Source organism: Hirundo rustica, chromosome 9 (assembly GCF_015227805.2).
Source record: "Hirundo rustica isolate bHirRus1 chromosome 9, bHirRus1.pri.v3, whole genome shotgun sequence".
NCBI classification, from domain to species: domain Eukaryota; kingdom Metazoa; phylum Chordata; class Aves; order Passeriformes; family Hirundinidae; genus Hirundo; species Hirundo rustica.
In genome coordinates, this window is record NC_053458.1 from 1,571,194 (window position 1) to 1,641,089 (window position 69,896).

General features: G+C 50.0%; 2 protein-coding genes across 6 annotated transcripts; both read right to left on the reverse strand.

Annotated features, from left to right (window-relative positions):
* Window positions 1–15,155: 15,155 nt before the first annotated feature.
* Window positions 15,156–20,335, reverse strand: LEPROT (leptin receptor overlapping transcript). Of its 5 annotated transcripts, XM_058421816.1 has the most exons (5): window positions 20,140–20,219; window positions 19,985–20,060; window positions 19,039–19,225; window positions 17,717–17,851; window positions 15,446–15,584 (listed from the first exon to the last, which is right to left on the reverse strand). In XM_058421816.1, exons 1-4 carry the CDS (start codon window positions 20,195–20,197, stop codon window positions 17,735–17,737), a joined length of 438 nt encoding a protein of 145 aa, XP_058277799.1. In that variant the 5' UTR covers window positions 20,198–20,219; the 3' UTR covers window positions 15,446–15,584; window positions 17,717–17,734. The 5 variants fall into 5 exon arrangements, with proteins under 5 accessions (XP_039929319.1, XP_039929320.1, XP_058277797.1 ...); XM_040073385.2 differs by lacking the exons at window positions 17,717–17,851; window positions 20,140–20,219 and adding an exon at window positions 20,277–20,335 and having other exon boundaries at window positions 15,156–15,584; XM_040073386.2 differs by lacking the exon at window positions 20,140–20,219 and adding an exon at window positions 20,277–20,335 and having other exon boundaries at window positions 15,156–17,851.
* A 1,115-nt stretch (window positions 20,336–21,450) lies between these two features.
* Window positions 21,451–60,689, reverse strand: DNAJC6 (DnaJ heat shock protein family (Hsp40) member C6). The gene is made up of 19 exons (XM_040072934.1): window positions 60,455–60,689; window positions 46,582–46,732; window positions 45,797–45,846; window positions 45,202–45,350; window positions 40,302–40,424; window positions 37,879–38,012; window positions 36,536–36,730; window positions 35,043–35,160; window positions 34,425–34,504; window positions 34,073–34,266; window positions 33,904–33,984; window positions 32,836–33,273; window positions 30,627–30,779; window positions 29,783–29,851; window positions 28,568–28,702; window positions 26,784–27,041; window positions 26,146–26,291; window positions 24,595–24,771; window positions 21,451–23,718 (listed from the first exon to the last, which is right to left on the reverse strand). Exons 1-19 carry the CDS (start codon window positions 60,672–60,674, stop codon window positions 23,617–23,619), a joined length of 2,973 nt encoding a protein of 990 aa, XP_039928868.1. The 5' UTR covers window positions 60,675–60,689; the 3' UTR covers window positions 21,451–23,616.
* Between the last annotated feature and the right edge of the window lie 9,207 nt (window positions 60,690–69,896).

The following is a 69,896-nucleotide window of genomic DNA, read 5'->3' on the forward strand; positions in this document are numbered from 1 at the left end:
TTGTCTCCCTGCCTGCTCTCCCACAAGCTCAGCTGGAGCTGGATTTCTGCAGCACTGCGCCCTGCGGGATCAGGCAATCCCATCCACTTCTCTCCCCATCCACCGGCTGCTTTTTTAGCTCCATTTTCTGCGATTAAAGAGGGAATCTCGGATTTTCCCAGCCCGTTTCAGGGGACAATTTGGCTCTCAGCACAGCTGGAAGGTGGCCCACCTTACCTGTTCCTTTTCCATTAGGTTATTCCTATTAGAAGGGCAGAGAAATTACAGAGATCATTTCACAAAGATACAGGCAGGAATTATTTCCAAATAATTGAAATCAGTTAGATTTTCCCTAACTTCAGTACCTTTTAGAAGAGTTTATTTGATGAAAATGTACATTATTCACACTATTAAATGGTTTAATGGGAAACAGCTCACGTTCCTCTTTTACAGGTGCAACAAAAATTCCCTGTCCATCCTTCAACCACTTCCCAGCAGGGAACTGGCGGAGATCACTTCCAAGAAAGCTTCCAAGAAAACTGGACATCCATTTCCAAAATTTACAAAGTTATCCAGAGGTCCTGGGTGTCAGCATTTCGCCCACGAAATATCCATTTACTCTGAGAACAACCACAAAGCCCCAGAACCCCACAGGGAAGGAAAATTATCATTTATATGGAGCTCAGTGAAGATAAAGGCTTTTTAATTTCCTGATGGAAGTGAAAAAAAAAAAAAAAAAAAGGAGGGAGAATTTCTCCCTGGAAAGGGTGGTCAGGATTGGAAGGGGCTGCCCAGGGAGGTCTGGAGTCCCCATGCCTGGAGGTGTCCATGGAACTCCTGGAGGTGGCACTCAGAGCTGGGAACAAGGTCGGACTTGATGGTCTTGGAGAGCTTTTCCAACAGTAATGATTTTGGGATTCCCACATAAAAACGGCCAGACAGAGCAGCCAGAGATCCTGGTGTCAGCACTCATTTGATTTTTGGAGCAGAAGGCAAACCCACGCTTCAGCCCAGCTTGGGATCTCCCGTCACACTGACCTAGGCTGGTTTTACAGAGGTGTTTTCCCAATCCCAGCTCCAACAACATTCCTGACCAAACCCAGTGCTGTCCATGACCAAAGAGCCCTGGAAGCTGCACGGCCACACAATCTGCCCCTTTACTGTCCAAAGCTCAGCCTTCCCTGTGTAAACGCTGCAGAACTGGGTAAAAAGAGATATCCACAGGTAAATCCCAGGGCAGGATAAAGGCACTGCTGGAGCAGACAGGATTCCCCGAAACCTTTTCCAGTGAGAAGAGGGAACTTGCCAGAATTCCCTACTCTGTTGTAAGAAAGAAGACAAGTTTTACAGGAACATTTCCAGGGAACAGGAAGTTAAATAAAGAGAATTATTGAAACTTGTAAGTGCTGTCCTAGAGAGAATAAATTGACACAGCCAGGGCAAATGGGTTCATTTGTGGCTGGGGAAATGTCTGTACAAAAGGAAGGAATTGGGGTCCTCCTGAACAAATATATTTTAAATTATTCGGGAAACACTGACTTTGCTGCTGCTGTGTACAAGAAATTTTCTGATTTCTTATGTAACAACTATACTTCCCTCCATATCAACCACAGAAACATAGAATAGCTCAGCAAGAGTTGGGATTAAAACCAAAACACAACAGACATGAGAGGCAAGGAGGAGAGCAATGAAATAAGATCATTTTTATTTACAGAACAGGTGAGAAATCATAGAATTCCCTGGTTTATCAGCATGGGAAACAGGTTCAGCACAACCTGGAATGAGCAGGACCCACAAACACCTGCTCTGGGCATGGAAAACCATAAAACCATCCGACTTTTGCAAGCACTGTGCTACAGCTGGTTTTGAATATTAAAAATCTCTAGAAAGCATAAAAATATTTCAGTAGTAACGTCTATGCACAGCATCTCCTGACCTGCTCTTTAAGGGTGCCAAGGGCTTTCCAGTGCTGTTGGTCCGAGCGAGGAATTCCATTTGCCACTGAGTATACTAAAAATCATTCTTAATAAAGACCTCTGAGTAAGTGGTATGCATGAAATAGAAATGAGTATGACCCACACAGAATCATTTTGCTAATACTTAAGTTTTAAAAAACTGGGCAGAAGCACAGCAACAAATCCAAGCCTAAACCTGCTGGTGGTGCCTCTGCCCCAAGACTCGACAGCAAAACGTCCCGAACTCTTCAAAGAACTTTCTCCAGATCGCGGAATTTGTCTTGTTTGCAGTGAAAACATCCTCATTCATGCTGTGGATCTGTCCTTCCTTACGTGCAGAGCTCCTGGGATTCCTTGAAGGTTATATCCATGTTATAGGCACGCTTGGGTTAAGGGCTCTCAGTGTGCTCATTATAAACTCCATTTATACATGCTGCAACTTAACACTCAGTAACTTTCCGAAGTTCTCTTCTATCACAGCTCCCGCAGCATCGGGGACTCATAACCCACATTCACCGAGATTTATGTTTTCTTTTGCTTCTGACACTGAATCTCAGGGAATGTAAAGGAGGGAAGGGGCTGATTGGGGAACACTGAAACCGCCTGGATCTGCGAGCGGGATGTGGGACCGGCTGCTGGCTGTGTTCGGGGGGATGGTTCAAAAAATTAGAGGGGGGGGGGGGGGCTTTAAAAAAAAAAAAAGCAGATAAAAAGTAAATTCACCAACCTGCTTCTCTTTGCTCTCGGGGTTACAACGACTGGCGGCTGAAGCGGCGCTGCCACAGCGTGGGAGAGCCCTGAACGGGCGCTTCCCTCAGCCCGGCTCCCCTCAGCTCCGATCCCTCAGCCCGGCTCCCCTCAGCTCCGATCCCTCCTCAGCCCGGCTCCTCTCAGCTCCGATCCCTCCTCAGCCCGGCTGCCCTCAGCTCCGATCCCTCCTCAGCCCGGCTCCCCTCAGCTCCGATCCCTCCTCAGCCCGGCTGCCCTCAGCTCCGATCCCTCCTCAGCCCGGCTCCCCTCAGCTCCGATCCCTCCTCAGCCCGGCTCCTCTCAGCTCCGATCCCTCAGCCCGGCTCCTCTCAGCTCCGATCCCTCCTCAGCCCAGCTCCTCTCAGCTCCGATCCCTCCTCAGCCCGGCTCCCCTCAGCTCCGATCCCTCAGCCCGGCTCTCCTCAGCCTCCCCCGGCTCCTTTCAGCCCCGATCCCTCCGTCCCCAGCCCGGTTCCCCTCGGATTTCCCCGGTTCCCCTCATGCCCGACCCTTCCGCCGCCCCGCCCCGGCCCAGCGCCCCGCCCGCCCCGGCCCCTCACACGGGATAGCGGGAGAGGCGCTGGGAAGGGTTTAAAACACCGGGATCCCCACACGGGATAGCGGGAGAGGCGCTGGGAAGGGTTTGGAACACCGGGATCCCCACATGGGATAGTGGGAGAGGAGCTGGGAAGGGTTTAAAACACCGGGACCCACACGGGATAGCGGGAGAGGAGCTGGGAAGGGTTTAAAACACCGGGATCCCCACACGGGATAGCGGGAGAGGAGCTGGGAAGGGTTTAAAACACCGGGATCCCCACACGGGATAGCGGGAGAGGAGCTGGGAAGGGTTTGGAACACTGAGATCCCCACACGGGATAGCGGGAGAGGAGCTGGGAAGGGTTTGGAACACCGGGATCCTCACACGGGACAGCGGACAAGGGGCTGGGAAGGGTTTGGAGCACCGGGATCCCCACATGGGATAGTGGGAAAGGAGCTGGGAAGGGTTTAAAACACCGGGACCCTCACACGGGATAGTGGGAGAGGAGTTGGGAAGGGTTTGGCGCACCAGGATCCTCACACGGGATAACAGGGAAGGGGCTGGGAAGGGTTTGAAACACCGGGACCCACACACAGGATAGCGGAGAAGGGGCTGGGAAATGTTCGGAGCGCCGAGATCCCCACATGGGATAGTGGAGAAGGGGCTGGGAAGGGTTTGGAGCCCCAGGAGAGGTTGAGGGAGCTGGGAAGGGGCTCAGCCTGGAGAAAAGGAGGCTCAGGAGGAACCTTGTGGCTCTGCACAGCTCCTGACAGGAGGGGACAGCCGGGGGGATTTGGGATCTGCTCCCCACGTTCCATCAGAATCTCCCCTTCGGCATAAAAACGCCAATTTTATGCAGCAGGAAGGATAAGAAGGGAGCAAGAAACTAAAATTCCCACAGACACAGCAGGAGGGAGAACCGTGGAAGCGTTGAAGCCCATCTCGTTCCACCCTTGCCGCTTTCTGCCAGACCAGGTTGTCCAAGGCTCATCCAACCTGGCCTGGTGCCTCTTAATGATGCTAATTAATTCAAATAACTCAAGACCTGGTTGTGCTATAATGCACATATCCATTATCTGCTGGCTCTAATTTAAGAGCAGTTGATATCAATTCTCTTTTACTCCACAAATAATAGACTAAATCACATTTTTGACCCTTTTGCACTTCAACATTTGAGGAGCTGACAGATGTAGAGCAATACCATGTATTTAACAGGAACTTGCAATTTAAAAAATCAACACTCAAAAATTATTTCAAGGAATTTCAAGCAAGGCCTGACCCCTGCTACAAAAGATGGACCTTTAATTTTGCTTGTGCTCATCCTTTTGTAAAAGGCAGCAAAAACATAGAATCAGTGAACAAGAGACTGGAAAGTCTCAGCCAGGCCCAGCTGAGGGTTTTATACAATGTTTTTTCTTTTCAGCGATATTATTTTAAAAGAATTGCAAACCCACTATCTCTGCTTCATGAGGTATGAAGACAAATATTTTCGTTTCCCTGTTGCAAGCTCTGCTCAAGAAACCAGGCTGGAACTATCTTTTGGGTGGTGTAAACACTTTTCCCATGAGCAAACTGGCTGGCTTTAATTTATTTATTGACTTTCTGTAATTCACAATCCATTTCCTCAAAGCAGCATCAGCCAATTTCGCTCCTTTTTTAAAACAGCCCTCTCGTAATTGACAAATTCTATTTTTAAAATATTTCCTGATTCTAATATGGCAGTTTGGGAAATCTGACTAAATACAACTCGTGTCTGAGGTTAGGAAGCCACCGAAGCTTTCCTACCCCAGCGTTTCACAGCAAAAGCTGTCAGAAGCTGCCACTAGAAAATCCTTTTATTTAGAATATCTCGAGACAAACATTTGACAGAGTTTTCTTTCACTTTCCCATGTGCCACTGCTGTTCAGCCAACCAGGAAAAAAAATCCCCCAAAAGCCTCCACTAGTCCGTATTTATTTATTTTTGAAGGCTTTTTTTCCTCTCCGATAATACCTAAACTAAAACTTCCTTGAGCTTAATCCTCCTGAGGCAGACAGAAGACAGGTAATTCCTCCTTTCAGAGCTCTCTGACGTGTGCTGCCTTGTTGCTTCACCCTGAATCATCCTTTGTGTAAACTTCATTCCCAGTTTATCCTGTCTCTCTTTAGGGATCAGCTTTCCTGGAGGCCTCCCGAGGCTGATGTGGCTCTCCACAAATCCCTGCCAGGAGTGGGGGACCAGGTGGGAGTCAGGGAGCAGGGACAGGACCAGACAGGAATTTCCTCATGGAGAAGGTGCTCAGGCACGGAACTGCCCAGGGAGGGTCGGACTCCCCATCCCTGGAGTGTCCCAGGAATTCCTGGAGGTGGCACCGGGGACAAGGTGGGATCAGGATTTGCTGACCTTGGAGGGTTTTTCCAACTTAAATAATTCTGGGATTCTAGTGCTTTATTGGCACCTTGTTGCTCAAATATTCTCATCCCTCTCCTGTTGTTTCTCTTCATGTCACGTTTCTCCTCGTACCTCACCCAGTTTCTGTTTTGCCAGTGCCACTTTGACTCCGGGATTTTCAGTTTCTCCGTGCTTTATTCACTAGGATGTGGAAATCCAGGGTCCAGGATGTGCTCCAGCCTCAGCACAGCATCCCCCTGCTCAGGGCCTCGCCTTTTTTGTGGAATTAAAACAACTTTTGGAGAGGCTTTTATTATAAATACAAACAAGGAAATGGGGGTTTTTTTGTTTTTTTTCTCTCAGCCTCCACGTTTCACCTCAGATTTTCTTCCTCAAAGCATTATAAAAATAACAAGGGGCCAGAAGCCTTTCAACGAGTTTCACGTTGAAAAACAACAAAATACCATAAAATACCAAGCCCTGAGTGGTTTTGCAAAGCACATGAGAAGATTTCAGTGACCTATGTGCACGTTTCGGAATCCAAGTGCGAGCAAGAAACACAGAACCGTTCTCCAGCAGAACAAAACTTCAGCCTGGAGGGTTTATTTATTTTAAAAACGTGACATTAAAGCAATTCCTTCCACCAATTATGCTGGATATAGTCACAGAGCCTCTGTGTGGCAGATCATCATAATTCCCTGATCTCTTACAAATAAAAATTCCTAATCCCCTGCTCAGCTTTCCTGAGTCAATAATCTCCCGCCTGGTTTTACATCCATGTAGATTATCTGAGGAGGATCAGGGGTGCCGGGCTGGGTTGGAAAGGACCTCAAATCCCATCCAGGGCCACCCCTGCCATGGCAGGGACACCTCCCACTGTCCCAGGCTGCTCCAGCCTGGCCTTGGACACTTCCACAGTTTTCTGGGAATTCCACCCCAGGGCCTCCCCACCCTCCCAGCCTGGAATTCCTTCACAATCCCCAATCCAAACCCGCTTTCCTTCAACGTGAAGCCATTCCCTCTTCTCCCGTCCCTCCACCCCTTGTCCAAACCTGTTCATCTCTCAGGCAAAGAACACCAGGAGTTTACACCACAGCCAGCACAGGGAAGTTTCCAAAATGAGAAATATGAGCACAAAACCCCATAAAACCCCGGATGCTCACAAGAAATGACTCCTCATTTCTGCAAGTCTGTGATTAGTTAATAATCAAAGCACGGTTTGAGAGGCAGAACTGACACCGGCGCCAGGAGAGGCAGAGCCACAGCAGCTGCTCGTGGAGAGGGAAGAAGGGAAAAAGGGAGGAAAACCAAGTGGCACCAAACACCCTGGGCTTCCCAAGGGAAGTTCAGCCGAGCCAGATGAACAGATAATATTTCATAACATACTCTTTATCTTTTTTAATAGCTAAGCTCTGTTAGGAATAAGCTGTTTGAGCGAGGCAGAGGGGAATGGTCCCCAGCATTTTTCCCCAGAAGGAATTTCCATCCCTTTTTAAGCCTTCACTTGGCTGCACAAGAGGTCCCGGGTAATTAGTGCTGTCACCATTAGCGCAGCTTATTTCCCAAGTGCCACAGTGTCATTTGGCAAGAAGAGGATGCTGAGTGCATTCAAGGGGGAAATTGCAGCAAAATATACCAGTTTGGCAAAAAAAAAAAAAAGAAAAAAAGAAAAAAGTGGTCCTTGAAGCAGCAGGCTGTGCAGTTTAACTTTCATTTTGACAGGCTGGATGTGTTTGATATGTCTATTTAATGGGCTTTTAAATAAAACCACTGTTACTATAGTAACATTTACATCAGAGGTTGTGCTCACGCTGCCTCTGAGGTACAGCAAACCAATCTGCTCTGCTCACCTTTGTGCCTCACGCCGATATTTTACATGGCAAACCTGTTCTCTAATAAATAATTTCCCTTTTTCCCAGTATTTTCCTTCTCGCCTTGGAAATGAGGATGTATTTGAGCTGGTTGGTCTTTGCAGTGACTAAGCCCTGCGTGTGGGAACAGCACTCCTGGCGCCAGGGAGAAGAAGGATTGCATAAAAAGGGAACTGCGGCGTGGGGAAATCCATGCTGGATCCCTGGAATTGTCCAAGTGTCCAGGCTGGACTCTTGGAACAACCTGGGATAGTGGGAGGCGTCCCTGCCACAGGAATGAGGTGGGCTTTAGGGTCCTTTCCAAGCCAAACCATTCCAGCACTCTACAATTCCATCAAATTAGACAAATTTTGATTTTCTATTCCTCCATGAGGTTTTCTGGTCCAACTCCGCTTTCACTCAACAGCACCGAAATATTTACACAGAAAAAAAACGTGTGCAAACTTCCTCTTGGGATGAGGGAACGAAACCATCCTGGCTTCTCCATTCCCCTAAAAAGCCTCAGGAATTAGCAGCTGGAAAATGAAGAGGATAACGGGAAAGGTGAAGGAAACTTAGAGCCATCACCTCTCCAACAGCTTGACCCGATTCTCCTTGTTTTTCTTCCTGATGCGCACCATTTGGAATCAGATTTTAGCGCGGACGTGCAGGGATGGGACTGTGGAACAACCCAAACACCGCCGGCCATGTAAAAGCCATGTAGAAGCCAGCTTTGCTGATGTCACAGCCATGAGAAAAACCAGGATTCACTTCAGCTTCCAAAGCGTTGTTTGGTCTGTTATCCCCACAGTCCCTGCCAGGATGACACACTCAGCTCCATCTCGGTGAGGAGAAAGCAAACACCACGACTTTTTTTTTTCCCCCTCAGGGGGTGGTGGTGGGAATCTATTTCCAGCAGCACTCCAGAAAAGCTGCCACCACCCTGGCTTCTCAAGTGGGATCTCACACACAGCACGGGGCTGGCAGAGAGAGAAATGCTGCAGAAAATGAGAAGGTCTTTTGAATAAAAATTTCAGAAATAAAATTAAAATTCTAGGCTTTTTATCAATTTAAATGTTTCTAAATCTGTCCAAAAATTTGGTTTGTGATAGTCACAGGCTCAGGAAAAAAACCAAAATATCAAATGGGTGGCTTAATCCAAATTGAGGCCACTTTAGTGGTTTTGGCTATGGAGAGAGGATTTTATTTAAATGTTTATATCTCAGTGATGAGTTTCATCCAACATGAAACAGAAACCCCATCTACTCATGGCCACAATAAATGAAAATCATGGAAGGGGCCCTAAAGTTTATTTAAAAATGCCATCATTTTTTCACCAGAGCAGGGGAAGTTTGACAACTGGTACAAGGATCCTCCCCCACTTTGTTCCACCATCCCAAAAGAGAAAAAACCATTCCTAAATAAGAGAAAATATCACACATCCTTCATCCCAAAAGAGAAAAAAACATTCCTAAATAAAATATCACACATCCCTCATCCCAAAAGAGAAAAAAAAAACATTCCGAAATGAGACAACCTCACACATCTTTTCATGGCTCTTTTCAACTGAATTATTCTCAAAAATCAGATTATTTCACCTAAACATCAAGGGAAGTGCTGGAGTAGTGTCCAGTTTTTAGCTCCTACTAAGCACAGGTTGGGGCACTAATTTTTGGGGTAAATCCTCAGAAGATTTGGGTTTCAGTGTCCAAAATCTGGCAGCAGTTCATCCCCGTTTAGCTGGAGTGTGGAATGGCTGGATCCATCTGCTGAGACGTTGATTTTCTGCTTATTTTCTAGATAACAATAGGTGAGAAGGAATTGCATGAGGGGGGAAAAAACCCCAGGGATATCGAGTGTGTGGTGGGAAAACAGGAAAAACTGGGCTAGGAAGGGAAGATAGGGGAAGAGGCAAGAACAAGAAGCAGATGGATCCTTCTGGGGTGGGAATGATGCGGCCACAGAGCGCTGGCACGGAGCACGTGTGAGTGAAGGGATGATCCTGGAATTCTGACAGCAGGAAAAGGGTCAGGGACACAGAGTCCCACCAAAAAGGGTGAAATCTCTGCGGGGGACAGGCAGGGATGCTGTGCCCTCGGGTTTATGGCATGGTGGGAACATTTGGATGCTGGATTCTGAAGCTGTTCCCTCTTTATTTAGCAGAAAAACGAAGTGGAGCAGCACTGCATGGGACAGCGAATCCCAAGTTTTAGTAGGAAAACGGGAGCAGCACTGCCTGGGACAACCATTCCCAGGTTTTAGTAGGAAAATGGGAGCAGCACTGCCTGGGACAGCCATTCCCAGGTTTTGGCAGAAAAGCAGCACTCCTGGGACAGCCAATCCCAGGTTTTAGTAGGAAAATGAGAGCAGCACTGCCTGGGACAGCCATTCCCAGGTTTTGGCAGAATGATGGGAGCAGCACTCCCAGGACAGCCATTCCCAGGTTTTGGCAGGAGAGCAGCACTCCCAGGACAGCCATTCCCAGGTTTTGGCAGAATGATGGGAGCAGCACTCCCAGGACAGCCATTCCCAGGTTTTGGCAGAATGATGGGAGCAGCACTCCCAGGACAGCCATTCCCAGGTTTTGGCAGAAGAGCAGCACTGCCCAGGATAGCCATTCCCAGGTTTTGGCAGAATGATGGGAGCAGCGCTCCTGGGACAGCCATTCCCAGGTTTTGGCAGAATGATGGGAGCAGCACTCCCAGGACAGCCATTCCCAGGTTTTGGCAGAAGAGCAGCACTCCCGGGACAGCCATTCCCAGGTTTTGGCAGAAGAGCAGCACTCCCAGGACAGCCATTCCCAGGTTTTAGCAGAAGAGCAGCACTCCCAGGACAGCCATTCCCAGGTTTTGGCAGAATGATGGGAGCAGCACTCCCAGGACAGCCATTCCCAGGTTTTGGCAGAATGATGGGAGCAGCACTCCCAGGACAGCCATTCCCGGGTTTTGGCAGAATGATGGGAGCAGCACTCCCAGGACAGCCATTCCCAGGTTTTGGCAGAATGATGGGAGCAGCACTCCCAGGACAGCCATTCCCAGGTTTTGGTGCCTCTGGAGCAGGCTGGGAACACCTGGCACATGGAGAGGGGTGCTCTGTGTGCTTGTGCCTTTCCCCCAGGAATTCCACGTGGGAATGTTCCCCCAGACAGCACCAGCAGCCTCTGCCAGGTGCTCCTGCAGGAGGAGGAGGAGAGGCCAAGGCACTGCTGGGGCTGGAGCAGGTGGGAATGTGCAGGGAAGGGATCAGCTCTCCCACACATGGCAAGGATCTCCCCAAAAAGCAGAATTCCAAGGAAATCGGGCAGGAATTCCACACCCAGGGCTGCTCAGGCCACACCAGGCAAGAGCAGAACATTCAAACACACAACACACTCCAGCCTGCACCCACATCCCAGGCCCTGCAGCATTTAAAATGTCACTTCTGGACTTTTAGAGCCGCTCTGCGTCTCCAGACCCTCCCTCATTCATCGGGAATTTGTGGGAAAAGGTCTCCCCTCGAAGGCTGTCGAACACAAAGCTGATTTGATTATCCAGCGCAGACAGGTTTTCCCTTCGGAAAGGTCACATTTATTTAATTTAATGCAGAGTTATTCCATCCTGGGCCTGGCTGCAGGATATCCCAGCACCCCCGGATCATCCAGCCCAACATCAGCTCCTTCCCTCCACGTCACCGCTCCCATTTCCTTGTGCCTGGGTTAATGAGAGATAAAATTGACTATTAAACTTGATTAATGACGTTAATTTCAAAAGGTTTCATCTGAGGGCAGTGTTGAAGTTTAAATGGGATCAAACCAGCCTAAATCCTGCTGCCAACACTCAGTCTCCAAATGAAAATCCTGCCCTAAAGGAATGACCTGTTGCTGCCATTTCAAAGTTAGCTACTATTAATTTAATGAGATTACTAAAAGTGCTACAGGAAATCGGGTGTTGGCTGACCCTCAAAATGAGTTTACCTCATTCCCTGCCCATTACAGAGCAGAAAACACAATTATTGCAGGAACTTGGAGCACCTCACGCAAAACTGAGGAGTTGTGGGCGACAAAAACACTTCAATGTCAGACAAGCAGGTGGCAGAAAATTGGTTTTGCCCTTTGATTTACTTAAAGTTCTGCAAAGAATCCAAAAGTTCGGGATCTGTTTGGAAATGATCCCCCTCAAACTGACTTTATTTCTGTCTTAATTATCCCCATCAGTAAAGGAAAAGGGAGCGGCGCTGTCATTCACTGTGACTTCCATCACTTGTCAGAAGCGTCACTGCATCAACAAGATGAGACTATAATTAAGTTAATTGGGCTGTTTTTCACACCAAATCAAAGGCCAGGTTTTAAAAATACCTCACAAAGCTCGAGAAACCACCTCAAAACACCGCACAGTAAAACAAACACACTTCTTTTCAAAAACTGGTAACACCGGTGAGGGGTTTCTGCTTCCTAGAGAATTGTTCTGACTTTTAAAACCTTCCAAATATGACAAATCCACCCCTGTAAAAGAGCAGGGAAACAGAGACACCTCTGACGATCCTCAGGTGTCCAAAGGGAAGGGAATAATCCCAATCCTAATTGAGGATATTGGCTGAATCCTAATTAACTTCCCACATTCCTCACTTCTGAAACTCCCAGACAAAGGCCGGGCATTTGGAAATTGTTTCTAATGACTGGCTGGCCATTAAGAGATCCATGAAAACTGATTTATTTTCTGCTGTAGATTTTTAATTAAGCAGCAAAATATTCGTTAGGAATGGGAAGAAAACCCAGCATACTCTGGACTGGCTAAGTTACATTAGTTCCTATAACCTGATGTAAAAGATAAAATTTATTTCTGTATGCAGGAGAAATATTCTGCATTTCTTAATCTGCTAAAATGAAACAGAGCAGAGTTTTCTTTTGGGTTTTTTTTTTAATATGGGAAGTGGTTTTATCATCCTGGAGCTGTTTAAAACATCTGAATGCCTCCCTGGAATCACTTACTTGGTAAAATAAATTATTTATTTGGTAAAATAAATATTTTTTTTATTTGATAAGAACCTGGGCACACAGGGTGACACCGAGCCATGTTCCTAGGATCAAGGACGAGCCGGTAAATCCTCTCCCTGTGTCTAAAGCAGGGATTTGTGGGTCCCACACCCCGTTCCTGTGAGGCACAGCCAGAAATGCCAACCCCCTAGGGACAGTGGCATTAAAGGGGTCTCCAACCCACCTGGATCAGCCTTTCATCCCAAATTCCATGAACTTCCTAGGGGAGAATCTGATCAGCAGCCAGAAAGAGACAATTAGTGCAACTTTTGTTTTTGGGCGGTGCAAAGGGTGCTTGTGGTTTTGGGTTTTTTTCCCCCTTTAAAGATGGAAAACTGGGAACAAAGGCTCCTCTTATACTGGGAAACACCAGATCAAACAGTCCCAGCAAAGGGTGAGCCAAAGATACAAATGTCACCCTCAATCCTCTTGTTCCCAGTCCTGCTTTCAAGGCACTTTAAACACCCTTTAACCTGTCCCCAAACCCTCAGAAAACCAAAAACACCCCAGCAGCGGCTGCCATTTCTTCACATGGACCAAGAGCAGGAAAGCAGCACAGTTAGGGTATTGAAAATGAAGCTCCAAGCAGCGATAAATTAAAATTCAAAGGTATTGATAACCTGAAATGACCCCCCGGAGGTACCAGAGACACCAACATCGCTGTGTGTACCTCAGAATTATTCTCCTTTTAAGAGTTTCAAATCACATAAAACTCCAGACCGAGTATGTTCTCTGCTTTGGGTTTTTGGTTTTTTTTTAACTCCACAACAGTGAGCAATTCATTTTCTCAGCATTCCTCAAGAAGAGATGCAATTAAATGTAAGTAACAATGTAACACGGGCTGATGTGAAATCCCTCTCAATCATCTCACGGAAATATTCTCTGAATGCAAAACTACAACAGGAAGGGTTATTACCACATATAATGTGTATTTTTTACTAACATTCTGTGTCTTTATTACTAATGTTATGTGCCATTTTGCACAGTTATGTTCACTACGTCTAAATTATTCCATTAAAGAAAGCCAGGGGTTGAGTCTCACTTTGAAAACAATCTCCTACCAATTCCCTACGAATTTCCTGAGGGAAAAGAGGGATGTTTTTATAATCCCAGCAGGATCCCCTCAGGGGTGGCCAGAGGGAGCTCCAAGTGTGGGAGCTCCTGCAGACAAGGGGTGGGACAGCAAGCAGGGACCAACCAGTCCATGAGGAAAACGAACATCCAGAATATTTGTTACAGTCCAGAACGAACATCCAGAATATTTGTTACAGTCCAGAACTATTCTATAGGAAGTCGTAATTCCATTAAAAAAAAAATAAAGTACCAATCATGGGGAATAAACACGTGTAACTCATTTTTAGTATAACCCAGCTGAACCAAACCTCCAGGTAAAGGGCAAAGGCAAACCCATAAAACAAGATAAATACAGAACAGGCCTTTGGAGAAAACGGCTCCAGCTGATCTTTAAAATCTCATCCCAATTCAGCAGCCAACGCTTCCTTACCCATTTGATGGGATTTTCCCTGGTAAACCCTGCAGTAGGAACTGGTCATGTGTTTGCAGGGGCCACTCAAACAAATCCAGGGCTCATTAGTACCTGGTGAGGATCCAGCTTAATGAGAGCCTGTCCATCCTCCACCAGGGCCCAGAAACAATCCCTGGAGAGCAAACAAGGAGGATCTGAGAAGTCCTGCTGTGTTCAGGACTGAGATCAGGGTTACAAACCTCATTTTAGAGCTTTCCATCATCTGCAGGTCAGCACAATTTGAACAGTGTCTTACCAGGGCACTTCGTTTGGGATCACCCCGGTGTTAACGAGCGGACACTCATTTCATGGGATTAAAGGCTGTTAAAAGGTTTTAGCAAGTTACCCAAGGTCCTAACAGCTGCTCAGGAAGGTTACCAGCTCCTGAGAGGATGGAGGAACCCACAAAATCAGCCCCAGACTGGGTTTTTTAAATCCACCTCAGTGGATGTGATGGAATAACCAAAGAAAAACACCTGAACAAGGGTGGGAACGACAGAAAAATCAAAGTTACCCCACACAGACACCACCCCCAAATCCAGCAGCAGGGTAAAACACAGAGCTCAGGACCAAGCCTAGAGCTGAAGTGACTCTGCCAAAGGCGAAGAGCGCTCCCAAACATTCCCTGTGCACAGCCAGCAGCTCTGTGATCCACACTCACCTCCTCCAAAGCCTTGGACTCAAGGCACTGCTGCGAAAAGACAGCTCCAGCTTTTCCAAACAGACACCACAGACTCCTCCTCATGGTGGGGGATTCAGTAACTCCATTTTCCCAAGCTCTGGGGAGATCAGAATTCCCCACTTTAATGTTTTCATCACCTTAATACCAGAAGTGACCTGGAAGAGAAGGAGAGCTCTGATGCCCTCTGCATCCCCGCCCTCCTGACACAGAAATGATCTTACTCCAGATTCCTTGGGAAAAAAGGGATGTGGAAAAGCTCAAGCACTACCTCACATCCCATCATTTTTCATGGAACGCTTTTAAAAACCTCCCAGGCTCACCACTTCATGACCACAGGTGATGATCCTTTACCTTTCCAACAGGTTCCACATTAATTCCACTTCCATGGCTCCTGGAATTGTCCATCCCAGCATCAGGAAAGCAGCACTGGCCACGTTCCACCTTCCCCCTCACACCTGCCTCTTGTCACCTCTCGAAATTTAAGACAGACAAAGCTTTTAAGCAACAGATATGTTTATTAGAGAATTCCAAAAGTCAGTTTTTAGTAGGCAACTCGGCAAGAAAAGCAGAACGTATTGGAACGTCCGTGTTTTAATCCTTCATGATCTCGAGGATACGGCAATCACAGGAGATAAAAAAACTTTACAAAAGGTACAAAAGCTGCACTGCTTTCATTTCCCCACGACAGGAAACAGGGTTAGCGGACGAGGAAGCTTTGGAAAACGCAGCCACGGATCTCCAGCTGATCCTGGAGCAGCGATCTTGTCACAGCGATCAGCCTCGTGCGGAAGTTTAAGGCACTTTGGATACACGGTATTCACTTCCACACAGGAAAACCATTCCAGAGAAACCACGGAAATCCCCACTGCAGGGGTGGGACAGAATTCCCAGTACAGACCAGCAGAGCTTAGCGGCAATGAAGCTCTGGAGAACAACAACAACAACAACAAACCCCACTGAAATGTTATTTTTTTTACCGTATTTGATCACAAAGTAAATTTGCTTTACAGAGGTTAAGGGAGATCTCCACGATTCCAGCACGATTTTAAACATTAAATGTGATGAAACCCGCGTGACGTTCACATTAGGGATTAGTGCACGTAGCTACTTCCAAACAACGACAATAATAATAATAAAAATAATAATAAAAAAGCATTGACCTTCTCCACTCGACACCCACCAACCACAGCCCAAAGGGGATACAGTACAATGGAAAAATTTGGCAAAAAAAAGCAATTTAAAACAGCATTTTCTGGTCCTCCTGGTCACTTCAGATTGTCCTTGCTCACTGTTCCTGTCACACGCTACAGCAGAGCCCACAAAGAATGATTTATTTTAAGGAAAAATTCAATCCCAGCCGGTTTTCCTCCCCAAAATTCCATCAGTGATTGAGTAGTTTTGTGGGTTTCTATGGCAGCCCTTGGGACATAAATGGAGTGAAAGCTTTCCAGGGCCCAGCCCCAATCCAAGAGGAGGTAAATGGAATCGTTAGCCATGGCATTAAGAATTTATCACCAGGTACGGACTGGGTTTTATTTCACTGTTCCGCTTCATTATTTGAGTGAAAAATGCCACTGTATAGGGAAAAAAGGCATCTGCTTTAAAATCAAAGCAGGTTTAAACACGGAATTAAGTTTAATCAAAAAAAAAAAAAATTGGTTTATCGTTAAAACAATTTCCCCTGTTCCAAGAGATTTCATCCAAAGCGGGAAGAAGACACTCAGATAATTTGTTATTCCCAGGATTTTTATAAGTTTACCCTGCTGTGCCCTGGATGGAGCATTAACATCCAGGAAAAAAAACTATCCTTTAACATAAATTCCTCTTTTAGCAGGAGACAGCCTGGAAACCCTTCAATATATAAAATACAGCTACTCAACTGCTCCCTCTCACACAGCTGGAATTTCCATTGAAAACATGGAATTAACCTTCCTGAAACTCCATTTTCCATTCCTGCTTCAGCCTTAGCCCGTGGCTGGGGACCACAGAATTATTTCTGTCCCCATTTCAGAGCGCTGATGTAATTAATCACTGACCACTCCCTCAACTCTTACAGAACTAAAGTAATAAAATCATATTTGCTCAAGTGTAATTGTTTAAATGCTTGCTAGGATAATGCTACTTTAAAATATAGTGTTTTAATGTAGTAACAACCTTCTTCCAGACAAAAAAAATATATATATAGGAGCTGAAGAAGTGTGTTTTAAAAGCAAGGAGGAAATAAGAACTCCTACCCAGCAGAACACTCAATTCCTTGCGATTCATAGCCATAAAAATACAGAGCTGAAGGCTAAATTGTGATTTTTAACTGTCCTGAGGGCAGCTTCTCCCCTTGTGAACCTTCACAGAAGTCATGTCAGCTTTAAGATGCATTAAAATATTTTATTCCCCAAATGCAGCCACCATTTTTGAACTGAGTAGGCGCTGAAAATGTAATTTGTGGGGAGAAAATGATCTTTAAACAAATAGAAGTGGAAGGGGTTTTAAGCAGGGTTATTTTCTTTTGCTTTCATTAGGGAGTAAGAGGTGACATCGCTTACATTTGGCTTTGTATCATTAAGAAAAATTACTTTTTTTTTTCCTCAAAATACAATTAATGAGATGTAAATGAAATATTAACTCATATTAATTAAAGCAGAAAGATCGATCGAGTTGAATAATCCCAATCAGGATAATCTTTGTATTATTCTTTGATTATGTGATTAAAAACCCAACAGGAATAGTGAGCAAGAGCTCAATGACACTGCAATCAAACCAAAAATTAATGCAAACAGAGCGAAAAACAGGTAAAACTGCTGATGTTTTGTAAACTTCTTCAAGGCTAAATCCGTAATAATCCCAGATTTTAGTGACTACTTCAAGCCAACTGTCAGCAAGGTCCCTTTGGCTGAAGTGCACTTAAAAAAAAAGGCAAATTATTACATGATAACGTAAAGCCACGTGAATTTTATAACATACCACGCACATTATAAGATCTATACATACACACAGAACAGGGGAGAGGGAGGGGGAAAAAAAAAAAAACAAAAAAAAAGCTGTAAAATATTCAAAATTACCAGCACCACAGAGAGCTCCTACCACTGCTCCCAGCTAAAGTCATCTCCTCTGCCAAACACAAGGAAAAAGCCTAAAATAGTAAGGAAAATGACTGCATTGCCAGCCAGCACCAGGCCACAGGCTCCCCATTTGATCTGAAATGCAAGAAACGGAACAGTCAAAGCAGTTCTTGGAAGAGACGCTCAGGGCAGTTATTTCTAGGCATTAGATCAGCTAAAATACTTTAAAAAAAAAAAAAAAAAAAGTCAAAATACTACAGGAAGACGCTAAAAGCGGGAAAAGGCAAACGACAAATAATGCAATTTGTGTGACTAATTATTCAATTAGCAGCCAATGGTGTCACTAATAAAACACTTCAGCCAAGCTACTGCTAGGGTTTAGGAGAAAATGATGACTTGCCTTGCAAATCATTAAAACACACCTAAATCAGGGAGAAATCTGGTGAAACAAAATCCAAAGATCTCCTTTGAAATAAGTAACAGGCACGGAAAACGCGGATTTAAAGGTAAACAGGTTGTTTTGTTTTTTTAATGAGATGCACAAGTAATTTACTTAAATAGCACAAGTAATTCACTTAAATAAGCAACATTTACTCTTAAAATACACGACTGAGAGTTCCCTCTCGTGGTTGTTCTGCTGCTGCCAGGCCACAACTCCAAAATAAAAACATCAGGGGATCTGGGCATCACAAGTAAACCCGGAGCAAGTACACAAAACTGAAAAGGACTGAAAGTGAAGGGGAAAACCAAGGGGACTCAGGAAAACACCACTGGGGGGTTGGGACAGCGGGAATTCTTTGCCTTTTAGACAAATGTGACCAAAATCCCACCACTGGAGAGCAGCTCAGAAAGCAAAGGGGAAAGAAAAGAACTCGGGCAGAGTTTCCTCAGGCTTTGAGGGGCAAAGCTTGGGAAGTGCTTTGAGAGCCACAGGGGCAGCTCTGGAAGCTTGGACTTTTATCTTTTAACTCCTACCACTCCCCACGTCTGCAGCATCCTCAGTGGAGAAAGCAGACATTTTCCAAGAGAAAAATCAGGAAGCTGGAGCAAGAAGTGATGCAAAGGGTCATGAGACAGAGAGGCATGAGGTGGAGGAGGAGATATGATCTTGTGTTGGACCAAAACAAGGCTGGAGGGGGGGGAAACAGCTAAAAACTTCTCAGTCATGTGGGTTTTTGGGGTTTTTTCAGCCCAAATAGGCAAAATTTCAGTGGATTATTTTCACCTGGAAACAGCACAACAATGAAATGAAATGAAAGCGGGACTGAAGATGATATCCAGTAAGTGGTGACTGAGAATAAAAAATACTAGCAAGGACTTACTGCTTCCACCCGTGCAAGGATGATAGGAAGTCCAAAGGCAGAGACAACGATTCCCGTGGTGAAGAAATAGGCCAGCTCCCTGCAGGCACTGCTGGCTGCATCGCTGTCATCACCCACTCTCTTGGCAATGAAGTGGGGAATGGGGCAGAGGAAGTAAAATATTAACACAAACAGGGGCCAGTACACACTGGGCAGTGGGGGGAAAAAAGAAATGCATCATCAGTTAAAACAGACACTTCAATCAGAAAGTTGGTGCAACACTCCTAACCCTACTCTGTGGATCCATCAGAAGTCTCCACCTCGTTTTCCCCGCGCTGACAGAGCAGCACCCACCCTCTCACAAGAGCTGATTTATTTCACTTTTGCGTTCAGCTCTGAATCGCTTTGCTGATTCAGCTCCGACCACAGAGGGAGCAGGAAATGCACTGGAGCAGCTTTCCCAAATTACAGGGATGAGGCAGGCACACACCCTCGCGTCTCATCCGTGTGCCAGAGCTCTCACGAGCCTCCTCGGGATCTCTAAGGCGTTTACAGACACGGAATCGTGGAACTACAGAACAGTTTGGGCTGGAAGGGAACCCAGAGCTCATCCAGTTCCAGCCGCTTCCATGGGTGGGGACATCCCAAATGGAAACTTGAGGGAGGAGGACTGGTCAAAGAAGCGGGAAATTAGGGAAAATGCTTGGGTGAGATTAAAATAGCGAGGTGGCACCGCTCTTCCTGAGGCAGCACAGAGCTGCTCCAAGTCTTTTTATTTTAATGTAAATGCAAATACTGCCGAAGGAAGTGATGTTTAATCACAACAAAGCGCCACGTGCCAAGAGCCTGGAAGCCGGGGGGGGGGGCGACTGCAGGAGGAGCCAAGCAGCTCCATTAAATGCGAGAAACGCCTTAATTAATGGATTTTAAACAGGAGAAGCTTTGCCAAGGGCGCCGGCCCGCTCACCCGTAGTACTCCAGGGCGCAGCCCAGCATGAGGAAGGTCAGCCCGATGGCTCCGCTGAAGGACAGGGCCACGAGAGCTGCAACAGCACAGGGCGAGCGGTGAGGCAGCGGCCGCCGCACCGGGCATCCCCCCTGGGGCACCGCCAACCGCCTCACCGGCAGGCCGGGCATCCCTCAGCGAGGGCCGGGCACCACCTCCCCCGGTGCCGGGCATCCCTCCCCGCCATTCCCGGCCGCCCATCCCGCGCTGAGGCGCTGCCCGGGGCGGTTCCCTCACGGCGAGCCCCCGGTACCTTTCACGCCCGCCATGTCCGGGCTCCTCTGGCACGGCGGTACTTCCGCCCTCTGGCCCCGCCCCTTTCCCGCGTCACGTGACCGAGCCTTTAAAAGGGCGGGCAGGGGGAGGGAGCGCCTTTTCCCGCCGCGCCCGCGCTCGCGGCGATGGGCGGGGCGTCCTGAGGGGACGGTCGCGGGGTGGCGTTTAACGCGAGTAACCCTCGCAAATAAACGAGCTTGTTTTGATGTATAAGCACTGTATGAGTGTGATGAATGTATGTGCGTGCGCATTCAGTTGGTGTATGTGCGTAAGAAGCGTGTATTTGCGCGCAGCCGCGATTTGAATCCATAAACACCGCTTTGAGGAGCCCCCGCCCCTCAGGCGCTGCCGTTTTGTTGGGTACTCCTGAAAACCTCTGTTTTCACCCCAAAAAACGGAGCCGGGCTCTCGTTTGTCTCAAGCAGGGCCACCTCAGGGCCTACATCATCCACCCTTCTGCTAACCTACACTAAGAAAGGCACAGTTTTTTTTTTAAAGCTGTGTTTTTCAAGCTTTGGATTTTTTGAGTTCCTATTTTTGACCCGAGAAGCCTTTTTGCCCCAACCATGGCCTTTCTACCCAGGAACATTATTAATTCAGCGATGGCCTTTTTGCCCCAAGAATGGTCTTTTTGTCCCAAGATGAACCTTTTTGCCCCCAAACGAACATTTTTTCCCCCAAAACAACCTTTTTTTGACCCAATAACAACATTTTTGTCCCAAGAAAAGCCTTTTAGAGGGAGATTTTGCACAACTCTTTCAATAACCCTCCCCAGGGAGCTTTTCTTCAGATACCTCCCTCCTCAGCTTTTCTCTTTACATGTTCCCTGATCTGTATTTTTTCCCATTTTTCTTTATTTTAAATTACTTTGAGCCAGAGGGCTTATTAAAAAAGGCTTAATCCACCAAATGCTTAAAAAAAAATAGAAAAATTTGGGTTCCCTGGCTTGCTTGGCTGCAGGTCTCTGAGGGCAGTAGCCTAAGGACGGTAATTCCTTTCCAATTCGTTTCCAAATAATTTGGGAAAAGCACCTGGAATGCCAACCTGGGGATAATAACAAAACTGACCCTGGCCAGGGCTCACCACCCCTCACACAGGAGCAGATGTGGGACTTGAACCTCGTGGTCCCAAGGACAAAAGATACCTGGATATGTTAATTTGAGCTTTTTAATGTATATACAAATGTCTTAGACCAGTCACAAGTTCATCGAGTATATACCGTATTTACAAAAATTACAATAATTTAGTCAAACAGTAAACCTGAACATTGATAACCTCTGTCACTACCAGATATGACAAGAATGTTTTTTTGTTTGGTTGGTTTGTTTTTTTAGTTAACTAATTGGATATACATACGTCCTAATACTTTCATGCATCCATAAAAACATTAGGGATGGAAGTAATCAAAGCTTAAGTGGGGTAGAGGGTTGTGGGTTTTTTGGTAAAGTTTAATGGTAGATTTGTATTTTGTGAATGGATGAGTACCCAGCGTTATGTGCTGTGACAAACTCGATACAAAGCTAATGAGGTTTTCATCATTAAAAAAAGTACGTTGTAGTAATGAGATCCTTTTTTTTTATTATATAGGCATAGGTCACAATATCTACAAATGTGGATGAGAAACAATAAACCAACAAATCACGGGAACATGATTCACATTCCAGTTATCTCTTTAAATAAGACAAGCACATACTGGATCAAAACATTAATAAATAACATCCAGTTTGTTACTATTATCTTAAGGTCTTTTTTTTATATAAAAGGAGACCTATGTGTTGGTTTCACATTTTCAGTTAATGGCAGTAAATAATGGACCAGTACAACAAAAGGATGAGTTTTATACAGAAAGCCATGTACTTTGACACGCTGTCTTTGCAGTAATAGCTTTGCCACTTGAAAATGTAAGTGCAACAAGTAGTGGATTGTCTTGAAAAACCACCAGCCTTAAAGACTCACATCCGATGGCAACCTGTTCCTGAGGCAGGAAATACACATTATTTCCTGCCCATCTTCTGAGTATCCCTCAAATACAGATAGGTGTTGGTAAATAAACCGCTAGCTTTAGCTACTCTACAAAAGAACGGCAGAATTTGGGGTGAAGTTTGAATTTGAACTCGCTTTTAAACTAGGAAAGCTGCTTCAGCTTCAGCAACAGAGAGGTTTCCTTGTGATGTTATTGCTTTGGTCCAATATAAAACTTTTAAGATAATCAATTTGCACTGCAGTGACCTCAGAAATCAGACCTGGTCTGTGGATGTCGGTGCGACAGCTCATACACCAGGATCTGAAAAATGAAGTTGCAACAGGTTTCAGCCTACCAAGAGCCTTGGCCAAGTGCTCTGGAGCTGATAAAGGCATAAAGGTGATACAAGTGGGCTGGACAAAGTTCTGAATCCTCAGGAGGGGAAGTGTTACCTAGAAACCAGGAAGTTTCTAAACCTTTCCAGCAGAATTTTGAGGTGTTGCTATTTCCTGGATGGTTTCAAGCTGCCGATGAGTACCACGGGAAGTGCAGCACGTGCTCGTTCCTCACTTGGGCAAGGTGGATCCACCCTTCCCCCCAAAAACTGCTGCTTAACAAACCAGCGAGGGGCTGTAGAACCAAGGGCCGGTTGCTTGCTTTCCAAAGCCCTTGCTGAGGAATTCTGCCTGCACGTTTCACTGCGGGACTGTGAGGTGGAGCACGGCACTGATGCAAAAGCAGCGGGCGGCTGCCACGCTGACCCAACCCAGGATTCAGCTTTGGCTCCGTCCAGCCAGACTACGCTAGATGAGCGATTAAGCAGCAAATGGTGGCTGTTGGGAGTGCGCCTAAACCACAGCTGAGCACTTCAACTGGATAATTCCATCCAAACCCAGGAGAAAAAAAAACCCCACACATCGAACTTCGGGCCTCACCGGCAGCTGTTGAACACAGCTGAAGCGCTGCCATACCACACCTCACCAAAAAAAAATTAATAAAAAAAAATAAAGTAGGAAATTCACCAGCTACACTTTGTTGGAGACAGACCAATCCCACCTTTTCCCAGTATGTGTTCTCTCTTGTCCCACTGGAATCCAAAATAAAATAGAAAAGTTAGCAGAAACTGCAACCCTGTGGCTCTGGTAGGGCGAGCCAGGTGGCCAGAGTTCCTCTGAGCTCAGGATTCTGGAGACAAGTGTTAGGAAACCTTTCCCAGGTTCTTCGTGATAAATATTAGTCTCTTAGTTTTCTGAAACTTCCGAATTTCCAGCCAGAGTTTGGTTGATCTGTGACATTTGTGACAAGGGACTATATAAGCACTAGCACGGGTCTGGAGTGGACGCTGAGAAGGTACCTAATACAAGGGTTTTTGTCCTTGGTTTTCAAATTCTGACCAGGCATCGTTTAGCTCCATAAATATCATCTTTGCATATTGTTCATATGGCTGCCCAGTAGCCTGGAATAAAAACAGAGAGAAAAGAGGGGTATCAGAGCTCCCAAACCCAACCCCAACAGCCAGCACGTGGCAGATTCCCAAACAGTTCCATGAATTTTCACTTTCTCCTTGACAAAAATAAGCTGCTCTGGAGGGCTGCTTTCCTTAAGAATTTCTTGGCTTTGCTGCTCCTCGGAGCTGACAACCCCCAGAGTGGGATAAAGCGCTGTCCCATGGGCGTAACAAATGTAACCTTCCAAATAATAAATATAACCTCGGCATTGGGAGAGGAATTTTACCTGCGTGGCAGGGGAAGAGCTGCCACCTGACGCAGTTCCTGGATGAAATCGGAATTCCTGCAAACCTCGGGCGGCCCACATCCTCCCAAGCCTTGAGGCTCTCAGGGCCTCCATTCCCTGCCAGGTGGAAGTTTCCTCCTCCCCATGGTGTCCCAGATGGAGTCGCTGCTCCCTGGCCAGCAAGTGGCAGCAGCCAGAGGAGGAGCCACAAGCTGGGCAATCAAACACGCTGATGGTTCCATTGTAGGAGCTGGATTTGGATCTCCTTCAGCAGCAGAACGGCTGAGAGTCAAAGTGAGGGCGAAAAAAGCTCTGAATTTCTGCTGCTTGAAGCAGCAGGTTCCAGGCACAGTCTTTGGTTTCACAAAACCCCTGACTGGTTTGGCTTGGGAGGGACCTTAAATACTAAATGGTTCCGCAGGCAGGGACACCTTCCACTACCCCAGCTTCCTCCAACCTGGCCCTGAACACTTCCAGGGTTGAGTTTAGAGTTCACAACTTTCAGAAACCAGCACAAATCTCGAGCTCCCCCCTTCTACCACCCAGTGATCCCATCCACCACTTTCTAATCAAGGAGGTGGAGGCGGCCCAGCCTTACCTTGTCGGGGTGAACGACGAGCACAGCTCGCCTGTACACCTTCTTCACCTGCTCTGGAGTCACCAGGTCTGCCATACTCACAGGCTTCCACTTGGTCTCCCCTGCCCACAGCACCGTGTGCATGGTGGACAGCAGCGCCCTGATATTCCTCTCCTTGCCCTCGATCCACTCCAGCACCTGCAGAAAGGAGTGCAGGTCTCTATTTATGTCTCGCATCAGATACTCCACCTGGACAAATGTCACCCTGGTTTTCCTGAGTTTTGTAAAGCCTTCTACTTGTTCATAAGGTAGAATCAGTTTCTTTAGTTTCTGCACAGTATTAGGAGCTTTTCTCACACATGGGAACATAAACAAATCTTTTGGTTTTGTTCCCTGTCCTTTGTTTACATATTTCTAGCCTAAAAAAAATGTAACTGACAGCTGATCTGGCCAGTGGGGTGAAAGGTAGTAACCTCAGAAGCCAATCCACAACCAGACCCACAAATGTATAAAAATGTAAGAAATAAATAAGCTGAGGCTGCTCTTGAGGAGCAACTCTGCACTGCAGACCTCTTGTCTCCATGTTATCTCTTTGCATGCCACTACCACAATGTTTCTTCATTTGAATAGCTGTGACCCCAGGGAGCATCTTAAACTTCTTTCCATGCTGTAGAAAACCTTCAGAAAACCTCTGTCTAATTGTCATCAATTTTTATATCACTGCTCGAAAGTTAAGACAGACTTTGAGCAACATCCCTGCTAGAAACACTGACATAGTAATGCTTGATGTCAAAAGACAAATTAGGTCTTCAGCTGTCTGGTTCTTAAGCAAGGTTAATTGCACACCTAAACTAAGCTCAGCTAAGCTAAACTGTAAATGTGAAAACCAAAGCATAAATAGATTTTACAGTTGCAGGCTGAGCTGCCCCAATGAAATAAAAACGCATCGGAGCAAAGAGAATTATATTGGAAAGGCCAAATCAGCTGGGAGCTTCAGTAACTCGACAGCTTTTGTGGGGATAAAAATGGGAGCAGGGGAAACTCCTGCCCACTCCAGGGCCTGACCTCTGTCTGTCAGGCTGTTGTGGCTGATGGAGGTGTTCAGCAGAGTTGCTGTCACTTCCCAAAGGTTAAAACCTTTCCACAAGGCTAAAGGCAGGGAATTTTGAGAGGATCATTCTGTTTTCTAGAACTCTGCTTGGGCTTTTGCTGCAGCTTTTCCTCTGAGCTCTCTCTCCTCCTGTAATTCCAATTCATGTTCTCACGTTTCACATACAGGGCAGGACAGACTGAATCCCCTTCCCTTTCATAAGGGATCTGCAGTTTGGCAATTTATTGAGGAGAGGTGAGAGAATTCCAAAGAAGGTAGGATTAACGAGGCAGAGGATTAGCTCAATTAGCTGCGCCTGCTAATCAGCGCTGGAGTGCTGTGGGAGAGCAGCAGCCCAGACAGTGACACTGAGCGAGCCATTGTTGATGTGGTCCGGTTGGGGACAGAAACGTAACCTTGGAGTGTTAAATCTGTTGAGGACCTTGAATGACAGGGAGAACATCACCAAGAATTTTGCTTACTTTTAGTTTTTCAGGGTCCATCTCCTTTGCCATTTCTTCTTTTCTCATCTCAGCTATTGTTTTGGGGCCCTTCTTGTCCTTGTGAGCATTAAACCCTTGCCCAGATAATAAATCTTCGAAATCTGCAGACACTTTTGGCTTGGAATCTTGAAAACCGAGAAGATTCGAAGTTATTCTTTATCACGACACGGGTGCATTTAACACTGGCTTTCTACATAAGATACGTCCTTCGGTTAATCACATTAACAATCTCCCGGTGCTAATGAACGTGGCAGGCTCTCATGAAAGATGTTACTTAATGTTACTTTTAAGTTGCTGTTATTATTACAGAATCCCAGGATGGTTTGTGTTGGAAGGGATCTTACAAGTTTATCCAGTTCCAACCCCCTGCCGTAGGCAGGGACACCTTCCACTCTCCCAGGCCGCTCCAAACCCCATCCCGCCTGACCTTAGCCACTTCCAGGATTCTTCCGGAAGCTCATTCGGAACACAGGACTCCCTAAACAGCGCAATTTCCCGCCTAGGACAGCGTAAAAGCACCGAACAATCACCGTGCCTGCCTCGCTGAGCCCTAACCCGCAAACCAAACCGACGTGGCGGCGCCCAACCCTTGTGGCGCCCGACCCCGCCGCTCTTACCGACGCTAGCGGCTCCTTTCCCCCGCTCGCCCTGCGCTCCCGCGGCCGAGAAGCTGACGTTGTAGTTGGGCTTGTTCTGGGGCGAGGCGTGGGGCGCGCCGGGCTGGCCTTTGGGCTGTGCCCCCTGCCAGCCGTACCCCGCGCCCTGCTGCCACCCGCTGCCGCCCATGGGCTGCGGCGACGGCTTCTGGGGCGACGGGGGGAACCCGCCGCCCATGCCCGTCGGCGTGGTGGGCTTGCTGGCGAACGAGGGGCCGCCTGCGGGGAGCAACGGGTGGGAGTTAAAGCGGGGAACCCGGCCGAGCGAAGCCTCCCTCCACCGCCCCGGCTTCTGCTTTCGGCTCCGCCGCCGATTGTTTTTTGCGTCGTGGCTTTTGGCCCGTGGTTGCTGTGTCAGGGTGTTCGTAGGGCAGCACGTGGCTTTGGGGGTTAGAGGAACTGGAGGTGGCTTGGGGAGAGCTGGTTGTAGCTAACGAGGAGCCGCAGCTCGCTGTGGATGGTGGCAGCATGCAGTGACGGAATGATCAGAGCTGGGAGAGACCTCAAAGCTCATCCGCTTGCCGCTAGCCCAGGTTGCTCAGAGCGCCTTCCAGCCTGGCCTTGAGCTCTCCCAGGGGTGAGGAAGCTCTCTGGGCACCTTGTGCCAGTGCCAGCACCGTGCTGGTGCCGTTGAGATCACGTCTCCTCACGCTGTGCTGATTGAAACCATCCACAGAGATGTGTCCCAGCGCCTCGTCGCTTTCGGGGACGCTCCTCTGGCCCTGGTTGTGTTTGTGGGAGGTCCCCAGTGTCAGTGTTTTATTATTTCACACTGACACCCGCACTCAACTCCCCGCTCGGAATTGTGTCATGGAAACTGGATGAAGTGCTTTCGATTTAGTCACGACCGACAGAAATGTGCTTCAGTATCCCGGGGATGCCGAGCCGTTTGTTTTTAAACCCCAGCACCCTCCTACAGAATGCGTGTTTCGAAAGGACCTCGGGGGCTCTGACGTGGGGCTTGGCAGCCTTTTTGTTTTGCTCCTGCAGAGCAGCCTGAAATCCAGCAGAGGGAACCGGGAAACCGAATTCCAGACCCTTGCTGGGACTGACGCAAAGGGGAAAACAAACATCGCACCGAGCCGCAAGGGCTCGCAGAGAGCTGAGGGCAGCAAAAAAGGCGAGGAAAAAAATCTATTTACCACACTCAGACAGTGCTGGGCGTTAAGGAAAGCTTCGATAATTTCTCAGAACTGCCTTTTAAACATTGGAATCGAGCGTTTGCTGATTGCTGTATGACATAAAACAAGGGGGAAAGGCTTTTCTAAGCAGTCAAGCTTTGTAGCCGCCTGCAAATACCCCACCTTTAGATAATGCTGCAAATTAGAGGCAGATCGATTCCACAGCTTTTCTCGCAAAGCAGGAAAATGAGTCAAGTCTGGAAGGAAGCAATTCCTCAAGAACCCCAGCAGCTTTGCAGAGCCAAATTCTCCTCCCAGGCCTGTAGCAGCACTTGAGCACAGAGCATCCTCAGCCAGAGCGTGTTTGGACTTGAGGTTGTGCTTTGCAACCCATGGAGCCTGCTGAGCTCTCTGCGTGTCGCCAGCGCATTTTTGTGACCGGGGATCCGGGAAAGCAGGGATTTGTGAGAGTTTACAGAGAATCAGGCGGAAGGGAAAGCCTGGCAGCAGCACTGGCAGGCAGGTGAGTTGAGAGGCCCCACACATACCAGGCTGCTCAGCCCTTTTCTCTAAAAAGAATGCTGGTAATTTATTATCTTCCCTTTTTTAATGAGGGGTGCAAACCTGCTAAACTCGCTCCAAGGCTTCCCAGATCAGCAAATGGATCCAGTGTTTGGGGTTTAGCCTGATGAGTGGGAGTGCTGTGGAGGGATCCTGTAGGACTGGTGGCAGCAGACTTACTTCCCATTCCTAGACCACCTTAAAAAGAAAAAAATATAATAAAATAAATATATATAAAAAGAAAAAAAGAGCATTTTTCCTCCTGTTTGATGTGAGAGCAGCTCTTCCCCAGTGCTCAGCCACGGATTAGAAGGCTGCTATTAGAATTGAGTGCACCACTGTCAGGTTCCTCAGCAGCCTCAGACTTGTTGCACTCCCACTCCCAATTAGCAGCAGCGGCAGGAATGTTCCCAGACTGTCTGCGCTGCCAGAGGAATTGTGACACACGGGGGTATTTTAGGAAGCAACTTTGGGAGGCCATACACACTCTCCCGAGATTAGAAAGGATCCTGCAGTCGTTTAGTGGCATCCTGGGAATGCGCAGCCATTCCCAGGTTTTTCCAGTGCCTCCACATGGAATGGAACAACCTCTGGACACTCTCGCCTCACCTGTGCTGCTCTGGCCTCTTGAGGAAACAAACACAGAATCTTTTTGAAATATGGAAATCTTTAGAGGGAACTGTTCTTTGCAATCACTGCCAGTGTTTTCCCCCTGCCTCTCCCCTCTCAGAGCTCCTTAAAGGTTGGGATTTTGGGGGTTTTTTTTTGCTAACTGATGCCTTGGGAAGGCTGACCTGAAACATAGACTGGACAGAGCTGGAAAATAAAGTAGGTGTTTATTAAAAGGCCTTAAAGGTACACCTTGGGCAGGACAAGAGCCTGGCCAGGGCTACACCCAAGGCAGACACAAAATGGTTACAAAATTGACCTGAAATGGGCACAAAATGGACCGAAAATGGCTGTCTGGTCATGAGGTCTCACACTTCTCTAAGTTTTGGTCCATTTGCACATTGGTGTTTAATTGTCCCATCCCAGCTCCAGGCTGTGAGCTCCCATCCTTCTCGTTCCTCCCTCCAGCCACCCTTGTTTGTGCTTTGGGGCTGGAAGTTGTCCTTGGTGTGCAGCAGGAACAGGATTTGTTTTGTGTGGCTGCTGTGTGCAGAGAGCTGAGTGACGCTGAGTGTGAGCTCAGAGCTGCACCTGGGCAGCGCAGAACATGGAACACAGCAAAGATAAAACTCAAGGCATCGTAACCACCCCGAATTTTATGACACATACCTGCTTTATTGGGCCAGTCCCAACCACTGGAAACATCTGGTTGGATGGAAACCGTCGGAGTGCTGGAAGCTAAAGAGAGAATGATTGAAATCAGGATCTCAAAGCAGTCCAGCAAAACCAGCATGGGCCAGTGCCCACCAGGAGCCACTGGGACTCTGCAAAGCCTGAGAACCTCACGTGGGAGGTGGCTCTGCCCACAGCAAAGGGCTGGAACTGGGTGATCTTTAAGATCCCTTCCAACTTCCCAGGGAGATAATCCCAAGGAGCACGTGTTTGATGATCAGGCACCAACAAATCCGTGGCTGAATGGGTTTCAGACAGGGTTGCACATTAAATTTTGGGGTGAGAAGGAGCAAATTAGGGAACTTTTAAACAAAGAGAAGAAAATTCCTTCTCTGCAGTTGAATTCTGCTGTGAATTTGGTTAGGGTTAGTACCAGAGAAAAAGAAAGTTGGTGCCTGCAACTAAAATCACCAAAGGATGTGTGTTTTCTCTAAATATGGCTGTGTTCAGAGCAATTCATGGTAGTCTGGTTCAAAGGAGACCTCATAACCACAGGAATATGTGGGCAGACATTCCTCATGGCCTCTTTTTTTTTTTTTTAATTTATATAAATAGCCTATTAATTACGTCTAAGACCTGAGCAAAACTCATCCTGCCACACTTCGGATGCTGAATATACTTTAAGTCCGGAGACAAAAAGCTCTTTCCTCTTTCGTGGGCTTTCTGTGGTTTAGAGTGGCTTTACGGGAAGCATCAGCTTGCGCTTAATGGTTCCATTTCTATTTCAAAGCAACGTTTTACATTTATTTAAACGCCCTGGAAGAGCCTCCCCATTTCTTACCCATATGAAAGGGATCGCTGTGCACAGTTGGTGAAGGGCTTCTTGTGGCTTGAAGGAAAGGATCCCCGGGGACAGCCGAGGAGCCAAGGAAGGAGCCCAGGAGGTCTGGACCGGTTTGCTTGGGGCTGCTCCCGAACGGATCAAAGGCAGCGGCTGTGGAAACATGTTTGAGAAAACGGAGTCGTTAACTTGCACCAGGAATGTGCTTCAGGCTAAGGGGAGAGGAAATCTGATCCTGCAGGTAGCAAAGAGGAGGCGGCCTGAGAGTGCGGGGGAGCACCTGGAGAGCATCCATATCCCAAATTCTGGGCACCTAAAGAGCCCCGTAACTTGGTCGTGGCAACAAACTGACCCCATCTCTCGTTTCCTAAGGGAGGCTGACTTTAGAGCCCGGCAAAGGGAGTATTAAAGAATTCAGGCACTTCTGATGGAGTTTCAGCTGCCAGTAAAGGCTGGAGGACAGTCTGGAGCTCGGAGTTACTGCCCTGGTGCAACTGCTGCCATTCCTGCTTCCTCTCAAGAGGGTTTCAGGCTGGCAAAGGTTATCCGTGCTGGGAATGAAAGGGCTTTGAGGAACAGCTTTAGAAAATAATGGATATCTTTCCTACATCACTTGTTACAAAAATCCAGTTCTTCTCACACTCCATTTTTGATCCATTAGTTCAGTCTTTTCTCTTTCATGTAAAACCCCAACACACTCAAGCAAAATAAACTCCTATGAAGTCATTCATATTCTTGTCAGCAATTTTAAGGTTAAGAGCATCCTGAAATGTACAATTCTTAGAAGCTCTGCACTGTGATAATGATGCTACTCATTACTTATGTTACTCAGTCACTGCTCTTCACTCATTTCCCAAGCTCTTATCCTTGTTTTCCTGGCTTGGGACAATTGAGCTGTGTGGTTCTGGCTCTGCAGAGCTCATCAATCCCCAAATCTTTTCCTGATCTGTTGCTGCACCTCTTGTGTGACGTGTCCGCAAAACCTCCCCAGGGTGAGAGCTCTCAGACTGAGCCTACAGCAGCCACAGCGAGAGAAACCTTCCTCCAGGTACAAGTGACCGATTTCTTCTGCTGAAACTTGGATTTTTCTCCTCTCTCTTTGCCTTTGCTCTGCTTTATCCTTCGAAAGATCCCTCTCCCTACTATCTGTCCAACCACTCCTGCAGCCTGCTCTTGGAAGAAACAGAATTTCTCTGTTTCCTAGTTCAGGATCACTCTCACAGCTCTGAACCCTCGAAGTTAAAAGAGAAATTCAATTTGTGGTGCTGTAGGTCCACCCAAACCCCCGGAGGATTTTTTTTTTTAAAAAACTCATAATCTCCTCATGTGCACTGTGGGACACGTAATGAGAGCAAAACTCAGGATCTCCAGTGGTGTGAGGAGCCTCCAAACCCCAAAGTGGATTGGTGAGGATGCACCTAGAGCAGAGGAGCTGGCTGGAAGGAGGAAGCCAAGCTGGTGGAAGGAGGGTAGCCAAGGGCAGATCCCACAGAGGGATCCTCCGAGCCCCAAACCCCCCCTCTCGACTGTCCTAGGGTAACTTTATGATGCTTGTATCCCCAATCCTCTGTTCTGTTTGTGCTGTGTATTGAGTCCTGTGCCTTCAAGACTGGTTCTAAGAGCAAGGAGAAGCGCGGAGTTTGTTTTGAGAAAACTGCCTGACTCCTCCACATTCTGCTGCGGACAGCGTGTTCGGCGGAGGCTTGGAGAGACTGCAGGACAGAGATCTTGTTTTGCTTTTAGTTAGTTTCAGCTAGCTAGGGCAGAGAAGTTCCCTGGATTGTTTTTTTTTCCTTTTTCTTGGAACTGTTTAAACCTGCTCTGGACTGAAAACCCAGGGGAGCACTGGGGGCTGCACCTGCGGCCCACCGGGGCCTGGACCTCGGCATTTTCCAGCAGCGCCGGAGGGACTGGGACTGAGGAGAGGCACTGAGAGAGAGAGCCGAGCTACACCCACGGCAAGGACTTTCTCAATTTGCCATCTCACTTCAGAAGGAGAGGTTTTATTGTTTCATGCTATTCATTCTTTATACTTGTATGCACTTCATTTGTTTAGTAAAATAGCTTTTTCCACTTTTCCCCAAAGAGGTTTTTTTACTGGACCGGTTGGAGGGAGGGGCCACTTGGGTTTGCTTCCTTAGAGGGATCCTATACAGGGGTTTTCCCCCAAATTTGTCCCAAACCAGGACATCGACAAAGCCACCATTACCTTCTCCCACCCTCGGCGACGGCGACGCCGAAGCTGCCGAGCGCCGCGGGGTCGACTGCACGGATCCGGGTCCCCCCACGTGGAAAACCTCCTCGGCGGCGGCCGCGCCGGGGCTCTGCGAGCTCGGCCCTCCGACCCCGAACAAATCGTTCAGCAGGTCGGAGTTAGAAGGGGCAGCGCTGGGCTGCGAGGGAAAGCTCTTGCTGGTGGGGCTGCCCTCCAGGCCCAGCAGGTCCACGTCTTCGGGGGCAGGTGCTGCCGGAGGCTCTTGCTGCTTTTTGGTGTGTTTGGGTGTCCCGTGGGGCTTGTCACCGCTGGCGTTACTGTGCTGACTGGAAAGGGACAAGAGTTCGTCATCTGACTGTTCGCTTTCCTCATGCACCAACGCTGCTCGATCCTCTGAGGTGGGGTGAGAGCTACTTTTGTCAGATTTCTGATCTAAATGATGATTGAAAATAAAATTAGGCAGCCGTTAGTTTGGTCGTCGCAAAGGTCCCGTCAAAAAAAAAAAAAAAAAAATCAGCTTGCAAGCAGAACAGAAAGCTGAGAACAGCACAGCACCATTTGGCTAAAATAGTAATTTCGCTTTTAAAAAAATAAAAGCCGGCAAATTTCTTCCCCAGAAGGGTTTTGCAGCCCTGGCACGGCTGGGGTCCCCATCCATGGGGGATGTGGCACTTGGGGACACGGTCAGTGGTGGCCTTGGCTGGGGAACGGTTGGACTCGATGACCTTAAAGGTCTTTTCCAGCCTAAATGATCCCATGATTCCTTTGCCAAGATTTTCTCATCAAGGCATATTTATTTCAAATTTCATCACGGAGGAGGCCTCGGGTGGAGGTTCACCCTAGACCCCTGTCAGTAATGGTCCCACAGAGCACAGTTTGAAGAGGATGTTGTAGGGCAGGAATCCCCGCTCCATTGCAACATCAGGGTGTGCCCAGCAACAGCTCTGTGCTCTGAGAGCAAAAGTGGGATCCCTCGGCCTCACTCCACGCTCCAGGCAGGGGAGCAGGAGTTCTTTGTGCTCTTTGAGGCAGATTTGACTCTGAAGACCAAGCCTTGCCTACCTTGCCAGCTGAGAGAGGAGAAGAATGCGCTCTGCCCGACGTTCCTGATGTTATCCTGGGGGGAATCCGTGGCACCTCTGCCTGCAGCACAGAGAGGTGGGATTATTAAACAAAACCCAGCTCAGCGTGAAGAAATCGTGGGAAGGGGATAAATCCATGCAGCCCTTACCTGCCAACGCCAGAGTGTCCTGGTGCTCCTGGTGGGAGGAGAAGAGAATGGAGGGATTGATGTCTTTTGTCGTGAAGTTCTCCCACGGGGGAGTTAATTCCGTTTGCCTGTCTGCAGACTGTATTTCTATGTCCAGTATTACATGAAAGAGCTGAGGATATTTGTCTGGAGAGTCACAGGCATCCAGCTCAGGCCTAAAGGGGACAAGAGTGGTCCAGTTTATTTCTGGAGAGCTATAAAAAGGCTTTCAGTACATTCAGGCTTTTGGTGTTTAATCTGTGACTGTTCTCCCTCAGCCTTCATCGGGCTTTTATGCATCGGGTTTGATTAATGTTCAGCTTCAAACACTCACTTGGTGAATTTGAGAGTGGTTGTTCCCAGGGCTATGAATCCAGTGTGAAATTGAATTTGGAATATTTGTGTGTTGGTCATCTGAAAAGAAAGAAAAGCAGAGAGACTGAACAAGGGCTTAAATACAGGAGTTAATTAAGTCTACCCTAATCTTAACTGCTGCACAACTGAATTCGTTCTGCTTGTTCTACAGGCAATATTTCCTTCTCAATGTTCCCAGATATTCCAAATATTTCCATCTGCCTTCATCCCTGCTGCTGCAGCCTCTGAACAGCAGAAAACCATCAGGAACAGGCCTTCTTTCCCTGCTTCTCTTTATTTCTGGGATCTCCTCATCAATTTTGCAATGAAATGAAGCTGTTCTCACTGAATACATTGGAGCAACAACTTTGTGTCCCAAAACAATGCAAAACCGTTTCACTGGGAGCAGAGGCCTCGGGGAAATGTCACCTACACAGCAAAGGGCACCAATGATGAGCGGAGAGGAGGAAAATATTCACTCTGCACTTTGGATATTCAAGTCTCAAATCTATCCTCAGGGGGATGACGGACTTTCCACGTTTAGCCAGCTCTTAGCTCCCCACACTGCCTCCAGGAGAGAAGTGAAACCAGCTCCTACTTTGGCTTGGAGGCGTCCCCCGATGGTCGATCTCATGTGGTAGACGGAGACAACGACATCTCCATGGACGGTGGCTCCCAGGGGGATCAGGACTTTCCCTTCCTGCACGCGGTATTCTCTTGGAGGGGAAGAGGAGGAAAGGTAGAAGGGTTAAGCTCCACATCAAAGTGTCCACATCAAAGCTCTCACCCCCTTCAGGCCCAGCAAGGAGGAGGATTCAGTGTTCTGCTTGGTTAAAACAAAAATGTTCCGCAGAGGGAAGCAACAGAGCTCTGGAAGATCTCTAGGAAGGTTTCCTACTTCCTGCCAGCCTCCGATCCTGATGTCTGTGCAGTTATCCCACTCCTGATGCGTGTGCAATTATCCCATTCCCGATGTCTGTGCCGTTATCCCATTCCCGATATCTGTGCAGTTATCCCATTCCCGATGTGTGTGCAGTTATCCCATTCCCGATGTGTGTGCAGTTATCCCACTCCCCATGTCTGTGCAGTTATCCCATTCCCGATGTGTGTGCAGTTATCCCATTCCCAATGTGTGTGCAGTTATCCCATTCCCAATGTGTGTGCAGTTATCCAATTCCCGATGTCTGTGCCGTTATCCCACTCCCCATGTCTGTGCAGTTATCCCACTCCCCATGTCTGTGCAGTTATCCCATTCCCCATGTCTGTGCCGTTATCCCACTCCCCATGTCTGTGCAGTTATCCCATTCCCCATGTCTGTGCCGTTATCCCACTCCCCATGTCTGTGCAGTTATCCCATTCCCCATGTCTGTGCAGTTATCCCATTCCCCATGTCTGTGCAGTTATCCCATTCCCGATATCTGTGCAGTTATCCCATTCCCCATGTCTGTGCCGTTATCCCACTCCCCATGTCTGTGCAGTTATCCCACTCCCCATGTCTGTGCCGTTATCCCATTCCCCATGTCTGTGCAGTTATCCCATTCCCGATGTGTGTGCAGTTATCCCATTCCCGATATGTGTGCAGTTATCCCACTCCCCATGTCTGTGCCGTTATCCCATTCCCGATGTCTGTGCCGTTATCCCACTCCTGATCTGTGTGCAGTTATCCCACTCCCCATGTCTGTGCCGTTATCCCATTCCCGATATCTGTGCCGTTATCCCATTCCCCATGTCTGTGCAGTTATCCCACTCCCCATGTCTGTGCAGTTATCCCATTCCCCATGTCTGTGCAGTTATCCCACTCCCCATGTCTGTGCAGTTATCCCACTCCCCATGTCTGTGCAGTTATCCCATTCCCCATGTCTGTGCAGTTATCCCACTCCCCATGTCTGTGCCGTTATCCCATTCCCGATGTCTGTGCCGTTATCCCACTCCTGCCAACCTCAATCTCCCTCTGGCCATTTATTCCAGCCCCAGGCCCCACTCTCAGTGAATGTCTCCATTTACCAGCAGCCGGGCAATGGCTGCAGCTCGGATATTCCCCAGCAAAGTGCAAGTGGCTCCAAGGGAAGGGAGGGGGTCCCAGGAACTCACTTCATCCTCTCGTACTCCTGGGAGGTGGTGAGGATGCGGGTCTCCCCGCTGAGGATGTCGCAGAAGGGCCGGCAGCCGTTGCGCTGCTTGTTGAAGCAGGGGACGGGGCTGAGCGTCACTGACTTGATCGTGAGCGGTTTGCAGTGGGGGACGACAGGCTTGTCTGCTATGAGGTCACAAATGTACCCGATGTACCTGCAGGCAGAGGAAACCGGGGCTGAAATCTCCATTTCTTTCATCTCATGCTCAAAACCCGCCTCGAAATCCTGCGGCACGCCCTTGCAGAGGCCCAGGACGAGAGTTTCCCCGTGCTCCAACATGCCTGCAGCTGGCCCAGAATCTGCACTTCCAGCTCTGTTTCTGTTTCAGCGTGCCACGGTTGGGTTGGGAGGACCTTTAGCAGTCATCGAATCCCACCCTCTGCAATGAGCATTATCTCAAAAAATGGAATAATTGGGGTTGGGAGATCTGAAGGTCACCTGCTGCCTGCTCAGAGCAGGAGCAGCTTCACAGCTCTGTCTCAGAACTTGATTTTGTGCTGGGGGTGATGCTGATGCCTTAAGTTAATACGTATTGTTAGCAGATATTTAGGAGGAGGAAGCAAAAGGCCTTGTCAAGCCTCTAAAGGGGGAAATCATGCCTTCAGTTTTATCTTTGCTGTGTTCCGTGTTCTGCGCTGCCCAGGGTGCAGCTCTGAGCTCACACTCAGCGTCACTCAGCTCTCTGCACACAGCAGGGACACAAAACAAATCCTGTTCCTGCTGCACACCAAGGACAACTTCCAGCCCCAAAGCACAAACAAGGGTGGCTGGAGGGAGGAACGAGAAGGATGGGACTTGATAATCTCAGCTATAATTGGACAATTCAACCCCAATATGCAAATGGACCCAAACTTAGAAAAGTGTCAGACCTCGTTTGTCCATTTTGTGTCCATTTTGTGCCCATTTTGTGTCCATTTTGTGACCATTTTGTGTCCATTTTGTGACCATTTTGTGACCATTTTGTGTCCACCTTGGGTGCAGCCCTAGCCAGGCTCTTGTCCTGCCCAAGGTTTACCCTTAAAGGCCTTTCAATATATAACTACTTTATTTTCCAGCTCTGTCCTGTCTCTGTTCCAGCTCAGCCTCCCCAAGGCATCAATACCCCACAGAGGATCTCCAAGGAAAGAAATCCCGTAACTGCTCCGGGCAAGCTCCTCCAGCCCCTGATCCCCACTCATTTCTGAGGAACACCCTGGGGTCTGGGCACCTCTCTGATCTTGGGGGCCACAGCACCCCTGAGAGGTCTGTGGGCAGCTTTGAGCACGAGGAATGGAGCTCAGGGCGCTGAGCTGGGTGCTGTACCTCCTGTGAGACGGCCACAGTACAATCCCAGGTCTCTTTGTGTTCAGCAGCTGCACGGCAGGGCCGGGATGAGAGAAGAGGTGACAGAAACAGAACATTGCGCTGACCAGAACCGCTGAGGCTGCACGGCCGTCCTGGCGAGGAAAGGGGCAGAGAGGAAAAACTGTGAGCGTCAGAAAGGACCTTTAGATTGCAGCTCCCCACCCCTCCTGAAACCACAAAGTGTCATTGATCCAGGAGGACGAGGATGGAGACCACAGGATGATGGGGAATTTTGAGTTCTGTGTCCTTTGTTCAACACCCAGGACTTCAGTGATCAAATCAAAGCTAAGACAAAATCCATGGAGCAGCCCGAGCTCAGGGTGGGTGACAATTGGTTGAAAGCCCACAAGGACATTTTGGCTGCAAACTTTGGTGTTTAATTATAATTATAATTTTATGATTATTTCCGACATTGGCCTGGAGGTGACCTCAGGGGTCAGAGTGCACCCATCCTACAGCTGCAGGCTGTCCTCTAATAGAAGTTTACCCTGGAAAAGGATAAAAAACAAAAAAAATCCAGCCCCAGGCTCCCTCACCCAAACAGCTCTGAGTTGACAGATTGTTCCTGATGGTTGTATTTTTTATTTTTTTTTTTTAAGGTGATTATGGGGGAAAGTTTGCTGAGTCACACTGATAGATCAAAAATATAGGAAGAGCAGGAGAAAAATCAATGTATTCCCAGGTGATATACACCTTCCACTATCCCAGGTGGCTCCCTTTGAACACTTCCAGGGCTGGAAAATCCACAACTCCTCAAGGCCTCATCACTCTTGCTCCTTGCAATTGGTTTTTTCAGGCACCTTTTAGGCATTCCAGCCATTTTCTGTAGGATTTGCTGTGCTGGAGCTGATTCAGACCCCAAGAAGAACCTGCTGACATGAACAGGCTGTTTGTTTTTTTCAGGTTTAGCCCTTGCCAGTTGTTTCTGACAACATCTCTCAGGTTCGTATAAAATAGAATGGGTTTCTGCAGCCTTGTTAGGAAGTGTTGGAAAGGACTCCCTGTCCTTTATCGCGTTATCCTGATATCCATTGCTCAAAGGACAGGACAGGAATTGGATTTTGGAGCTGGATTTCCAGGACTGGAGGCACCAAGTGCATCCTTCTCTCTGTTAGAGGGGAATTTATGTCCCGGACCCTCTGGCAGTGCTGTGCAAGGCAGAAATGCCAGACTCACACGGGAGCTGTGTGCAATTTGGGCTCACTCATCTCCTCCGTCCCTCCCAGTTTCTGCTGATCAGAGCTGACAGCCTCCTGGTTTAATTTGGGCTCCAGGAGCAGAGCAGAACTCTGCTTGTGGGCATTGCTGTCAACGTGGAAGGCTGGATGGAGCGAGTCAGGAGTGACCCAGGATCACACAGCCCAGCACTGCCCAGTGCTGGATAATCCCTGTGCAGCTTTCCCAGGGCTCCCTCAGCCAGGCCTGGCCACTCCTGATGGCCAGAGACTTCAACAATCTCCACTTCACAGCTGGACAGAATTCCCAGCTCTGTGTTTTCTGACCAATTTCCACCCTGCTTCAGTTCGCGTTTTCTCCTGTGAGCACTTGGATTAAAATGCAAATCACAGAATGACCTGTGTTGGGAGGAACCTTAAAGCCCATCCAGGGCCACTCTCTGCCATGGCCAGGGACATTTCCACTGTCCCAGGCTGCTCCAAGCCCTGTCCAGCCTGGCCTTGGACACTTCCAGGGATCCGGGGGCAGCCACAGCTGCTCTGGGCAACCTGGGCGAGTCACAGCAAGCTGGCAACTCCTGGGTGAAATTCAAACCTTTCTCCCACAAAATGACCTCTCTTGCTTTGCATTCCTGCTCCTCATTGAGTGATTCTCTTCCAGCTGAGCTTTGGGTGATGGCAATGTCCCTTCCCCTGGGTCAGTCCCATCCCATCCCACCCCTCCTCTCTCAGGAATTGTCCCTATGCCCCCATGTAGCAATGGATTTGAACAACTTAAGCCACAGTGTGCTCCACCCAAACCACCTTTAGTCATTCTTGTCAGAACCCTCTAGTATTCGTCAGAGTCAATAAGACTTAAATTGTTCTAAAATAAAGAAGAAGAGACTGAAAAACAAAATACCAAGACTGCAAGAACTAAATAAAAGAGGGCCATGAATGGTTACTAGACTGTAAACAATCACATTTCCTGGAAAGTACGTACTAAACACATGAACAAAATGGAAGCACCAATCGAGTAATGCATAACTGCGTGAACAATGGTTTTAAAGTGCATAAATATAACTTAATATAGACAATAAACAGCTTCTACTTAATCATATTAATTAGTTTTCCGAAAGCCCTAAGCTCCTACACTCGTACTGACTCCAGACCCTCCAGGAGCAGCGTGACCTGCGCCCCGGGCTGGCTGCTGTGGGGTGCACTCACCATGCAGTGGATGACGCAGACGTTCTTGGGGTTCTGCTGCAGCCAGTTGTGCATGTTCTTGCAGACGGCGTAGAGGTTGTGCAGGCTGGGCGCCTGCCGGACGGGCCAGCTGCACTCGGACACCTGCAGGGGTGGCACCGGCCACAGAAAAACAGCGTTGTGGGAGCGCGTCTTGGGTCGGGATGTGTGACCAGGGGTGTGTGTTCTGTCACCAGCTGTTAAACCAGCTGTGTCACTGCTCTTTATCCCTTCCAGGACTTACTCCTCATCATTCTGGGGGATATCTTCTGTTGGACCAGGTGTGTCACTGCTCTTTATCCCTTCCAGGACCTACTCCTCATCATTCTGGGGGATATCTTCTGTTGGACCAGCTGTGTCACCGCTCTTTATCCCTTCCAGGACCTGTCCCTCATCATTCTGGGGGATATCTTCTGTTGGACCAGCTGTGTCACTGCTCTTTATCCCTTCCAGGACCTACTCCTCATCATTCTGGGGGATATCTTCTGTTGAACCAGGTGTGTCACTGCTCTTTATCCCTTCCAGGACCTGTCCCTCATCATTCTGGGGGATATCTTCTGTTGGACCAGGTGTGTCACCGCTCTTTATCCCTTCCAGGACCTGTCCCTCATCATTCTGGGGGATATCTTCTGTTGAACCAGGTGTGTCACCGCTCTTTATCCCTTCCAGGGCCCCTCCTCCCTGCAGGGATCTCTGCTGTTCCTGGCCCATCCCGGCTCACTGCAGGGCTGGGACAATTCCATCGTCCCTCGGGAGATGCTGCAGCCAGGGGAGGAGCCCGGCATTCCCGGCTGGATCACACCTGGCCCTGGGAACAGCAGCACAGCCCGTGTGCACGGGATTGCCAGAGGAGCCCCGGAGCCATCCCAGCACCACGGGAGCTGCAGAGGAAAGCTGCACCCTGCTGCAGGGTCCCTGCTGCCAGAACCACACCTGTCACTGCAGGAGGCTGGGCTGGGCTGGGACCAACGCCCTGAGCAGCGCCAGCACGCCTCAGGTCTGCTCTGACCCTCTCAGGGTTTCCAGGATTTTTTTTTTTTGTTTGCTTGTTTATTGGTGGGTTTTGGGTTTTTTTTTTTACTACTACATTTGTATTTTTAATTTTCCTAGTAAAGAACTGTTATTCCTATTCCCATAATCTCTGCCTGAAAAGCCCCTTAATTTCAAAATTTTAACAATTTGTAGGGAGGAGGTTTACAGCCTCCGTTCCAAGGGGAGCTCCAGCTTTCCCTGGCAGACACCTGTCTTTCCAAACCGAGACAGAGCATTAAACAAGCCCTGCTTTAAAAATTCTCCCTGCCAAGAAACCTACTCGTCCTTTACAACCCGGAGTTACGTGCTGGAAACCTGCTCCAGCTCTCCTCGTGCGTAACTCCACGCCGTGCCTCGCATGGGTTATGAGGAGGCAGAAGAAAAAGCTTCCTCAATGAAATAACGTCGGGCTGATGTGTTGTTCCTGACTGCACACTTTTCAAAATTTACATCTCACATCAGATTATCTGGAGGGGCTCTTTCGGAACGCTCCAGTCTCGCACTGATTTCTAAAGCCTTGGTACAACGTGTCCCTAGAAGCTGCTCTGATTTGCACAGGGCGCTGAGCGTCTGTTGTTCTGAATCCTTCTGTGGCACAGGATTTCCCGGCCCTGGGTGACAGATATTAAACTGATGAAAGGGAAAGTTCTGTTAAAAAAAAAAAAAAAAATTATCCCATCTGAGTAAGTATGTTAATGTATGAGCCGGGGAAATGAATAGCTCCTTAGAGCTGAAACCCCACAAGTCCTAAAGGATGTCTGGTTCCCATTCCTCAGTGTGGTGGTTCTGAGTCAGGCCTTGCAGTCCCGAGCAGCACATCAAATAACCCTCGGCAGACATCTCCCTTTCATCTGGTTTTAATCGAAAAATCTTTTTTTAAAAAAAGCGTTTCTGGCCAGAAGAAATTTAAAGGAGAAATGTCCCGAGGCTTGTCCTCAGCTGAAGAATTAGTTCTCTCTCCCTCTCTCAGCTGACATTTGGCTGCTGCTTAATGGGAACGGGGAAGGAAGGAGATGATTTGCCCAGATGTTCTTAAACAGCCACATGATCCCCTGAACTGTTTCATCTCTCAGAGGAAGGAAATGCTCCAGGTTTTATAAAACTTGCACTTGAGGTTCTGTCTGACACCTGCACAACGTCTTGGAGCAGGAACAGGCGCCCAGGTCCCAGCCAGAGCCCTGCCAGGCTGTGCCGTGTCCAACAAGGATCCCAAAGATTCCCGTGGGATGCAGGGCCAGGCCAAGCTGGCAAATTCCATTTTTATCTCACAGCAAATGAGATATTTGTCCGATTGCTTTTTAGGTCTGTGGAAGTTCTGGTCTCCAGAATATCCTGCTGTGAGCAAACGTGGCTTTGTGTTGTAGAAGGCTCTGAACAAATCAAACAGCGCCCGGAGTTTGGGGAGCAGGGAGTGACCATTCCCTATTTACCCTCTCCACCTTCTCCTGCCTGCAGAGTTTGTTTCGTTCCTTCTGCTGTACATCCTTGATTCTTCTCCCTGTTAGAATTCCTACGGTGACCCTTCCACTGACAATCCTCCGGGCAGACCTCCCTGCCAAGCATCTGGGAAAGCCATTATCACTTCTCTGGTAAATAATACACGCTTCCCACCAGCCCGTAATTACATATTTACGTTGCCTCTAATTACGCATCTGCCTGATGGTTCGCAATTAGGAAATTAAATGTGTGCTTGGTGTTTCTGTCAAACAGAACCTCGCCAGCACTCAGCACAGACAACCTTAGGGAAAAGCAACCGGAATGCTCCAGCTCCGGGAATAAGCACTCGGCGCTTGTTTGATTTTAGCAGCAGGACTGTAAGGAATGTGACCCACGGGGGGCTTTGAAGTTTGGGTTTGTTTAATGTTAGGTTGGAGTTCTGTGTTTTGAAACTGCGCTCAGGCCGATGGGAGCTCTCCTCTCCTCTCCTCTCCCCTCCTCTCCCCTCCTCTCCCCTCCTCTCCCCTCCTCTCCTCTCCCCTCCTCTCCTCTCCTCTCCTCTCCTCTCCTCTCCTCTCCTCTCCTCTCCTCTCCTCTCCTCTCCTCTCCTCTCCTCTCCTCTCCTCTCCTCTCCTCTCCTCTCCTCTCCTCTCCTCTCCTCTCCTCTCCTCTCCTCTCCTCTCCTCTCCTCTCCTCTCCTCTCCTCTCCTCTCCTCTCCTCTCCTCTCCTCTCCTCTCCTCTCCTCTCCTCTCCTCTCCTCTCCTCTCCTCTCCTCTCCTCTCCTCCCACCTTCCACCATCCCAGGGTGCTCCCAGCTCTATCCTTGGACACTTCCAGGTTTGGGGCAGCCACATTTCTCTGGAAATCCTTTCCCAGTGCCTCAGCACCCTCCCAGTCCCCTCTCCTCCTGGGCAGACGGGGGCTTGCTGAGCCCCTCAGCCACGCCTGGTGAATCCCAGGACAGGGATTCACCTCCCTCCTGTGCCACCAGTGCCCTACTTTGATCTTAGGAGCAGAAAGTTTTAAAGGGAGCAGGAATTCAAAAGCTTTTTCCTGTCAGAGAACAAGCGTGGATCTCGGTGCGGCTCAGCTGACATCCTCATCCCAGCAGAAAGCTCGCTGGGATTTCACCTCCTCGAGAGCCCTTTAGGATTTTTTGCAAGGTATATGAAGCTCAGCCTGGTAATTATTTCATGTGTTGTGTTGTTCACGCTTCTTTCTGATGGAAAGCGCTTGGAATCGGGACTGCCCAGCCCGTAAACTGAAAACACAACGTTTTATTAAAAGGGAATTTTAGTTCCTTCCTGCGTGAGTCAAGGCAACGGTTGCAAAGCACCGAGAATGACGTTAAAAGTCACTTGGTGAGGTGTTGGGTAGGGTGGGAGATAATTCCGGGGATTCAGGAATTATGGCCAGCTCACACAGCAATAGATCTTTAGTGCTGGCCTTTCAGAAGGAGATAAATTTTTCTCCACCCACAAACAGCATCAGCGGTGCACCAAAATCAATCAGGACTGAAGATTCAGAGCTCTTAATATCTCTTAATTAGTCTTCCCTGTTCATTTACTCCTATTTGAGGTCTGATAACTGATGGCCACAGAGAAATTTGCTTCAAGTGTCGGTGAGTGGTTTCTGGTGATCAGAACTACTGAAGATAAATTCAGCTACACCTCAAATTAAAACTAAATTAAGCTTAGATTAGATTCGTTTACCCTGATTGAGGGTTAAGCCTGGTGACTGCTGTTGCCTTTTGGGTTGAGAGCACCAAAAAGTTAGAAATTAAAAAAAAAAACAAACACCAAAACACAGCACTCCCTTGTAGGAGAGGGAAAGAGCAGGAAATTTTCAGAAAGATTAAATCTAATCTTGCATTTCAGCAGCAGCAGCATTTCATAGAGATTTTCCTCTAAAAGCCATTAATGAAGCAGAGCCTCGCAGTGCTGCCTGATGCCGCTCTGGTTTTAGAGAGGGAATCTGGGCCAGGCAGTGCAGGTGGCTTTTTAAAGCCACAAGAGCCAAAATGCCCCTCAGATCCCGTTCCCACCCCCTGCTTTGCCTGCTTGATTAAAGCCCAACTGCAAGGAAATCGTCTCCCTTCTTCTGTGGGTAATTTCTTCCAAAGGCTTTTCATTTTATTCTTTCCCTGCAGCAGCTCCAGCACTCAGCAGGAGCAGCTGTAAAACTCTGTTTTATCCTTTCCTTCTCGGCAGCCCAGGCTCCACTCCGTGCAACGCCTTTCACTCTCCCAGGCTCATCCCATGCACATCATCCCTGAACTTTCCAGCTCTTTCATCCAGCTAAAACTCCCAAACCCACCCCAGCAGCTTAAAAACACCTCTAGCTCCTAAATCCCCGTGAATCCTGGCCCCAACAGGAGCTGCTGCCCCTTTCCCCGAGGAGATTTTCACTCACCCTGTTGTGGAACTTGGCACTGCGATAATATTTGGGTGACAAGTTGAACACGGTGTAGTGGTCGGGGTGCCTGGAGTCCAGGAACGTCCGGACGTCCTCGATGTGGTTCCTGAATCCCAGCTCCACGCCTTCAGCAGGAAAAGACATCACTGGCAAAGCAAGGAGAGGCCAGGATGAGCGGGGGGTTATGGAGTTCTGGGGTTTGGGATTGTGGTGGTCCAGGTAGTTTGGTAAAGGTGGAAACTTTAGCCTCAGTGATGGAGGACTATTTCATGGGTAGTAAACTGACTGAAAGTCGCAGCTTTTTCTCTTTATGTTGTTAGTGAGAAAGGAACCATTCGTGGGGAGGGAGGAGTGTTTTGAAGGTTTCATTTCGGTTCTCATTCTTCTTTTAGTGTGTGTTAAACCTGTCTTTACACATTTTGAGTCTGAGCCTGCTTTGCTTTTCTCCTAATCCTATCTCACAGCAGAGAAAAAGTGAACGAGTCTGGTAGACGCTCAGACCACTGCAGCAACTTTGGGAAACAGAAATTTGCAAATGCAAAACCACTACGCAAATATTACAGGCTGTGTTTCTCCACGGAGCAGTGCTCACCTATGATCCTTGAGGTAATGTAGGAAATATCCAGCTCTCCCTTGGTGTAACTAAGAGACAAAGCAGGAGACAGAATTTAGGCACATCAACAGCACAACAGGAGGGTTTGCCTGGAAAAAATCTAATTGTCACGCAAGGAAAAAATCATCTTAAAATGAATTGTTAAGGTGCAGACGGTGACCCAGCCTCCCTCTCTCCACATGCAATTAACTGGATGCAAAACTTGCAAGAAAGGTCCCTTTTCCCTCTTGTCATTAATTTTTAGGGCCAGTCTCCAGGAGAAATCTCCAGCAGTTTGCACTTTGCAGATCCCTCAAACCTTCTGGGGTCTTGCATGAAATTTCCCTAATTTCCTGTAGCCCCCTATCCCTTGGAGCTGGGTACAGGGGATGCCACCAGGAGAGTCCCCAAGGCAAAGCCTTTCTTCCGTTCCAAGGTGGATTTAGGGATGGGAACATCAGCAAGCGCAGCAAAGAGAGGCATCCACACCAGAAGAAATATTCGAGTGGCGGTTCACCAGAAGGATCCCACAGGGAATCCTCCAGGAACTGCTCCACCTTCGCAGGCATTTTCCAGATTTCAGCGTGCTGGTGCTCACTGTGAAGCTGACATTGTTCTACTTTGGTTTTACCCCGCTTCCTTGAGGCCAAACCCCAATCGTGAGGCAGAACCAAAGAAATCATTTGGGATTTTCCCCTCCTTCCTCAAACCCCTGGGAGCTGTGCTCTTAGAGTGGCACCAGCACCGTGCGGCTCCTGGTTTTTCCTGCTTCAGGTGCGCTGTACCTGGCAACAGACTGCATGACCTTGGAGGAGGTGTCCTTCAGGGTGTCCTTCAGGTTGTCCTTCAGGTTGCTGAAGAGCCTCCCTGCTCCTCCTTTCACCATGTCCAGCAGGCCTCCCCCGTAGCTGGACTCCATGTCCGGTGACGAGGCACCTGCAACGCAACAGAACCAGAACCAGAACCAGCGTCACTCGTTTGGAGCAAACCCCCGCACGTTCCTCTGCTCTGCCCACGCCGGACACGTTCCCGGGAGCTGCTGCCTGTCAAGCGTGAGGAAAAGTGGTTTTCCTCCTCGAAGCCGTGGTTTTCCAGGGATGAGGGACGGCTCCTTCCTGCCGGCTGGGCTCTCTGTGAGTATTGGACGTTCAGCCTCAGCGCGGCGAGGACAACACGAGATCTAAACTGGGGCTTGGAACTGGGAGGACTGGACGTCAGCCAGGTGTGCCCAGGTGGGCCAAGAGGCCGATGGCACGTGGGCCGTGGCAGGAATTGTGTGGCAGCAGGAGCAGGGAAGGGATTCTCCCCCTGTGCTGGGCTCTGGTGAGGTCACACCTCGAGGGCTGTGTCCGGTCCTCAGGATGAGGAGGACATTTGAGGGGATGGAGAGTGTCCAGGGAAGGAAAAAGGGTTGGGAATGGTCTGGAGAACCAGGAGAGACTGAGGGAGCTGGGAAAGGGCTCAGCCTGGAGAAAAGGAGGCTCAGTGGAACCCTGTGGCTCTGCACAACTCCTGACAGGAGGGGACAGCTGGGGGGAATTTGGGATCTGCTCACAGGGAACAGGGACAGGAGGAGAGGGAACGGCCTCAGGCTGGGCCAGGGGAGGCTCAGGGTGGACAGCAGCAGGAATTTCCCCATGGAAAGGGAGCTCAGGCACTGGAACTGCCCAGGGAGGGTTGGGTCCACATCCCTGGAGGTGCCCAGGCTTTCCTGAGTGATTGGGCACAGCTCAATGGTCTGGGAGGGATTTTCCAACCTAATTAATTCTGGGATTCCGTGATCTTTCGGGTCCCTTCCAACCAAAGCCATTCTATGGTCCCAACCTGGCTGATTTGTTTATCACAACCAACAGCCTCAGGAGTGAGAAGAAGACTCTCCCTTCTCCCTGGGACATCCTTCAGGGCAACCACCCCAGCTGCCGCTCGGCTGAAGCTTGTCGCACCCAAACTGTTCAGCAATTCCGTGATAAAATGAGAATTGCACTGCAAACGCTCCCCCCTCCACTCTCGGGCAGCCTCACCCTTGGTGAGCTACCCATAAATCCTTAAACTGGAGATTCTGTTGGGAAAGTGATGCTGCTCTGATCCACGAGCACCTGATCCAGGCCCAAAACGTGGTAAAATTAGAGGCCCCCTCTCCTCCACACTCTGCCAGCTTCAGAACAGACGGTGCCTCCTCGAGGCACAGGAATATTTCTTTTGCCAAACTTCCTGTGAGTAAAAAAAAAAAAAAAGAGGGAGAGAAAGGGAAAAAAAAAAAAAAAATCAAAGAAGATTGTTGGCTTCCAAGCGTGGAATTGGCATTTGATCTCCCCTCAGAAAGTTTGTTTTCATGTTATTCTGTGCTTGGAGGAGCCAGGGGTGGGAGGAGGAGATGTTCAGAAGGGACTTTGAGTTCTGCGGGTCAGCTTTTAAAGGAAAGGAGGGCAGAAAAGTGGTAGCTAGGAACAGGGAAAAGGGGACCCAGGATCAGAGGTTCACCAGCACTGGGCGAATTCCTACGGCTGGAGATGCTGTAGGGGAGCTACAGACGGGCTCTGAGAGTGTGTGACACTCAAAATCTTTAGAAATCCATCAGAAGATTTAAGAAGTGGAGAGAAGAGGAGAAACAGAGAAGGAGACTTTCACTGTGTTTGTGAGAGAAGCAGCAGGAACCAATTCCAAGTTTCCCTTGTCCCCTAAAGCAGAGAATCAGAAAGGATGGCTGAGGAAGGAATGGCTCTGGCTGCCAGAGGGCAGGGATGGGCAGGGATGGACACAGGGATGGGCAGGGATGGGCAGGGATGGGCAGGGATGGACAGGGATGGACAGGGATGGACAGGGATGGACAGGGATGGACACAGGGATGGGCAGGGATGGGCAGAGATGGACTGGGATGGGCAGGGATGGGCAGGGATGGATGGGGATGGGCAGGGATGGACAGGGATGGACAGGGACGGACTGGGATGGGCAGGGATGGACAGGGATGGACAGGGATTGGGCAGGGATGGGCAGGGATGGACAGGGATGGACAGGGATTGGGCAGGGATGGGCAGGGATGGACAGGGATGGACAGGGATGGACACAGGGATGGGCAGGGATGGACAGGGATGGACAGGGATGGGCAGGGATGGACAGGGATGGACAGGGATGGACACAGGGATGGGCAGGGATGGGCAGGGATGGGCAGAGATTGGGCAGGAATTGTTCCCTGGAGGGTGGGGAAGGGCTGGGATGGAATTCCCAGAGAAGCTCTGGCTGCCCCTGGATCTCTGGGAGAGTCCCAGGCCAGGCTGGAGCATTCTGTGTTCAGGATGAACCTCCAGCAGTCACGTCACAGAATCAATCCACAAGGTTGGAAGAGACCTTTGAGACCATCGAGTCCAACCCAGCCCCAACACCTCAACGGAACCACGGCACCGAGTGTCACATCCAGGCTTTTACAAACACATCCAGGGATGATGACTGCACCACCTCCATGGGCAGATCATTCCAGTGCTTTATTGAAGGGAGGGAGGTTTTATTTTATTAATTTATTACTAAATATATTTTGTTAATTAAATATAAATATACATATACATATACATATAAACATATAAAATACATAAATGTATAAACATATAAACATATAAATATAGAATATATTTATATAAAAATATAAATATATTAATATATCTATATATTTATATGTAAATATATTAACATATCTATATATTTATATGTAAATATATGTGTATATAAAAACATATATTAATATATATTAATATATATAAATATATTTATATATAAATATATAAATATATAAATATATAAATATATAAATATATAAATATATAAATATATAAATATATAAATATATAAATATATAAATAGAACCATAACTATAGCTACAACTATAAATATAACCATAAATATATGTATTATATCTCTCTATATAAATAGAGATATATTATATATCTTGATATATGCTGTAGGTAAATAATATATATTATTTTATTATTTTTATTTTATTAATTTATTATTCTTTCTGTTAATTTTTTCCCTAATATCCAACCTATATTTCCCTTGGCACTGCTTGAGGCTGTGTCCTCTCATTCTCTCAGTGCTGCCTGGAGAAAGAGACCTGGTGTTGAACAGGATGGGAGCTGGAGAGTGTGGAAAGCTTAATTAAAACACTTAAGTACTGATTGTACAGAGGATCAGGAGAGGGATGTGCAGGAGAACTTCTCCTCCCAAGGCAGAGAGAGCTTTGGAAGAGAGCAGTGACCAGGGGAGCTCAAAGGGATGTGCTCAGTGCAGGGGGAGCTGAGCGTGGCAAAACCATCGATGTCTGGGTTAGCCAGGCCAGGAAACTCATTCCTACACAGGGAAAGCGAAAGAAACCACAAATCCAGAAGGGAGATTCCCCCTCTGCTGTCTCCTGCAGTGCCACCAGCAGTGTTTGTGCTCATTCCCAAAAAACAAAGACGTTTAGACCAACCCTGCTTTGAATCCGGGGGTTTGGAGGCAGAAAGGGAGAAGGTGTGACCTGGAGCGATGGGGTTTGGAGGCAGAAAGGGAGAAGGTGTGACCTGGAGCGATGGGGTTTGGAGGCAGAAATGAGACAGGTGTGACCTGGAGCGATGGGGTTTGGAGGTAGAAATGAGACAGGTGTGACCTGGAGCGATGGGGTTTGGAGGTAGAAATGGGGCAGGTGTGACCTGGAGCGATGGGGTTTGGAGGCAGAAATGAGACAGGTGTGACCTGGAGCGATGGGGTTTGGAGGCAGAAATGGGGAGGTGTGACCTGGAGCGATGGGGTTTGGAGATAGAAATGAGACAGGTGTGATCTGGAGCAATGGGGTTTGGAGGCAGAAATGAGACAGGTGTGACCTGGAGCGATGGGGTTTGGAGGCAGAAATGGGGCAGGTGTGACCTGGAGCGATGGGGTTTGGAGGCAGAAATGGGGCAGGTGTGACCTGGAGCGATGGGGTTTGGAGGCAGAAATGGGGCAGGTGTGACCTGGAGCGATGGGGTTTGGAGGCAGAAATGGGGCAGGTGTGATCTGGAGCGATGGGGTTTGGAGGCAGAAAGGGAGAAGGTGTGACCTGGAGCGATGGGGTTTGGAGGCAGAAATGAGACAGGTGTGACCTGGAGTGATGGGGTTTGGAGGCAGAAATGGGGCAGGTGTGACCTGGAGCGATGGGGTTTGGAGGCAGAAATGGGGCAGGTGTGACCTGGAGCGATGGGGTTTGGAGGCAGAAATGGGGCAGGTGTGACCTGGAGCGATGGGGTTTGGAGGCAGAAAGGGAGAAGGTGTGACCTCGAGTGATGGGGTTTGGAAGCAGAAATGGGGCAGGTGTGACCTGGAGCGATGGGGTTTGGAGGCAGAAAGGGAGAAGGTGTGACCTGGAGCGATGGGGTTTGGAGGCAGAAATGGGGCAGGTGTGACCTGGAGCGATGGGGTTTGGAGGCAGAAATGGGGCAGGTGTGACCTGGAGCGATGGGGTTTGGAGGCAGAAATGGGGCAGGTGTGACCTGGAGCGATGGGGTTTGGAGATAGAAATGAGACAGGTGTGATCTGGAGCAATGGGGTTTGGAGGCAGAAATGGGGCAGGTGTGATCTGGAGCAATGGGGTTTGGAGGCAGAAATGAGACAGGTGTGATCTGGAGCGATGGGGTTTGGAGGCAGAAATGGGGCAGGTGTGATCTGGAGCGATGGGGTTTGGAGGCAGAAATGAGACAGGTGTGACCTGGAGCGATGGGGTTTGGAGGCAGAAATGGGGCAGGTGTGACGTGGAGCGATGGGGACATTCAGCACCTGCAGCCAGAGGTGACCAGCAGCAGAAGGTCCCACCCTGCCACCAGCTGAGGGAGGTGCTCGCTGCTGGAACCGGCCAGGAATTCCCGATTTGGAACCATTCCCTGCAAAACCTGCACAGCTGGAGGCCTGAGCAGCCCCCCAGACAAAGCCACAAACCCTCCCAAGCACAGGGCCTGGATTCCAGCTCTGCAGAGAGCCCAGCGAGAAACCAGCTGACATTTAAGAGGCATTTAAGACTCCGTCAGTCGGGATATTTACGCTGATGAAGCGACTCTGAGCCTCAGAGAGGGGAGGGGAAAGGAAAACGCCTGAAAAAAATAAAAAATCGAGGCTGGGCAGGGAAGTGCTGCCTTTGCCAGGTTACTTAGCAGGAGCGAGCAGATCCTTTTTGCCTGGGAAGGGCAGGATGAAAGCAGATATAAAGCCATAGGAAAGGAAGGAGTTTTCCCTCAGTCTGCCCAGGTTTTGTGTCAAAGTATCTTCAATGTCAAATGAGGTGGGGTTTTTTTTTGTTTTTTGGTGTATTTTTGGGGGGGGGGTTGTGGGGTTTTTTTGGGTTTTTTTGTTGTTGTTGTTGTTTTTTTTTGGTTTTTTTGGTTTTTTTTTTTTGCTTGGGGAGTTGCTGCCTGTGCTTTTGTTAGGGATGGAGTGAGGAAGGATCTGAATATTCCCTGTTCCTCATCACGGAATCACAGAATGGTGTGGGATCAGAAAAACCATCTCATTCCAGCTCCCCATTCCATGTGGAAAAGTATTAGAGTTCATCTCCTGCCTTCCCAAAAAAAAGAGGCTCAGGAATATTAAACCCCCTCTGGATCCTCTTCCAACGGTACCACAAGAGTTCTACAATGGGGAAAAAAAATTTGTTTCTTCCTATGTTTGTGTCCCAAATTCCCCATTTCTAGATGGTTTTGTTGCAGCCTTCTTCCTCCCCACGAAGTCCTTTCTTTTTTTTTGAGGGGAAAGAAGGGGTTTTTGCTCGTTTTTATCCCCTAAGACAGAGGTGGAGGCTGCCTGGGCAGGAACGGCCCTTTTAAAGTCCCCTGCGCTGAAAGGAGCCCAGCCGCTGTTGTTGTGGCTTCGGCGACAAAGCCTGGATTGTTTTGGAGGGACACTCAGCAAAACCGAGATTTCAAAAGCCGCTTTCTGTGCCCGTCCCCGTGCGGCAGGCAGCGGAGGAGAGGCAGAGCTCACGTTCCTCCCAGCCCCGGCACAGCCTGCCTGGCGTGGGACGTGCTTTCCCACCAGGCTCCAGCGAGGAAAGCCGGGCTGCTGCAACTCCAGGATGGCACCCACCGGCTCTCCTGGTGTCTGGAGGGGTCTGGAGGGGAGGAGGAGCAGCCCTGGAGTGGAAATTCACGGCGTTGGAGAATCCTTGGAAGGGTTTATCGTGGCTGGAGGGGTGTTGGGTGCAGACCTAGCCAGGCAGAGAGGAGAATCTGATGCTCTTCTGCCTCTGGGGTCAGAGTGGTTTTAGCCCCACGAAGGTGAATCAAGCTCTGAGGGCTGCCAGCAACCTCTGAGAAATGGCTGATGAAAAATCAGCGAGACAGGATGATCAGAGGTGTTTGGGAAAGCAAAAGAGTTTTAATTAAAGAGAAAATAACAAACTGTACAGAACAAAGAATAAAAGCTGTGCACGGTGCAGGGAGATCCCTTGCACCTGCTCAGACACCCCGAAAATGCCCCAAGAATCTCCGTGATGTCTCTTAAGTGTTCCATGATCCAGGAGGGGTTTTTGGCTGCTGCCCAACAGAAAACAGCGACATTCCTTGAGGAACAGCTCAAGGATCCAACTGGTGCCTTTGTCCTGGGCAATTATTGTGAGGAGAGCAGGGAAGTTTCTGGTTCTTCTTCCTTAAAAATTCCAGGGGTGAAAATTAAACTCTTTCCTAATGTGTGAACACCTGTTAAAGTCTGAGGGGTGCACCGCAACAAGAATCCACATCCCTGGGTGCCCTCAGCATTCCCAGCTCCTGCTGTTCCCGACATTCCCTCTCACAGAGGATCACAAAGAGGAATTTAAACTTCCCTGTCCGGGGGAAGGCTGGCAGGAGCTCCTAAAGGCAAATCTCCTGTGCGCCCAGTGAAAATCAACAGCGGATGTGAGGGCTTCATCTCCAGCCTGGGATGGTGGAATGTCACTGCCCACGGCAGGGCTTGGGTGGAGGTGGGCTTTAAAACCCCTCCCAGCCCAAATCATCTGTGGTTCTCTGGCTCTGGTTACGTTTCAGGGCACAAAATCACATCCTGAAAGCCAAAGCTCCCTTCCAGCACACACCTCTCGCCTGCAGAGCTGAGCTTTACCACGCTTAAGCCAAGACTAAAGGATGGATGCTGTTATGGGCACTCGCATCCTGCCTTGGATCAGATACAGCCCAAGGGTTTGGGAGAGAAATCACCACCAGCAGAGGCAACCCAAACAGGGGTAAAGGGGCATCCACAGGGAAAAGCTGCAGAAATTACTTGGGAAGTTCCTCAGATCCCCACAGACCCTAAACACTGAGTATTTTTTACCTAATTTTTTGTTACCAGTCCCATCTGTCCCCTCCTCCTCCACCACCGTCCCAGATTTCTGCTAGAGTGAGGTTCCCTACGAGGCCGAGCACAGATACCTTAAAGTGTTATTCCATAAAAATAAGCAGGGAAACCTGTGCAGAGCAGAGCTGCAGGACCACAGCAGCAGAACAGCCTCTGGTCATTTCATAAAAAACCCCAAACCCAGGTTTCACTGATCCTTACACCTTCCACTGTCCCAGGCTGCTCCAAATCCCATCCTGGGACACTTCCAGGGATCCAGGGACAGCCACAGCTTCTCTGGGAATTCTATTCCAGGGCCTCCCCAACTTCCCAGCCAGGAATTCCTTCCCAATATCCCATCTAACCCTTCCCTCTGGGATATTCCAGATATTCCCTTCTCCTCTCACTCCAGGCCCTCATCCAAAGGGTAGAACAGGAATATTTCTCTCCTAAGCAGAAAACCGTGAGGCACAGAAGCATCCCCAGCATCAAGATGCCTTCAAGAATTTATTCAAGAACCTCTTTTCGTGCTTTGTTGGGATAAAACTCCAGAACTGACACTTGCACGGGCCCCTTTTTATCCAAAGGTCTGTTTGAGGCTGCTTAGGTGTAAACTTCAAGGAAAGTGGAAGGATCGAGGGAGTTCTGCTTCTGCTTGAGAAATGGGAACTGAGGAACGCAGCTCGCACCAAAAAAACGCGGAGGATTTCCACAAAGAGAGGGGGTTTACTCCGGTTTTTTTAGCAGACTATTAATGTTGAGAGGGGAGGGGAGGATTTAGCACCCAGTACCCGCCAGATCTGTTGGATTTGTTGGAACTTTCCCCTCACGAAGCTCCTCGCGGGCCAGGCCCGACGCCAGGCCGCCAGCGCGAGATCCGTCTTCGCAGCCGATCGGCGCTCGGCCTGCTTTCTCCTCCCTGTCAAAACAACTGAAAAAAGACAAGGCTCCTGCCAGCACCCAATCGTCCAAGTGTCCAAAAACACGCCGAGCAAACAAAAGAGCCATTAAAGCCGACGTCCCCGTCCGAAAACGCGGCGAGCGGGCGAACACAAGGCGACATTGTCAGGCCGGGCCTTTGTCCCCCTGCCAGTGACATGGAGATGTCTCTCTTCTGACTCAGTGAAAAGGCATCACCAGAGCACAGGACATGGTGCTTGCCAGTGGAAAACAGCTCAAGGAACCTCGATTTCGCCGCTTCGCGGTTTCTTTCGGACGCTTTTGCTTCGTGGTTGCTCGGCCTGAGGAAGCACAGAGCGCGAGGTGAAAAGCTCTTTTCTATCTCGTCTAGATTATAAACACCACAGAACAGCTCGGAAAGGGGTTTTTTTCCCCTTTCATAACAAGTATCCTTGCATCTTATTTCCTAGAACCTCTTCTTTTCAGTGCTCAGCCAGCTGCTAAGAAAGAGGAATTGGACAGCGCGGCAAAATCCCAGATAAATTGGCTCCTTCACTGCCCGGTTCCCATCTTGAGAGCACTTGCAGCGGCTTGAAAAGGAAGAGACAGAAGCGGCTCTGAGCAGATGCTCTTCTTGGAATCTGGGTTTTGAAGTGGAGGTGTTTTGTGGCCTCTGAGGTTCAGCTCGGGTCTCTCTTTGAACCTGCCTCCATCCATTCCCAAACCTCCATCCCAAATCCAGGGCATCTGCGGGAGGAACGGGAGCTGGAGCTGTGTGACCCTGCAGCATTCCCCAGCACACAGATCTCCCATCCCTGTGCTTGGGATGGTCCAGAGGAGAACCCGGAGCTGCTGCGGGGCTGGAGCCGGGCTGGGAGAGCTGGGGGTGCTCCCCTGGAGAGGAGAAGGATCCAGGGAGAGCTCCGAGCCCCTGGCAGGGCCTGAAGGGGCTCCAGGAGAGCTGGAGAGGGGCTGGGGACACGGGATGGAGGGACAGCACACAGGGAATGGCTTCAGACTGAAAAAGTGGAGATTTGGATGGATATTGGGAAGGAATTCCTGGCTGGGAGGGTGGGCAGGCCCTGGAATAGAATTCCCAGAGCAGCTGTGGCTGTCCCTGGATCCCTGGCAGTGCCCAAGGCCAGGTTGGAGCACCCTGGGACAATGGAATTGTCCCTGCCCATCACAGGGGTGGCACTGGATGATCCTTAAGGTCCTTTCCAACCCAAACCATTCCAGGATTCCCTTCAGGATTCAGAGAGCCCCTTGCAGCCCGTCTGTGCCTGCTCCCTGCCATCCTTGAGGAGCTCCTGCCTTCCAGCTGCAACCCTGTGCTGCTGCTGCCTGGCTTCTGCTTCTTTTCCCTTTTCACTCCGAGCAACACCAATGCAAAAAAAAAAAAAAAAAAAATTAAAAAAATTAAGCCAATAATCAGAAGCACTCGGGAGTTCCAGCAAAGCTGCAACCACTGATAATTTTCCTTGCAAGAAGGTGTTTATGAGGCTGCAAAGCTGCATTAGGAGAGGATGCTGGAAGATCAAATACTTTGCATTTTTTTAAGGAGATAAATGGAAAAACCAAACCGGAGCCCAGCTCCTCAGCTCCTGGGACAGCAAACACAGCCCCGTTAGTGAAACCAGCAGCAATCTATCCCAGAATATCCAGTGCTTTGCCTTCAGCACAAATCCTCACCCATACAGCGTGTGCAATTGCTCACCAGTGACCCCCACACAAATATTCCACATATTTCCTGTGCCCAGGTGCAGAAGAAATCCAGCACGAGGGGAAAGAAGAGCAAGGTTGGATTGTTCAGCCTTTTAGCTTCGTTGGAAATGGTCCTCACCTGCACCCAGAGAAGTGGAGCAGGAGCAGGGCAGGGCCTGTCCCAGTCCCCCGGGCCTGGGGACGGTGATGGGCCCCCCAGGACAGGGACATGGAGGGGATGGAGAGAGGCCAGGGAAGGGAAAAGGGCTGGGAAGGGGCTGGAGAACCAGGAGAGGCTGAGGGAGCTGGAAAGGGGCTGGAGAACCAGGAGAGGCTGAGGAAGCTGAGAAGGGGCTGGAGCCCCAGGAGAGGCTGAGGGAGCTCGGAAGGGGCTGAGCCTGGAGAAAAGGAGGCTCAGTGGAACCTTGTGGCTCTGCACAACTCCTGACAGGAGGGGACAGCCGGGGGGATTTGGGATCTGCTCCCAGGGAACAGGGACAGGAGCAGAGGGAATGGCCTCAGGCTGCACAGGGGAGGTTTAGATTGGATATTCAGGGAAAGTTTCTTCCCAGAAAGGGTTTTCCAGCCCTGGCACAGCTGCCCAGGGCAGTGCTGAGTTCCCATCCCTGGAAGGATTCAGAATCCCTGTGGATGTGGCACTCGGGGACGTGGGGCAGTGCTGGCCCTGGCAGCGCCGGGCATGGACTCAATGACCTGGGAGAACTTTTCCAGCATTAATGATTCCATGATTCGCCGTTCCCACTCTGTTCACCCTGCCAGACAGACAAACCAGTGCCCCGCTGTCCCCCATCACTGGTGGCACTGGGTTGTCCATGCAGTCTGTTCTCTCCTCAACCGCAAACAGCAGCTGCTCTGCCCCACGGGAAACCAACGCTCAAATTCAGGGGGGAAAAAAGAAAAGAAGGAAGGACATAATGAGCTTGGCACCTCAGGGATTTCACTTTCAGGGTCTGACACAGAATTTCACAGACGAGAGATTCCCCTGTCCCGCCAGAACCCAGCAGCACATCCTTTTTCCCTGAAATGGATTTTACCCCACCCTCCTCCTTCCTGAGGAATTCAGGTCTCTTTTCCCGACTGAATTATTCTCAGCCACTGCCTACCTTGGGAGTTTCAACTTTGGCGTCACTGGGAGGAGTCTGAAATATTTGTAATATTAATATTTTCTCAATTTCAAAAACAATAACAACATGCACAGGGGGTGGGTGGTGGTTTATTCCCTTGCTCCTATGAAGCCAAAATCCCAAGCACCCTATTTTCCTGTCTGTGTCTTACACTGCTCCCCAATCCTTGTCCCCAATTATCCATCTGCAGCCTGCCTGGAAGATAATTCACATCCCCCAATTCAGGAGAGACTTCCATTACCAAATCACTCGGAATCACAAGCACACCTGAGGGGTGGATTTGGTTCTTTAAGCTGTTGTAATTTCATAGTTGGCAAAGAAAAATGGCTTTGCAGTGAGCTGGGAGAAATTAGGAATTTATCAGCCTGAAGTACTCAGATGAACAGGAGAGATACAAGTGTGGAGTCCAGGTTTGGAACAGAGCATCACAACCAACACAGAATTTTTTAATTTTTTTTTGTTTGTTTTGGACCAAACACCAAACAGTCCTTATTAAATAAAGAGGTTCTTAAACATATATATCCTATAAATAGAATTCAAGGGCCACATTAAGACCTGAGGGTTTTTATGCTGCTCAGGCGCCAGGTGTGTTGCTCAGAGCACCTGTAAAACTGAGGCAGTGAGAAAACTGAAAACTGAACTGAAAGGAGAAAACTCTGGCTGAGACAGAGCCCTTAAAAAATCAGCTCCCAAATCCCAGAGCCAGCCCTTGATGCAGCCCATGTGTTCTGGGAGAACATCCTGGAAGCTGGTAGAGGCCATTAATACAATTTAATGCTCTGGGCTAGGATCGGGGTAGCTTCAGAGTGGAAATGGCTGAATATTGCAGAAAACCTGTAAATAAAGGCATTGTCTGGCTGTCCATGAGCAGTTTGGGGGTTTTGGGGTTGGGGTTTTTTTTTTTCTCAGCCAAAACCAGAGAACGAAATGGAGCTGCACTCAAGTGATAGCGCAGGACGAGGCTGGAGAGGAGCCCCAGCAGTGCCCACACCTGCCTGGGTGCCAGCACCACGTCCCGGCACAGCTCTGCCTCTGGTCCCTGCCCTTGCAGGAAATCCATGCAGATAACATCCCTGATGATGGACATGGACCTGCCTGCAGCGCCTCACCGTCCCAGCAGCCGTAAGAACCCGAATCAACCCAAAACAGCAGCCCACTGCGAGTAAGGAGCTGCTGGCACAGCCTGCCATTACGAGCAATTGCAGCAGAGATGTTGTAGCAGCAAGTTCAGAGATGATTCAGGAGTGAAAAAAAAATCAGAGAAGTTCGGGAGTTGAAAGAAAGAAAGAAAGAAAGAAAGAAAGAAAGAAAGAAAGAAAGAAAGAAAGAAAGAAAGAAAGAAAGTTACAGAAAAATGAACACCAGCCTAAAAGAAGAAGACTTGGAAGTGAATAATTCAAATGGTGAAGGGGAAAACATGACTAAAAGTGCTCAAGGAGGTTGGACACTGGATGAGTTTTAAGGTCCCTCCAACCCAAACCATTCCAGGATTTTATGACTTTTGTTACATCAGAGAAAATGAGGGGAAAAAAAATCAAGGATAAAGCTCTCCCTGCCAAACCCAGCCACGGCTCTTTAGGGTTTTTTTTTTCTTTCCCTTGAAATGAGGTTAGCAGGTTAAAAACAAGACGCTGTGTCTGAAGTGTTTGTGGAGTGCCTCTGGCCCAGCCCTGCCTTTCACGGAGCAGTGCAGGTGTTTTCAGTGGGAACTACAACGAAGGGCCAAGGAGGAAAGGGTTCAAAATGAAAATTTTGAGGGAACTCAAAGTTTACAGGAGGAATTGTTCCCTGGGAGGGTGGGCAGAGCAGCTGTGGCTGCCCCTGGACCCCTGGCAGTGCCCAAGGCCAGGTTGGAGCACCCTGGGGCAGTGGGAGGTGGCAGAGGTTTGGAATGGGGTGAGCTTTAAGGTCCTTTCCCACCCAAACCATTCCATGATTCCGTGATTCCATGCTGCAGTGACGGGTGGACATAAACCTGCTCCCTCCCAAGCACCCCAGGGTGTCTCCCTGCGCCAGTCTGAGCTCCACAAGTTCCCTGCAGAGGATCTGGATGCTGCTGGAGATGGGCACGGGTAAGGAACCAGAACCAGAGGGGTTCCCTTCAAAGCGTGGCCACTCTCCATTCCTGGTTATCCAGGCAAATTTGAACCTTTCGAGGTGAAGAGCTCTCTATCCCATTACCAGCCATAAAGACCATCTGGTCCCTTACTCCCTGATTAAAAAAAAAAAAAATTAAAAAAAATAAAACATTTTTAAAAATGGTGCACGCGGCTCATCATCCACCAGAATTAACCCATTTAACTCACTTCGACGAGTGCCTTTTAGAGGAGGCCGTGGGGGTGAGGAGGGGAAAAAAAAAATAAAAAACAAACAGAAAAACAACTCAGGACCATGCTGAGTATTCAACCCTCGGCTGCCGGGGTGGGGGGGAAAGATCCCAGAGCGCTCCATCCATTTTCCCTCCCGCTTTCCACGCTTGGAGCGGGGCGGAGGGTGAGGGGAGGATGGACGGAACCGGGAGCCGGCACCGAGGGTTCTGCGGCGCTGCATCCCCGGACAAAGGGATGTTGTCCCTTGCGCCGGATGCCGGGGAGTGGCCCGGCCGTACCTGAGCTGTCCATGGTGCTGCTGCTGCCGTCTGCTCGGGGCTGCTGCTGCTGCTGCTGCCGCTGCTGCTGCTGCTGCTGCCGCTGCTGCTGCTGCTGCCGCCCGGGGCTCCGGCCCGGCCCCGCACCGGCTCCGCCGCGCTCAGCGCCGCTGTCCACCAGCTGCAGGGATTCATAGCCGTCACTGCCGGGCTTTTTCCGGTAGCTCCCCAGCAGGCTCATGGGCGAGCCGGGAGGGAGAGCGGCTCCGGCGCCGCGGGAGGGAGGGATGGATGGATGGAGGGAGGGAGGGAGGGATGGATGGAGGGATGGAAGGATGGAGGGAGGGCACGGCCAGCGCTCCCGCCGCCCCGAGGGGAGGGGAAGGGCGGGCCGGGAGCGCGGCCGCCCCCCCGCAGCCGCCGGAAGCGGGCGGGGAGAACGCGGGGCCCGGCAGGAGCGGCGTGCCGGGGATGCGGGGTTGGGGCCGGGCGGCTCCGCGCTCCCCCGGCGCCGGCTGCCGCCGGCCATTAGCCGCGGAAAAACGCTGGACGGACGCCGGTTCCCTCCTCCGGGCTGCTCTCCCTCTCCCTCCCCTCGCCCCGCGGCCCTGCAGAGGCCGGCTCCCGGTGCCGCGCCGCGGAAAGACGCGTTCCGCCCAAGGTCACACAGCCCTCCCCGCAGCCCCGCAGGGCCGGGGGTGACACGGCGCTGCTGCGCCGAGCCCCCCAAAATCCCCGGGAGCGTCCCCGGGCCGGCGGAACACCCAGAGGGATGGATCCCAGCTCCTGCTGGGATCCTGCCTTGGCTTGTGCCGCCGGCCGCTAAAGACATTTTTGTTGGTGTCACCCGTCTGTTTTCAGCCGTTCCCATGAAAACAGAGCTCCGGACCGAGGCGGAGAGCGGCCCTGAGCGGGTGATGAGCCGTGCCTCGCTCAGAGGCCGATTTCAGCCGGGGCCTGCGCGGCGTAATTTCATTTTGCGCCGAGCAGAGGAACCGAGGGACGCTCCGAAGGAAATGAGCGCTATTAAACCCTCCTAAGTGGATTTCGTTGTAATTTGAGGGAAACCGAAGGCAGAAGGAAGCCCTAGCAGAGCAGACCTGAGCGTGCCTTTGGTGTCGTGCAGAAAGGAAAGTTCTCTGCTCAAAAAAAAAAAAAACCCCAAAAAACCCAGCCCGGCTTTTTTTGTAAAGCAGTGACATCAATGAGCAAGGCCGGGCTGGACGGGGCCTGGAGCCACCTGGGCTGGGACGAGGTGTCCCTGCCATGGTGCCACGGCAAGGGGTGGCACTGGCTGAACCCGGAGCTCCCTCCCAACCCAAATAATTCTGGCGTTCTCTGACTCTTGTGCAGCAACGCCCAAGCCTCGAAAGATCGCTGGCAGCCGGCTGAAATTTCCTGCCGAGCGCTCCGGGGCAGCAGACACCAGCTCCAGCCGCGCCTGGTCGTGTGCTGCTGTTTGTGCAGCCCCCGTGGTCTCACGGCGCCCGGCAGACAAGGTACATCCGTCACCCAGAATTTCCAAAAAAAAAAAAAAAAACCAAAAAACCCACCCCCTTGGCAGATTTTCCAAGGGACAAACCGAGGATGAACCGAACCTGGCAAAGAGCAGCTCCCTGCCAGCAGCAGGAACTGCTGGAACTCGAGGTTGGGGGTCGTGTTTTCCACCGCCCCTCCGTGCTTTGGTCCGTGTGGAGCAATTCGTGGGTTGCAACACCGGCCAGCAGGGATGGGCCCCTCCCTCTTGGCACCCACCAGCGGCAAGTTAATGAAATTTAAAATAAACGCGTCTTCTGGGCCCTTTTGTGTATTCTGGGCGACCCGGGCTAGGGGGAGGTGTCCCTGCCCGTGGCACGGAGTTGGAACGAGGTTTTGAAGGTCTTTTCCAGCCCAAACCAATCCAGAATTCCATGAACTTTAGCAGGGGTCACATCTGCCAGCCTCGCCTGGTCAGTCTAGGATAAAACAATTTATCTCTGGGATGAGAATGGGAAATCTGTGGGGGCGGAGGTGGATTTTCATTTGTTTTGCCCGCTCGGGTAAAGCCCAAACACGTCAAAACGGGAGGAGGAGGCACACGGAGGCTCCGGGACGTTTCCAGGAGTGCTCAAACCCTCCTGCTCTGGAGGGGCTGAGGAACCTGGCACGGCACAAACCCTGCAGAGCCTGAAACCCATCACCTGTGGCGTCCACCCCGCATCCATCCGCTCCAGAGGCTGAGCTTGGACAAAATTCCACATCCTCAATCCAGCAGCCGCTCCCTCACTGCAGAGCAGCCAAGGTCTGCCTGCCTCAGCTTTTTTTTAGAAAAAAAAAATTATATAAATTGCTCCTCCTTGTTGAGTCTGTTATTAATTCCTTTTTTGGGGATCACAGAGTGATCACCACCACGGCCTGAAGCCCCAGCAGGGAAAATGGGGGTTCTGCAAAGCACAGAGGGACGGAGCAGCCACTCCAGGGCATCCTGTGCCAGACCGGGAGGGGAAACCAAAACCACCTCCAAGTCCCAGCCTTGGCTGCACAAACACAAGGAGATGGGGCTGGGGAATCCTGTGGGGTTCACGTGGAGCTGCACTCATCCACTTTGGCTGAAAAGAGCATACAAAATAATATTCCCCCTTCCCTCCCTTCTCCCTGTGAGCTGGCCTAAAGCAGGGCCCCGTGGTTTCTCTGGTTTTTGGAGAGCTACGGTATGAAAACCGCTGTAACAACGACAAAATAAAACCGACCAAAGCCAAATAAATTGGATTTTCGACTTTCAAAACCAAAAAGGAAGAGGTAGGGAACGGACACCTCAGGAATATTCATTTATTGAGCAGTGGCTGGCGACAGATTTGAGGTGCCCTGACTGAGGGGCGAGGCTGGCAGGGGCCACGAGGGCTGGGGGTGTTGAGGACAGGCTGAGGAGGATTTCGTGTTGCTCAAACCTCCAGAGATACAAACTCTCCCCGTCCCTGACCTTGGAAAAAAATTGATTTGCCAACCTCTGGCTGTTTTTCTCTGTCTGGGTTGCAGCCTCTCCTGGGTAAAGTCTCTCTCTGTAGCTGTAATCAAGCCCCAGCTGTCCTGAGGTGCAATTCCATTTTCCTCGCCTCTCCTGCCCACCAGCTGAACGGCTCAGGTGAAATGTTACACCCTGAATTCTTCAGGAGCACAATTCAACCGGGAGGCCTGGTTAGGCTTGCAAATGGAGCTGGAAAATTAATTTTATTCATTAATTTAACACCTGGAGCAACGCCTTTCCATCCCCCGGTACCAAACGCTTGTTCCGAAGTTTCCCCCCTGGCAGTGCTGAACTCCCCCTGCACAGAGGGCAGCCGAGCCCAGATGTGGAGCCCCAAAATCTCGGGATCATGGAATGGTTTGGGTTGGGAGGGACCTCAGAGTTCATCCCCCAGGGTGGGGAACACCTCCCAGCAGTGACCTGCAGAGCTGGGGTCACCTTTGCTGCCCCCTCCCCTCAGCTCCATTCACTCCTGGTGCCGGGAGCAGCTCTGGGAACCCCAGGATGCCAATCCAGAGCCAGGAATTCCATCTCAAAGCAGCTTCCAGCCTCGTGCTGGGATGAGTGAGCGGGGTTTGGCCTGGAGTCAGGGGTTCCTTGCTCTGGATGAGGGAATGGAGTGTCACAGCCTGAGCCTGCCCCGGAGCGGTGGCTCCTGGGCAGCAGAGCACATTCCCGGTGTGGGATGTGACGTTCCAGGGAAAAACTGGGATGGTTTGTGGGGCTCCATGTGGAGAGAGTGGCACCAGATGATCCAACCCCTTCCTAACCCCCTGGACATTCAGGAACTTCCCACCTGGCTCTGCCTGTCTCGTTCATCTCCAACAAAAAAGCAGAGGAGATGGTTTGGGCTGGGTTTAAAAGTTAAACTCGACTCAACCTTCAGCAGAGGAAGCCTTGAGCCTTCGCTGCAGTGAAACCCAGCCCAGTTCTCAGAGCTGGAGTGCTCCCTCCGAGGAGGACGGGCACTTAGGGTGACACAGGATGTGACAAACACTCAGCTCTCCAAATCGTCCTTCCCCATCCTTTCCTCCCTGCGAGAGCGCACCCGTGAGCTGCGCTGCTGGCTCAGCACGGCTTTTATTCCTTTCAGCCTCGTTAAAAAGCTGTCAGGGATCATCCACAATTTACTCATCCCGCCCAGGACTCGGTTTTGGAGTATTCAAGGGTTTGCCTGGCTCCTCAGCAGCGCTGAGCTGCCTGCCAAGGGCTGTTGTAGCTGCTAAAAATGGCCACGGTTCACAAAGCAAGAGGAAAAAGGGATGGGAAGTGGATCCGTAAGAGGCCATTAAATAGGAAATGCTGGCTCAGGAAGTCCCCAGCCTGCAAAATGTTGGAAAACCAAAGGTTGCACCACCATCCACCATCAGGTGTTTTGGTGAAAAATCAGAACTTCCGTGGCCTGACTGCTGTTCATTCGTCATCTCCCGCTGGCTGCGAGGTGAGTGGTTAAATCCTGAGGGAAATCTGGGCGCTGGGTGTCGTCTGCACTGGAAAATGGCTGGTGGGGAAAACGGGGAGGAAAATTATACAACCGAGTGTCATCGTGGGGTTGCATCAGCTGCAGCTGCCGAGCTCAGGGTCAGGCTCCAGCGGCGCGGAGCTCGGTGGAAATGCCCAGGTCGTGGCTCTCAGGTGGCTCTGACCAAGGAAAATCAGCTTTTTCCGTGAAAACAGAGGGAAATCACAGCTGGGGGCTGCCACCCCCTGCCATCCCTTCACTTCAGGGTGGATGAGGTGAGGGATTCCTGAGGGGGAATGATGTGCTCTCACTCCGAGCCTCACTGGGATGGATTATCCCAGGTGGATATTAAAGAGGGCAGGAAGAGACAGAAGGGTCTGGCAGCGCAGGAAAGTTGGCCAGAAACAGCAGAACCCCGTTAATGTGGTTCTGCCTTCCGCCAGAATTCAGGTTTTTACCTAAAACTATCAGGGGGAAATGTTATTACTAAAGCTTGGCTGCTCTGGCCGATATAAAGTATTTTTAAATTGTATTTATCCTGCATCGCCCCTGAGTGAGGCACTTTGGGTTCAGGTTTATAAATGCTCATCATTTCCTGCAGCAGGCTCCACAGGGCTGCTCGTGCTGTCTCCTGGTTTGAATCCTCGTGGTGCTCTGGGGTTTGGGGTATTGTTCAAGGGACAGACACCCAGTTCGGTGTGGGGGGAGATTTCAGCTGGAACAGGATTGTCCAGAGCAGCTGTGGCTGCTCCTGGATCCCTGGGAGTGTCCGAGACCAGGCTGGAGCAGCCTGGGACAGTGGAGGTGACATTTCCCACGGCAGGGGTGGCACTGGATGGGCTTTGAGCCCTTCCAACCCAAACCATTCCAGAATTCCCTGGATTTGGATGAAAATTTGGAGCCAGCATCTTGTGGACATCCTTGTGGACATCCCTGGGGACATTCTTGGGGACATCCCTGGGGACATCCTTGTGGACATCCTTGGGGACATCCCTGGGGACATTCTTGGGGACATCCTTGGGGACATCCTTGTGGACATCTTTGGGGACATTCTTGGGGATATCTTTTGGGACATCCTTGTGGACATCCCTGGGGACATCCCTGGGGACATCCCTGGGGACATCCTTGGGGACATCCTTGTGGACATCCTTGGGGACATCCCTGGGGACGTTCTTGGGGACATTCTTGGGGACATCCCTGGGGACATCCTTGGGGACATCCCTGGGGACGTTCTTGGGGACATTCTTGGGGACACCCTTGTGGACATCTTTGGGAACATTCTCGTGGACATCTTTGGGGACATCCTTGTGGACATCCCTGGGGACATTCTTGGGGACATCCTTGGGGACATCCCTGGGGACATCCCTGGGGACATTCTTGGGGACATCCTTGGGGACATCCTTGGGGACATCCTTGGGGACATCCTTGTGGACATCCCTGGGGACATCCTTGTGGATATCCTTGTGGACATTCTTGGGGATATCTTTGGGGACATCCTTGTGGATATCCTTGTGGACATCCTTGTGGATATCCTTGTGGACATCCCTGGGGACATCCCACCCCGGTGAAGCCGCCCGGTGTCAGGCTGTGGTTGTCCCTCACCCTTCTCCTGGTGCCCATTTCCACCAGGACAGAACAAATCCCCCCTGAGCACTGAAACCTCATCCTCGTGCCCTCCGTGTCACCCAGCTGGGAATGCTCTCCCGGGACACCTTCAAGACCCGAATCCATGGAAAACTCCACGGAAAACGCCGTGGACGCGGAGCTGGAGAGCGCTGACTCAGCTGTGAACCACGTGGCCCTGGAATAATTCACGGATAATTCACCGTGTGCTCCCGGCCTGGCAGCTCTGTGGGCATGAAAAACCTCCCCAAAGCTGGCAGCGTGGGAGAGCAATGCCAGGAGGGAATGGCAGGGAGAGCCTGGCATCCCAGAAACCGCTGCTGGCCGGGAGGAAATTAGAAAATTGCTCTTCCTGAGAAGTTTTCCGTGAAAACTCTTACTGGGAAAAGGAATTCTGACAATGTTTAGGATAATTAATTTTGGGGTTTTTTTTTTTTTTTTTGCTTCCGAACATGGTCTGGGGAAAGGAATAAATTCAGATTTTCCTGCGTGGCAAAAGTTCCATTTGAGAGGATTAGGAGCAAATCCTGCCCCTGGTCTCGGTCTCCCTGCCTGATTTCACCCTGCACCCCCAATTTCTCCATCTCTGCCTTTCCCAGCCTTAATTCAGGGATCTGAATGATACCGATTCCCATCCTTATTATTTCTGGCTGCTGAAGACAAGGAGTTATTCAAGAGAAAGAAATCCATATGTTGCTTTTGTCCATCAAACAGGGCCTCATCTGGTTTGGGACTGTAACAGCTCATAAAATGCTGTTTCTAGTTTAGCATAATAATATTTAAAATTGTAATAAAATACTAAACCTCTTTTGTAAAAAGTTAGCATCATAGAAATATTAGTGGGATCAATTCATTATTTATAATTTTGTGTAAATAATGAACTCCTATTTATGGCATTTTAATTGGAGGGTTTCCCATGGCTGCTTTATGCACCCCTGAAGAAGCATCAATAATCCAATTTTTTTGTGGGAATCACAGCAGCTCTGCCCGCTACATCCACAGAATTCTGGAATTTCCAGGCCTTGTTCCCAAAAATCTGGGAGCTGTGGGATCCCGTGGGCAGCTCTGGTGGTTTCCAGCATCTCCTGGTCTCTGGATCATCCCCACATCCCTGGAGCTCTGGCAGAGCTGGATTGATGTTGGACTCGATGCTCTCAGGGGGCTTTTCCCACCTGGATGTTTTGGGATTCTGGGAGAGGACCAGCCACCCCTTTGAATCCGGGTGTTTGCTATGGACGAGCTGCACCTTTTGCCACATCCCTCTTGTGCTGACAATCCTGATTCCCTTCCCAGAGGGAATTCCAGCCCCTGAGCAGAGCTGGGCACCTGCTAAACCACAACCACACCGGGCTGAGCCCCACCATCCCAAAACGTGTGTGACACCTCTGGCTTCCAACCTCTCCACCCTACGATCCTGTACTGACAATCCTGATTCCCTTCCCAAGGAGAATTCCAGCCCCTTGAGCAGAGCTGGTCATGTGCTAAACCACAGCCCCATGGGGATGAGCCCCACCACCCCAATCCCCATCCCCAAACCTGGGGCTGAGCCCCACCACCCCAATCCCCATCCCAAAACCTGGGGCTGAGCCCCACCACCCCAATCCCCATCCCAAAACCTGGGGCTGAGCCCCACCACCCCAATCCCCATCCCCAAACCTGGGGCTGAGCCCCACCATCCCAATCCCCATCCCAAAACCTGGGGCTGAGCCCCACCACCCCAATCCCCATCCCCAAACCTGGGGCTGAGCCCCACCACCCCAATCCCCATCCCAAAACCTGGGGCTGATCCCCACCATCCCAATCCCCATCCCCAAACCTGGGGCTGATCCCCACCACCCCAATCCCCATCCCCAAACCTGGGGCTGAGCCCCACCATCCCAATCCCCATCCCCAAAACCTGGGGCTGAGCCCCACCACCCCAATCCCCATCCCCAAACCTGGGGCTGAGCCCCACCACCCCAATCCCCATCCCAAAACCTGGGGCTGAGCCCCACCACCCCAATCCCCATCCCAAAACCTGTGTGACACCTCTGGCTTCCAACCTCTCCACCCCGCAATCCCTCAGCTCCCTCTCCCACGCACCCCCGGCATCTTTTCCCGGCAAACCGGGAGGGATTTGGGGGAAATCCTGCCCCAAACGTGCGGCCCCGGGATCAGGCTGCTGCGGGGATTACTCGGGTCAGCAGTTCCACATCGGCGCTGCCGGCAAGAGCCCGGCTCAAGGACGAGGCCGGCGGCCCCTGAAGGGCTGCAGCCTCCCCAAAATGCTGCATCCCTGGGCCGGGAGCGTTCCGGGCATGGAGAGCAAGGCTTTGGCACCGCTGGCTAAATTTAGGAAGCACCGGCGTTGCCGTCGCGCTGCCTGTGCCGCCGGAATCGCTCCGGATGCTGCTTTTATGGGATTTGGGGTTTATTTTATATATATATATATATATATATTTTTTTTTTTTTTCCCCCCTCTCTCTCTCCTCTCAGGGAAGGCTGTGACTAAGAGAAATCCACGGCTGGAGGGACAGCAGAAGATGGAGGCCCCGGTCCGGCTGCGGATAAAGTCGGGAATTCTCCGACCTGAGGGTTCGCCCCAAACACTCCTCCTCCTCCTCCTCCTCCTCCTCCTTGTCCTGGCCTGATCCTGCTCCTCCTCCTCCTCCTCGTCTCCCCGGCAGTACCGTGATAAGCACGGGCACCAACGCAGCGGCCGGACGGGAATGATGGGCTGTTTTCCAGGCGGGGGGGAGGATGAACACCTACCTGGAGCCTTGGGGAGCCCCGGCAGCGCCGTCCCCTCCCGGAGCGCCCGCCCGGAGCCGCCTCCGCAGCGCCCAAAGCGGGGCAGCGATGGCCGCATTTACCTCCGGCTCCCAGCTCGCTAATTTTTGGTTTTGGCCCGAAATTGGGTTTTGAAAGGGAATGCGGCCCCGTGTTTGCCTGGGCATAGCAGAGAGGGGGGGTTGAAGGTCAGCTTCCCGCCGGATTGGCAGGGAAAGGCCGGGATCAGCATTGGATGGCAGCGCCTGTGTGCGCTGACATCTCCGCCAATCCCCCTCCTGCAGCAGGTCCGGCGCCGGAGCTGCAATTATTATTTTAAGCCTGAGAGGGGGGGGGAAAAAAAAATAAAAATCCCCTTCTTTTCGTTCCGTACGTCCAGGCAGCGCCGTAAAAGCGCAGCCCCCGGTTTTGGGGTGCGAGAGGAGCTCTCTGCTCGGGGGAGCGGCGCAGCCCGGGTTTATCCGAAAGCCCAGCCGCAATTCCCAAATCCCAGCTCCTCACCTCCCCCTGCCCGGCCCAGCAGTTTTGGGCGCAAATCCCTTCCCTCCACCCTCTTACACAACCGGCTGGAAAAGCCGGGAATAAAGCAGGGAATTCTCCTCCAT

Coding starts and splice junctions, on each gene's coding strand:
- DNAJC6 (XM_040072934.1), bottom strand. CDS start 60,674: ATGAGCCTGCTGGGGAGCTACCGGAAAAAGCCCGGCAGTGACGGCTAT. Junction 29,852..30,626: donor CAGCGATCCCTTTCATATGG/GTAAGAAATGGG, acceptor TTCTCTCTTTAG/CTTCCAGCACTCCGACGGTT. Junction 26,292..26,783: donor GAAAGGAGCCGCTAGCGTCG/GTAAGAGCGGCG, acceptor TCGGTTTTCAAG/ATTCCAAGCCAAAAGTGTCT.
- LEPROT (XM_058421814.1), bottom strand. CDS start 20,197: ATGCCCGGCACCGGGGGAGGTGGTGCCCGGCCCTCGCTGAGGGATGCC. Junction 19,226..19,984: donor TGCGCCCTGGAGTACTACGG/GTGAGCGGGCCG, acceptor CCCACTGCCCAG/TGTGTACTGGCCCCTGTTTG. Junction 15,585..19,038: donor TCCTTGCACGGGTGGAAGCA/GTAAGTCCTTGC, acceptor GTTGTTCTCCAG/AGCTTCATTGCCGCTAAGCT.